A 61938-nucleotide genomic window follows, 5' to 3' on the forward strand; every position below is an offset into this window, starting at 1 on the left:
TATTGCTTATAGTTTCAGGACTTCATCACAAAACCTATAAAACCGAATATCACCGTCTCTAGGGTAAGAATTTACTGGAGTTGAAATGGTATCAACTAGTAAGAACCTGTTTAAAAGATTTTATAAATTTACAAACTCCGTTGAAAATTTATAAATTAAAAAATTCCAATTCAGAAATTTAATAAAGAATTTGTCTTATATCTTCTCAAAATATAAAGGAATTTTAATGTGAAATTTCTTAAACAACTTAATCTTACTCTTAGGTTGTCTGTGATTATCAATGTTCTAGATGTTACTTGTCCACTTATTTAGTCTTGAATGTGAAGAAATGTGTTCAACTAAAGATATATCCAAACTAATGTTTGAGAGACTTAAAACAGTTCATTTTTGTGGATTTAAATTATACTCTAAACTCCTTTTTTTATAATCTAGAAGTAAGTATAAGAGTCCAAAAACAAGTCTGAGATAGAACTTTAATAATTTGGCAACCTATTTATATTGATTGAAGACTTTTCATTCCAGTAAAATACTTCTTATTTTTCATCCTTCTAAAGTTTGAAATTACTAATTTTAATGTTTAAATAACCTATATTTTATAGATTTTAACAGATTTTAAAAGAGAATGTTGGTTATTCTTCTAACTGCATTTTTCGGAATGATTACTTAACTTTTGGTTTAACATATGAAAAGTTAAAGAATGTGCCGTGATGTTAGAAATAAAAAGGACCATAATTTGTAATTTTTTTTTTACAAAAATCAAAATTAAAACATCTTTGTGTTACAGGAACTAAAGAAAACCTTGATCAAAATATGACTTATCTACTATAAACTGTAGTAAAAGACCCTTTGTTGTTGTACAAGATAATTCTTTTTAAGAAGCAGAAGGAAATTGAGAAGGGACCAAGGAGACATTCAGTCAAGTCCAATCGACAACGCAATAAATGGAAATTAATACCAATTGTTGCTTCCGTAATGGCTAAGAATCCGGTGTGGTTTGTACATACATAATCTGACTACAAAGACAAAGCACATCCCATTACTGTTAGAATAGAAAAGTAACCACGAATCCACTTAGATTAAATTCTAGTTTAATTGAACCAATTGCAAGCTTTTGACACTGACCAGTTTCATTCAACTGGTGGAGTTGCTTTGTTCACTCAAATGGACTGTGCTCTTAGCTTTACACTTGTAAGTATGATGCTTCAACGAAGATAAGGAAGCTTTTATCTGTCAAAAGTCGGAGGCAGAAACCAATAGCAAATCCTAGATACCATTACAGATAATAAAACTATAACAAATCCACACATGATTCATCCAACCTGCCATTTTTTTAATCAATAATGGGACACAGTCGAGCAAACATTTCAATCACTACTACTACTAACTCGCTATTATCTATCAGGCGCAGAACTTTCAATTACTTTTTTTTTCATCTTTTAGTAGCAATGACTAGGAGGATTAGCCCAAAAAGAAAAGGTTTTAATTATCTTGGATACTTTTAGGGCTGAAAATTTAATCTGCACTTTAGAGGTGAATCACGATATACAAATTCATTTGATCCTTCGTGAATGAGAATAGTGCTGTCTACTGAAGATTTGACCCAACCAACAAAATAATGTATTACGCAATGAAAGCATGCAATCGGCTAGTGTCTGAATCAGGACAATTCCTGTCTCGGAATTGGTTTGAGCATTGTCTAAGAGTCAACCAACAATAGAAAGAGGCGTAAAAGAAAGCTCAAAGGGTAATTCTGATTAAGAGTGGATAGCTGTGACCTTTCTCATAACTGGGCCAAGAGTCCCTATCTTCACTCAAGAATGCCTCATGACGTTTCCAGACTTCTTGATCATAATTCTCCGTTACACTGAAACGTAAGCCATTTTCCTTGGCCACCTCCAAGAACAGGTCCAACGAGTTGCCTCTTTTGGGACTTAAAAATATAGCCTCAGAAGATCCTGCTTTTGATAATAAATGTTTGACAATACGAGCAAGGTCTCTGTGGAAATCCTTAAAGAAAGTGCTGTCAAAATGACACAATCAATGTCGTAAGATAAAGATAAGACTGGCATATATAGACCAAAAGAAAAGGCGAGTCAAGCTGCATGCATGTGAATCTGCTGATGCATTTCGTACAAGATATAGCTGTCTTTTGCCCCCACTTGAAGAATAAATATAGATATCTAAACGTATATCCAACTTTAAAAATTGAAACTGATAAAAAGCTAGCAAAAGAAAACAAAGAAAAGTAACAGCAATTCCCAACTGACATACATGAATGCAAAAATTTGATCATTACATATATAAATAAAAGCTTCAACCAGATAAATAATAGATTTTGTCTTGTGACTACTAGCTAACGCTGAATCCTTTGTCCGACTCTGATCTTTATCCAAATTATATAGGGAAAGAAAAATGCTATTGACATGATATGACAGTTTGCAATAAGCAGTCACGGGCTGACAGCTATATCACAAGAACCGCAGATAATATTTTCATCTAAAGATGGAAAATGCATTCCAGCCAAGCATGAAGCAGTCCAAATATCAAACATCTTACCAATCGCTTGCAATGATGATATCAAATGTGTCGGCCAAATTAGTAGTATCCTCCTGATTCCAGTGAAGAGTCATAGACTTTACAACTGTATTCCCAAATGCGCCAGAGTTGGCTTCAATATTACGCTGAGTATCTGATGGTCATGGAAGAGCAATGCCATTTAACTACAAAATATATCAGTACATTCTAAAAAGGGATATTGCTGCAAGCAAATTTATTTAGAGAAAGACCATTAGATATTGTGCTGATTACGATGAAAAAAAACTTCACATTAAATCCAAAGTGGGAAACGTTAAACAATCAGTGTTCAACCCAAAAGCAGAGTAAAGGACGCTGAAAATAACAGGGGGTAGAACCGACAGACTTCATTGGTTCTTTGAGAAAAAAATCTATAAGTTGATAGTTGTCATACTTCATTTGTTCTCAAAACCGAAGAAAATAAGATAGTAAATGAATTAAGTTTCTCCCACAAATTAAAATTAATGTATGCGTGATTTAAAATCAACTTTAGGAGAAATTAAATGGAAGTCTCAATATAAGTTAATTTTACCTTGCTGAAGAAACATACTTCATTTTAACTGACTTTCTTACAAGTGTTTTACCTTCTTTTCCAATAACAATATTTATTGAAAAAAAAAAAAATCCAAACAGGGTCAATAAACGGTTTTACTATAGCATTTATTTTGATCCTTAAGTGCAATGGCCCAAAATAGCATGTATTTGAACAACCAGTTTAATCACTTGCTAAATAACACGAGTCACTGCTCTAAATTCAGCTTTTGCACTGTTTCTTGCTACAACACTCTGTTTCAATTATCTTGCTGTGGAATAGTACAGGAAACAAAGTGTTGTAGCAAGGAGTAGTGCAAAAGCTGAATTTAGGGCAGTGACTCAATTTGTGAGGAGTTGTGGGTGGAGAAGGTTCTTCAAGAATTGAAGGTTTTCAATTCTCTACTGGTAGTTATAATGTGAACAACAAATCTGCAATATCTATTATACACAACCCAGTCCTACATGATGGGGTCATACATATGGAAGTTAACAAGCACTTCTTCAAGGAGAAGATAGAAAAGGGACAAATTTGTATTAGTTATGTTCCACAGAAGAACAGTCCATAGATATCTTAACCAAAGTATTTCCCAAGAAACAGTCTAAGAATATAACCAACAAGTTGTGCATGGAGGATACCTTCAAGCCAGCTTCAGGGGGAGTTTTGACAGGGTGTCAAAAGAGGATAAATCTCTATTTGATCCTCTGGAATATTTATGTTAATAATTTTGATTGTGTAGTTAATGTGTTCCCCTATATAGCTAGTAATCACACTATTTTCTTTATGATTACTCTGTTACCATTTTTGTTTAGCTTATATTTAGGTAATTTATTATTGTCATATTTCTTTCCTTTTCAGGATTAGTTTCCTCTAGTGACGTAACTCTTCTCTATAAAAAGGAGAAAACCCTACACAAATTACTCATTAATAATATTTCATATTTTCAACCATTACTATGCATAAACTTCAAATTACAGAATTAAATAGTAAAAAAATAACAGTAATTGAACAGAACAGGCACAAAACTAGCCATTTTTCTTTGTTTACTTCATTGCTTTTCTGTCTTTAGAAGGTTGTGCATTTTGCACTTCCCATCCCTAATGTTCTATCGTGTTCCCAGCTCTTCTCTACCTCTTGCAGCCTTTCATCTATGATCAGCTGCTGCATCGAATAAGTTCCTTGACTTCCTTCATCCTAGGCACATCTCTCCTATTCTTATACTTACTTCCACTTCGATTCTTCCATCTATTGGAACACTTCTCACAACATTTTCGGCAAAAAGAACCATGGGTCATCATTCAAGTGAACCATTTAATACTTATCATTATACTAGTAAGTTATAGTAATTACTAAAATCCAAAAAGTTGTTTTTTACAGCAAAGAAAAACATCTGTTTGTGCCCATCCTAGAAAAGAGTTCCCCATCCCCAATCAAAAGGCAACGAGAAGCAAGTCACAACTCTTAGTATAACACAAACTTATGCCTTCTTATAAAAAAATAAGCTAGCAATTAACTGCAGGAATGAGAAAACTCTCACCAAGTTTCCTATCACTATCCCAACCAGTTTGTCCTGGTTGTGACATACTAGCTTTGCTTTTGCAATATCTAATTTAAGATCTTTTTTCCTTTACATATGAAAGCATAAACAACTGACAGATGACAATTAAGATTTACAATAACTGTGCATATTCTTGGACAATTACATCCACTGTCATGAGTAGTAGGAAGAGCACAACAAAATATCAAAAATTGCAACCAAAGTCACCTAATTAGTCAACTTTCAGTCTCTGCTACAGCATTAAAGCCTCTTACCCTGATAATGGCACACTGCAGTCAATAAAACACTTACAAAATGAGTTTAAACAGGGTTTAGGGAAGAAACATATAAACTAATGATCGCATCAAAGGTATTATCAAATTCAATTTACATATATAAGACATCTGACCCTTAATTTATGAAGACATGTTTAAAAGGAAAGAAGAAATTTGTTTAAATTAGTACCCAGAGGGCACTGTGGTATCCTTCTTCACAACCATTTTCAGCACAAAGATATTGAACTCTGAAATAATACAATTAATTCTTCAAAACTATACCAAAAGGATACAATCAACTACTTGTGGATTTCCATCTGAGATTACAACCTCGGATGCCCCTGTAGCAGCTGCAATAACAAATCCAGCCAAGCCATAGCCAGAACCAAGCTCGATAACTTTTTTAGACCTAAAAGAATTTAAATGCATATCAAATGACAAAAAATAATTATACCAGCAAAAAGTGACAAAAATATTCTAAGCAATACACAATGAAATCTTCAAGAAAATAATGCAGTTTTCAAACCTGAATGTGTCTGCATGTGACAAGCAATAGTGAGCAAGAACATCTTCTGAAGGCCAATTACCTTATAAGCACGTGAAAAGAAAATGTACAGAATTAATATTTAAAAGATAATGAAATCATGTCAATATCTTCTAATAAAAAGGGTGAGTCCGTGCACAAGGCTCCCACCTAGTGATGTTTAGGATGGGTAAACATATGCAGTCTTACCCTGAAAGTAGAGGGCTATTTGTAGGATTTGAACTTGTAAGTAGAGACACTACCAGGTCACAAGGTTGCAACATTACCATTTAACCCGGGCTGTACTTAAAAAACGCAATATTTTTACATAAAAACATTTGGGAAAATATAATGCTTCTTGTTAGGAACCAAGAATTGAAATGAGAAAGAAAATAACGTTTTTTATTAAAAAGGATGAAATGAACATGAATAGAAGAGAAACTCTCCAAGGGATTTCACTTTCACAAAGATTTATTTAACTCATTAACCCCTTAACTAAACTAATCAGTATCCTAACTGTCATAACTAACTCCTTCTTTCCCATAGTACTAGAATTCTTCTAATGAATGAAATGAAAAATCAACTTATCTACATCACTACATCCAAAGTTCAGTTTGATAAGTAACTAACAGGATATCCACCCCTCCCCCCGAACCAGAAAAAAAAACAAAGCAAAAGAGGAAACATTGACCAAAGCCTTAAAAAGATCACATGCTAACCAAATGCAAGTTGCTCACCTAATCTTCCCAACTCAGCTACCAAGACAAATGGACCTATTTAAAATTACAAGATTATGCTCTAAGCCTCCCAACAAATTTTAGTACCAAATTAAACCGGTTCATGTCCTAAAAGAAAAACTTCCCTTCAACATAGAATATATAAAACTTTGACAATGAGCTTGTGACTCGTGTTTCATTTCACTTTATTCTGAAATGTGTTATTAAACCTTACACATTTAATCAAGGTTATAAAAAGCAGGTTCCGACTATGATTTCGACCTCAACATTTAGGATTTTGCAGTCTCCGCATCTGCAAATGCGGACACATTTGTCCATAATTTTCTACTGTATCACAATTATAACAAAATTGCAATTGCAACCAGAATTCGAAACATTGCTTTCAGCACTGGCAATAGAAGGGTGTGAATCATTCTCAAAATCTTAGTTGACATTCATGAAAATATTTTATACAAACAAATATCACCAATCTCTCAAACCTGAGAAGCAGTGCCTGTGAGTTGTTAGGAGGATGATAAAAGAAACTTACAAACAAGCCCAGTATTGTCAATGTTGTATCTGTTACATATTTCAAAATCACCAAGGTGAGCACGGCTGTCCACTCTTTGTCTGCATAAACAAAATACAAACAGATAATCATGCAAACACAATCATTCAAAGGCGAATAAGTTTTTGAACCCGTAAACCCACACGAAATGAGGTTGTCATTTACTTCTATAGATACTAGATGTAAGTTAGCAAACACTTTCCATCACACTCCTTCAAACACATTTTCTTTTATTAGTCAAAATTTATACAAAACGACAAAATCATGAGTTACGCACACCAAATAAGGAGTAAGACCCACAATATTTCTGATTCCCAACCAACTTCAGTCCATAATAGAGGTCTTGCTAACATTTCTCATGTAAGGCATGGTGATAGGAAAACCAAAATCATTTCAGTTCAAACTAGATCCGTTTCGACAGAATTTACTTACCGAAAACTATTTTTTCCTAATTGCTAATATTTACTTTAGTTTACCAAAAGTACAATCGCCATTTACTTTAGTTTCTTTTGCTAAACATTATAGTTTTTAAGTAAAAAAAACACAGAAAAATTTCCCAATTGGAACATAAACGAGAGATTGAAAACCAAAAAGGAAAAAGAAAATAGCAAACTGACGTCAAAAAGAGTTGAGGAGCGTCAGGGATGGGTAAAGTGTAACAAACGCGAGCGTCTCTGGTGGAAGAACCGTCGCGTTTGTTCGAGTCACGTTCGTCGTCGATTACTTGCGAGGGTATCAAGTTGAATCCATGGCTGGTCCTTCTTGAAATGCGCTTAATAATAATTTGAGATTGTTTTTCTTCAAAGAAATAAAAAAGAAAATTAGGAGCAGAAATGGTGGAAATTGGAGAGCTGTGAAAATGAAATTACCTGAGTCTGACGGAGAAGAACGTGAGAGAAGCGCGCGACGAAGGATTTTCCATCTCAAAGAGGAAGCTTTGTCGTTCGTTGTGTTGTCCATTGCAGCTTTTTGTTTTTCTCAGAACGGATTATGAGGGCATTTTTATCTACTTTCTCTTTTGTTAATTAATCCAATTCTTAATTCTTCCACAGTATTATTTTTTATTTTATTTTAAATGTAATATCTTTATTTAAGATATTGTTGAATAAATTATTTGTATTTATAATAATAAGAAATTTCACGGAGAATGGGTTTAATTGATATATTTTTACGGAATATGGTGATAATTTCTTTTGTCTTTTTTTTCTTTAATTTATTAGCTAATTTCTTTTTTCTCTTTAATTTTTTAACTTCTCAGTTAATTAATTTCTTTTTTTTCAAAGTTAACTGAATTAGAAAGAGAAATAATGAATTTATTGACAGAGTGAAGACGAAAATAGAAACATAAGTCATCTCAATAATAACAAAATCAAAGAATTTGATAAAAAAAATATATTTTGAATACTTAATATAAGATTCTTTTTAATAAATGTTCAGTTAAACCTACTAAAATTTTCAAAATACTATAAATGTAAAAGTAGGACAAATCAACATTTATAGGGTACAATGTAAAGGATACAATGTAAATTTACAACATCAATCATAAATAAATCCATTCTTTTATAAAATTTACACGACCTCTACAGTCATAGAAGAAAGAATCATAGCAGCATCTATGGACATCTTTGCCAAATGCTACAAGTTCATGGCTTTAAATTGTAGTCCACAGCAACATGCTTGCAGTTTGCAAGGTACCTGCAACATCTTTGTGGTAACAGTTGCAGCTAGATCAACCTGCCTGAAAGGCACTCTCAACTACAATTTACAACCATGGCTGCATTAACAGTTTAACACCATCATATTTCACAAGCTTAGTAAAGAGGACACCCTACAGATTCAACACCTGGAGCAGTTGGACATGAAGCTAATGGGCACCCATCTGAATCAGTGCCCCACCAGTTTAGACTGATATGTTCCATCCCCAAGCACAAGTAGAGCAAAACCCCCATGAAGGCTAAACCAGCATCAAGTGCCCCAGATAAGACATAGTTGTGTCGGCTCCACCAACCACGATAGTAACGGTAAACAACAAATCCTGAGACAAATCCAACAATGACCCAACTGGTGTAGTTTACTGCTGTAGCTGGAGGCATATCAGATAATGCACCCAAGAGCACAGGCACAGTGATAAGCCTGATCCATTGTTTTTGAGGCAAAGCCTTGTGTGCTAGCCAAACTAAGAAAGGAGCTATTGCTCCAGCCAAGAAAAACCAGTTAATAGCCGAGTAGTGTCCAAGATCTCCAAAAGTTCTACGGGGCCCTATCAAACCCCATATCACAGACGCGTCATAGAACACATGATCACCAGGACAAGTCCAAGGACTTCCTGCTGGAAGCAATGCTCGTTCGCATATATTTGGAACAGTGTTCATGAGCCACCATGATGTTAGTAAATGCACCACACCAGACATTAAGGTGCCAACTACCTACAGAAGCAAGTAAGGGGGGTTATGATTCATAATTCACTAATAATTAAGTTAGTGTATGTTTTTGGGTTGTTATTTTGAACGTATGTGTGAATCAAACATGTCGTCAGACTTGGAAAGGTCATATAACAGAAAAACAAAATAAATAAATGAAAAGAATCACTTCTCTTTCTTTTTCTCTGTTTTTTTATTAGGGGGAGAGTAGGTGGGGAAACCTGTGCCAAGAACATTTCTCTAGGAGGGATCTTCATGTAGTGGCCAAGCTTAAAATCTTGTAAAAAGAAAACTGCCTGCTGCATGCTCACATCACCATACACTTTAAACAACATGTTGGCAACCGGGTATCCTGGATAGACGTATCCAATTATGTATTCTGTAATTATATTCAAAGCTGGTGCCTTCACGACATGGAAAATTAGTTACTGTTAGGCTATGTGATTGGTAACGAAGGGAAAAAATCAAACTATTTAAGTAATATGCAGTATTTGGAGTATGAAAGGTAGCACCAATACTTTATTTACGTTAATTAAGACTAATATGTGGTGCAATCACTAATTTAGTCACACCAATCCAACCATTAATCTGGCAGTTAATGTAAACCACTGGGCTGAACTTGAAGCAAACAAAAAGTAGTACTTGGGTATAATTTAACTGTCAAGAAATTGCACATCCGTGTGGCCTCAATTTAATGTTGTACCACAATTTTTTATCAATTAACTTTACCATTACCGAGAATTTTATAACTTGTGTACCTGATTTGTGGTGGCTCTAATTACTCCAATGGGAAGAGTAAATGACATGGCAACAACACAAGCTAACACTACACCCCACCATGGTAGTTGGAGTTCATTGTTGAAATATTCACATATAAATATAGTTGCAACGATGTTGAACAGAAGAATGCAAAGAAACCACCATTCTGGAACTTGTTTGTAGTTCTTTCTCATGATCTTCGTGTGTATATCTATCTTATTCTCTTGGAAAGCAGACTTACTCAGACGCAATATTTCACTACAGTATTGAGGCAACCAATTCAACTACAGCGGCATATTAGTTCATACAATTAAAACTTCCAATGGAAACTATAAATATATAGCGTGATTACCTCCCATGGAAGAGTGACACATGAACGAGGGTTGCAGAAATGCAAGCAAAACCAATGCCGTATGACATAGCAAACATGGTGCTAAGATAAAGAGGGCCCTCACGCTCATAAGCCTCCATGTCAAGGTGAAAGTTGGAGTCTATTATAGCTGATATGTTGTACTTTTGACCATTGGACATGAATAGTTCATCTGAAAATATGGGAAATCTTCTTGCGTTGTAAAGGTTTGTGGAATAAGCAATGGGCACAATGGCATATATGAAAATGGCAAAACCGGCAGCAACATTAGCCGTAGCAAACCATGGACTGGCCAAAGGGCTACCAAGATAAGAACATATACTTGACCAGTCAAAACCAATAGCACCAACTCCAAGACCATGCAACCCTGAACCTAACTGGTGTGCTATTACGGAAGTGGGAAACATCCAGCAAATCCACGAAATCGATGTTAACGAAGGGAACAAGTAGCCAGGAAAAACATAATAAGCAAAACTGCAAAGAAATGCTATAAGGAAAAACTGATTCCGAGTTAACCCTCCCTTTCGTCTCTCCTCTTTCTCATGTAGCGCCCTGAAATAACATAGCTGTTCTTCATAATTTTGACACCATTATCGAAACCGATATTACATCAATCAATTATTAGGTACAATTGTAGAAAGTTTAAGCTTGAGCAGCAACTACAAGGATTTGTTAGGGGAAAAAATTTCTTTAACACCTAAAAAGTAAAGCACATGACAAACCATTATAATGATATATTAATATTTAAATTAAAAAATAAATTAAATATACTAAAAATATTAGTTTATTAGAATGTAAAATGTATGTTTTGTACTGTGATGTTAAGATACCAGCACCTTAATAGGACTGTCAAAATGTGCCACCAACCCGCTGCTAGAACTTTTTGGTAACCCACCAATATGAACTGATGGGTTCGGCTACTTACACTTTTCAATGTATTTTTTAATTTATTTTAATATATTTAAAAAATGAGTTTACAGCATAGAAGAAACCTAGTTATAATAATTAATATTATTTTTTTACAATAAAAAATAAAAACAAATAATAATAAAATTAAATCAAATTTTAATATTCTAATAAAATAATATTTAATATAAAAAATAAAATAAATATTAATAATACTTTAATAAATGGAATGATATAGGAAAAAACTTATATAAATAAAGTTTCTATATAATTTCAGTTGAAGTATGTACTAAGGAATGAGCATGTACCTGAAGAGCGAGACCTGAAAAAAAATTTTGGGGCCACCACATGGCAGCGGGCTCCACGAGGTATTTTCGGAATATCCCGGCCCAACCGAAGCCCAAAACCTGAGACGTTATAACTACCAATAACGCGGTTAAAATCGTTAAGTCCTTCCGGTAGAACAGTTTAACGGCGCTAACGAAATAGATGGCGTAGACGCTAGCGGCTCCCGAACTGGCGAAGATAGTGATAAGTACGTGCTCCTTCACGTTGAATTTCCCTGGGTTCAGCGTGAACTCCCACTTCGTCCCCTTCATGAACACGCGCCTTGTCACCGCCGCCGCCATCAGGTGTCCCGCCGGCACCACCGCTATCTGCGCCGATATCGCCGTCACCGACAATGGCTCCCTCCGGAATCCGAAGAACTGGTTCAGGAAGGAGAGAAGCACGCACGCTAGGGTTCCCAAAATCCATGTCCGGAAAGTGAAGGAAGGCAGCGACGGATCGTCGCTCACAGGAACCGTCAGCGCTACCTGCTCGATCGGAGAATTCTCGGCGGCCGGCGATTTCTCCGCCTCGGAGATGGCATCGTTGTTGTGATGGCGCCTTTTAACTGAAAAGTGAGTCAACGAATATGAGAATTAGGAAGAAAAGCATGATTGTTTGGATCTCTTAATGAAGAAAAAACAAAAAAGTACGTTTGGACTATCAGAGAAAACGAACTTAGAGGCGCATTAATTTCAGGATCATTACACATGTTGCTTCAATTTGTTTCTTCCCCACTTTTTTCATAAAAGCAAAAAAATAAATTGAATGAGAAGCTCTGTTTTTATCATACAACAGAAAAATAGGAACCAGAGAATCAGAATCAATCGAAAAATCATTTTTTAAAACTGGTTATTTTTTTTTTTTTTCAGACTTTCAATAAACAAAGGTAGTGAGCTACGAAACTCGAACATTCATCTTAAATGGTGTCTTAGATGTCGGATATTCGTATTGAACACTGACCCTCATATGATACTTGTAAGATACGTATTTGCGAAGTGTCCAATTTAAAAAGTATTTGTTGGATTTCTGACAATTCTATTACAGTTTTAACACAATCTTAAAAAAGAAAAATATATTAATTTTCTAAAAACTCAAACTTATAAATTTTTATTATGATTATAGAAATAAGAAACAAATCATTGTGAATCAATCATAAAAATACATCTTTCTTCTTCAAAAAATAATCTGAAATATACTTGTGGACATAAATATTTATTGTCAATTTATATAATTTATAATTCTATAATATATAGATTTGTATATCTGTATCCTACATTTTAGAAATTATACGTATATTCATATCCGTATTGTATTAGTTTTCGTGTGAGTGTTTGTATTATATAGTTAGTAGAGTATTTGTTTACCAAAACATTTTATACCGAATAGAGATTAGGAAAACGTGATACAATCAAACAAATAATATAGCATAAAAATAAATTATAAAATATAGTATAAAAGTATTTTAAGAATAATACTATAGAAAAAACTTACGAGCAGTGTTAGTGTATGTGTTATCCGTTACATAAATTTAGAGCTTTTTACTTTGAAAATATTATTAAATGCATTATGTATTGTCAATGTAATTTTAAATATAATTAAAGAAAAATACTAATAGTAATTATGTATTGTAATTACTTTTAATATTATTTTAGGATGGGATATCCCACGGAAGAATTAAAACGATAAATAAATAAATAAAATATTTATATGAATTTAAAACACTCCGCATGATTAAGATAGGAATTCTCCGCATGTAGATAGTATTAAGAAATAGATCTCACATAAAGTAATAAATTTAAATTTAACTTGATTTTATAAAAACCGATTCAATAAATAATTTAGTTATATTATAGTTGATACATTGAAGTTAATGAGAGATATAACTAAATTAAAATATATATAGAGAGAAATGCAATTTCATTTTATTGAGTCGTTTTGGTAAGGTTAAATTAGATTTAAATCTTATTATCTTAATATGATATTAGAGTCTATTCCATATTAGTTAGATTTATCGTGTTACTTACATTATCACTTTATTCTTATGCTCGAAATGTTTGATATTTTGTGCAAACCTCACTTTACTGAGTTAGTTTTTTTATGTTGGGTTATATTTAAATTCTACCTTAATATAGTATTATAGTCATTAAGAATTTATCTTAGTCGAGATTATTTAGACATATTATGTCATCCGCTAATGGATTCTAAAATTTCACATTTGATGTCCTTGTTGTGAAGAAGTATATTGGAGATCTCAAATAACTATAAATATAACCAAATTATAATATACAAATAGGTGAAAACCTCACTTTAACTAATCAATTGTGTAAAATTGAGTTAAGATTAAATTTGACTACCTTAATAAAAAAATAGCTTCTCAAAGTCAAAATCCAACTCTCCATGTCCTCTAAATTTTAGACTTTTCAATTATACAAACCAGAAAAACCATAAAAATCAGAAAAATAATTTAGTTATATTATAGTTGATACTATAAAGTGTTTAAAAGCCAGAAAAATCATATGGTTTGCAGGAAACCATCAATTCTTAAATCCAAAACAATATCAACTATGCACATAGTTGTCCTAATAATGCCAAACTTCAATATGATCATGTCTTAGCTCACACAATGATCATAATGACATCAACCTCCAATAGTTTCAGATTTACGCATACAAAGGTATCATGATGAAATTTATCTCATCAAATTGAAATGTATAATGTCAAAAATATATTATTTTTTTAAGAAAATGGCATGAATCTATAGCTCCCACTAACCAACAATGGCAAAAGAAATCATGATGTCACTTGAAAACAAAAGTTCTAAGTCACTTGGCCTAGGGATCAACCAGCATGAAATTTGTGTCCACATGTTCTACCATAATGGAATCATCTTTCACAAGATCTTTTACAATCAATCATTTCAACTCTAAGTAGTTAGATTCACTATAAGACTTATTATTCTTTATACAAAATAATGTAGATTTTATTGTAAAAAATTGTGAGTGGCATAATAATGAAGTCCACACTATAAATTGGTAACAACATAAGCAACGAAATTTTCTTGCATTGTTAAAGAGACAATAAGAATATGTTTCTTACTCTTCCATCATATCACACCCTCAACTATTGAGATACTCGTGTTGTGGTAGTACTTTGCATATTGTGTTATATAGCTTATTTGTTTTTATCTATTTTCTATTTCTGTGTATAGCTGCTTTTGCAATTTTTTTTTCTTATATACCTTACATATATCACGTTATGTAACTTTTTTACCATTAAATGAAAAATTTCTAACCTTCTATCTTTCTTCTATTTTATCTTTCCTTAAATTTAAGCTTTCATTCCTCTTAATAAATATTGCATTACACAGGAACACATCTTGACATTCGTGTCATTAGCTCCAAGATGGTAATATAATATTCAATATGTATCATAATAAGTTGAATAGCGTGATATGTCTCCATTATTACTTTTTGTTCTTTCTTGTTTTTTGTTGGATCTTGGTTTTTTGCTTCGCGTGTTGTTTTCTTACTTGTTGTCTTTCTCCAAAACATCACACACAGAGATGGATCATTACATTAATCATGCAAGCCCTTCTTACTTCCATCCTGGAGAGAATCCCGAAACTGTGTTTGACTCCTCAACTCAACGAGAAAAATTATTATTCTTGGAGTAGAAACATGATGTGTGTGAGGTGTTCACTTCTATTCAATAATAAATTGAAGTTCGCAAATGACAATCTTGATGTTTCTGATCGTGAAGACTATTTGTATGAACCTGGAAAGGTCCAACATTATTGTAATCTCTTGGATTAATTGCATATTATCTTTGAACATTGTTGAAAGTTTGGTTTGTATTGATGTGGCCAAACATCTTTGGAAAAAATTCTTCATTCTGAGACCGTCTTTATCTTTTTAGCTCAAATCATTCTTCTTTAATCCAAATCTCCAATTCACCCTAGAAACCTGCAATTAACACCAAATTTGGGAATAAAATGCTCTTATTCAAATAAAAATCATAAAAAAAGTGAAAACATATAAATTCATAAATTATGGGTTATTTTATATGTAAATTAGCAAATAATACTCATAAGTGCCTATATTTTAATATGAAATATTACTAAAATTAGACATTGATCAGTTCATTCTTCTTACTTTTTTGTATTTTGAATAGCATGGTAATATTTTATCATTTGATTGATGTTGATGCCCATATAAAAGCAATTTATATCGATTCTTCACAGATAAAATTATTAAAAGAGTCTCCTAAATATCGATTCCTCACATATTTATAAAAACTCCTTAGCATTAGATTAGATATTGATAGCAATTAATATTTCAAATCTATTCTTACCCTTCAAATATGTTAAGCATTGTCATTTGGGTCAGAAACTTAGAAGTATTTTCCAATCAAATCTAAGGATCTTGATCACGATACACGAGCATTACAAATAAAATAATAGTATCAATCATCAATCAAGAACAAAATATTATAATTAAGAGTTTAAACAGATTACTCTCAATCCCAAATGGTAGAATTAGTTATTCATGTTGGTCATTACAAGCATGGAAAGGAAGAAAAAAATATTCAAGATGTTTCTCCTTGACTGCTACCAATTTTAAGGTTTTCTATCACCTCTTATTCTCCCAATTGAATGTCTAGGGTTGTGCCTCCTGCTTCATATTCAATCTAGTTGGACTTGAGTTAAGTGACTTCTCGCCTAGGCGTGATTGGGCTAGCCTGGGCAAGTTGGATGAAAACAGACTCAACGTCACTGGAGTGATCTCGCCTAGGCGAGATTGGGCTCGCTTGGGCAAGATCCTCTGGGAGCTTTTGGCTTAGGTGAGGTTGGGCAAGTGTTGGAGCGTTCTAGCTTCCCATTTTAGCTTTGTCTAGTCTTTTTTTGTCCTTTCATCTTCATTCTTTCCTATAACAGAATATTATAGTTAAGAGTTTGAACAAATTACGTTTCAATCCCAAATGGTAGAATTAGTCATTCATGTTGGTCATTACAAGCATAGAAAGCAAGAAAAGAATATTCAGGATGTTTCTCCTTGACGACGGCCTCTTTTGGGTTTTTTATAACCTCTTATTCTCCCAATTGAATGTCTAAGGTTGTGCCTCATGCCTCATATTTAACCTAGTTGGGTTTGAGCTAAGTGACTTCTCGCTTAGGCGTGATTGGACTAGCCTAGGCGAGTTGGACAAAAACAGACTCAACGTCACTTGAGTGATCTCGCCTGCACGAGATTGGGCTTGCTTGGGCAAGATTCTCTGGGAGCTTTTGGCTTAGGCGAGCTTGGACAAGTGCTGGAGCGTTCTAGCCTTCCTTTTTAGCTTTGTCTAGTCTCCTTTTGCCCTTTCATCTTCATTCTTCCCAAGAATCCTAAAATTACCACAAATTTGAGAATAAATCGTTCTTATTCAAATTATAATCACAAAATATGTAAAAAGGTTTAAATTCATAAATTAGGGATTGTATTATAGTTATTTTATCAATTAATATTCATAAGTGTTTGTATTTTAGTATGAAATATTATTGAAATATGACACTTATTAAGGATAAATCAATATTTCTAGGATAGTGTATATCACTTCATATACAAATTTTGCATTTTAGATATTCAAGGATACAATGTAAATTTACATCATCAATCATAAATAAATCCGTTCTTTTATAAAATTTACACAACCTCTACCGTCACAGAAGAAAGAACCATAGCAGCATTTATGATATCATTGTCAATGCTACAAGTCCATGGCTTTAAATTGTAGTCCACAGCAACATGCTTGCAGTTTGCAAGGTACCTGCAACATCTTTGTTGTAACAGTTGCAGCTACATCAACCTGCCTGCAAGGCACTCTCAACTACAATTTACAACCATGGCTGCATTAACAGTTTAACACCATCATATCATTTACAAGCTTAGTAAAGAGGACACCCTACAGATTCAACACCTGGAGCAGTTGGACATGAAGCTAATGGGCACCCATCTGAATCAGTGCCCCACCAGTTTAGGCTGATATGTTCCATCCCCAAGCATAAGTAGAGCAAAACCCCCATGAAGGCTAAACCAGCATCAAGTGCCCCAGATAAGACATAGTTGTGTCGGCTCCACCAACCACGATAGTAACGGTAAACAACAAATCCTGAGACAAATCCAACAATGACCCAACTGGTGTAGTTTACTGCTGTAGCTGGAGGCATATCAGATAATGCACCCAAGAGCACAGGCACAGTGATAAGCCTGATCCATTGTTTTTGAGGCAAAGCCTTGTGTGCTAGCCAAACTAAGAAAGGAGCTATTGCTCCAGCCAAGAAAAACCAGTTAATAGCCGAGTAGTGTCCAAGATCTCCAAAAGTTCTACGGGGCCCTATCAAACCCCATATCACAGACGCGTCATAGAACACATGATCACCAGGACAAGTCCAAGGACTTCCTGCTGGAAGCAATGCTCGTTCGCATATATTTGGAACAGTGTTCATGAGCCACCATGCTGTTAGTAAATGCACCACACCAGACATTAAGGTGCCAACTACCTACAGAATCAAGTAAGGGGAGTTATGATTCATATTTCACTAATAATTAAGTTAGTGTATGTTTAGATCAAAGTTTGAAAACTTAAATTTGAAGAAACTTCATTTTGTAAACTGAGTATAACTCGTTCTTCTCTTTCATTTCAAATGAGTTTGAACTATAAAATTGTGACAAAACCCAATTTATAATAATATAGGATCCAACAAAAAGCCAAACAAGTTTTTCAGTTATTATTTTTGAACGTATGTCTGAATCAAACATGTCCTCAGACTTTGAAAGGTCATATAACAGAAAAGCAAAATAAATAAATAAAAAGAATCACTTCTCTTTGAAAGCAGGGCGAGTAGGTGGGCAAACCTGTGCCAAGAACATTTCTGTAGGAGGGATCTTCATGTAATGGCCAAGCTTAAAATCTTGTAAAAAGAAAATTGCCTGCTTCATGCTCACATTACCATACACTTTAAACAACATGTTGGCAACCGGATATCCTGGGTAGATGTATCCAATTATGTATTCTGTTATTATATTCAAAGCTGGTGCCTTCACGACATGGAAAATTAGTTACTGTTAGGCTATGTGATTGATAACGAAGGGGAAAAAAACAAACTATTTAAGTCATATGCAGTATTTGGAATATGAGAGGTAGCACCAATACTTTATTTACATTAATTAAGACTAATATGTGGTGCAATCACTAATTTAGTCCCACCAATCCAACCGTTAAACTGGCAGTTAATGTAAACCACCGGGCTGAACTTGAAGCAAACAAAAATTGTACTTGGGTATAATTTAACTCTCAAAAAATTGCACATCCGTGTGGTCCCAATTTAATGTTGTACCACAAACTTTTATCAATTAACTTTACCATTACCGAGAATTTTATAACTTGCTTACCTGATTTGTGGTGGCTCTAATTACTCCAACGGGAAGAGTAAATGACATGGCAACAACACAAGCTAACACTACACCCCACCATGGTAGTTGGAGTTCATTGTTGAAATATTCACATATAAATATAGTTGCAACGATGTTGAACAGAAGAATGCAAAGAAACCACCATTCTGGAACTTGTTTGTAGTTCTTTCTCATGATCTTCGTGTGTATATCTATCTTATTCTCTTGAAAAGCAGACTTACTAAGTCTCAATATTTCACTGCAGTATTAAGGCAACCAATTCAACTACGGCGGCAGATTAGTTCTTACAATTAAAACTTCCAATGGAAACTATAAATATATAGCGTGATTACCTCCCATGGAAGAGTGACACATGAACGAGGGTTGCAGAAAGGCAAGCAAAACCAATGCCATATGACATAGCAAACATGGTGCTAAGATAAAGAGGGCCCTCACGCTCATAAGCCTCCATGTCAAGGTGAAAGTTGGAGTCTATTATAGCTGATATGTTGTACTTTCGACCATTGGACATGAATAGTTCATCTGAAAATATGGGAAATCTTCTTGCGTTGTAAAGGTTTGTGGAATAAGCAATGGGCACAATGGCATATATGAAAATGGCAAAACCGGCAGCAACATTAGCCGTAGCAAACCATGGACTGGCCAAAGGGCTACCAAGATAAGAACATATACTTGACCAGTCAAAACCAATAGCACCAACTCCAAGACCATGCAACCCTGAACCTAACTGGTGTGCTATTACGGAAGTGGGAAACATCCAGCAAATCCACGAAATCGATGTTAACGAAGGGAACAAGTAGCCAGGAAAAACATAATAAGCAAAACTGCAAAGAAATGCTATAAGGAAAAACTGATTCCGAGTTAACGCTCCCTTTCGTCTCTCCTCTTTCTCATGTAGCGCCCTGAAATAAATTATGAATGCATGAGTTGTAATATTACTATGCAACGCGGAATTAGTAGTGCTGATATCTTCACACAAACAGTAAAAAAATATGTACAAGTAAAAAAAATATTTTTCTTATTATAATCATATAGCTATTTTTTTTATAATAATATATTCACAACTCATTTTTTATATAATTAATTACAACCCTTAATTTTATTATTTTAATATTTTCATATCATTTAATTATAAATTTATTTTTTATTATATATATTTATATTTAAATCTATTACATTATACAACTTTCATAATTATTAAAATATCATTTCTCTTCATAATATTTATTTATTAGGATGTGAAATGGATATTTTGTAATGTGGTATTAAGATATGCACCTTACTTATTAGGGGTGTGACAACCCTCTGCTAGTACGTTTTGGTAACGGAAAATGTTTTTAACACCATAGTGAAAAACATATATTTCACAAACAAACACTTATACTAATATAATTATATTATGAATTAAAAATAAAATAAAAATAAATAAAATATTAATTTATTAAAATGTGAAATTATGTTTTTACTATCAATATATCAACACCCTTTGGCAACTTACACTTTTCAATGTATTTTTTAATTCTTTTAATCTATTTATTTAATTATAATAATTAATATTATTTATTTCAATACAAAATAATAATTAAATTAAATCTCACTTTAATATTTTAATCATATAAGATTTAATATAAAAAATAAAATAATATTAATAATACTTTAATAAATAGAATGATATAGAAAAAAAATGATTATAAATAAAGTTTCTATATAAGGAATGAGCATCGTACCTGAAGAGCGAGACCTGAACAAGGTTTTGGGGCCACCACATGGTAGCGGGTTCCACGAGGTATTTTCGGAATATCCCGGCCCAACCGAAGCCCAAAACCTGAGACGTTATAACTACCAATAACGCCGCTAAAATCGTTAAGTCCTTCTGGTAGAACACTTTAACGGCGCTAACGAAATGGATGGCGTAGACGCTAGCGGCTCCCGAACTGGCGAAGATAGTGATAAGCACGTGCTCCTTCACGTTGAACGACCCTGGGTTCAGCGTGAACTCCCACTTCGTCCCCTTCATGAACACGCGCCTTGTCACCACCGCCGCCATCAGGTGTCCCGCCGGCACCACCGCTATCTGCGCCGATATCGCCGTCACCGATAGTGGCTCCCTCCGGAATCCGAAGAACTGGTTCAGGAAGGAGAGAAGCGCGCAAGCTATGGTTCCCAAAATCCATGTCCTGAAAGTGAAGGAAGGCCGCGACGGATCGTCGCTCACAGGAACCGTCAGCGCTACCTGCTCGATAGGAGAATTCTCGGCGGCCGGCGAGTTCTCCGCCACGGAGATGGCGTCGCTGTTGTGATGACGCCTTTTAACTGAAAAGTGAGTGAACGAATATGAGAATTAGAAAGGAAAGCATCACTGTTTGAATCTCTTAATAAAGAAAGAACAAAAAAGTTGTTTGGATACTCAGAGAAAACGCACTTAAAGGAGAATTGATCTCAGGATCATTAGCCATGTTGTTTCAATTGGTTTTTTATTCATTTAAGCATAACTCCCCACATTTTTCTATTAAAACAAAAAATAAAAAATAATCAAAAAAAGAATTACTAAAATGGAAATTATTATTAAATTTTTATAATATCGTTTATTATGGTAATTTCTTTTATAGGTAGTGAAGTAGATGTCATTGGATGATGATGCTTGTCCTTTATCACAGATAAAGCCTTTGTATTTGTTCCAGTTTTTGGGCAAGATACATTCACTGAGAAGCTCTGTTTTTTTTTCTTCATACACAATATATAATGTTTGTCTCTTCTTGACTAAAGAGAAACTAAGGGATGAACAAATTACAAATTTTTTTAGTTATATTTTTTTTATGTGATAATTGATAATTTAAGTTGTATAATAATATTTAATATGAATGTATTTTAAAAAAATATAAATATAAATATGATCTAAAAGATAAGCAGAACTGGAATTAGTGTACCCGGCATACACCAGAGAGTTATTGCCTTCGTTACCCACAAGGAGGATATTCCATTCACGAAGACGGAGGGATAAAAAAGTATGCTTTAATTCCCTTTTTATTCCATATAATTAAGATAAATATTCAATTTATTAAGTAATTTAAAAAAAAAATAGGTTTTCACAAATAAACAATAAAAAGTAAAATTTATATATTTTACAAAGTTTTTTTTAGTTTCAATTTGGATTAGATTAACTAGTTATATGAATTGGAGAACTACGTAAATATAATTTTAAATTTTTTTTATCCGTTTTTAAATATGAAGTTTAAATTCAAGAAAAAAGTTTAAACACAAATTATATAAACTTTAAATAGTGATATTTTTTTTATTGGATGTGATGTACGATACTCTGAAAAGTAGGACAAATCAACATTTCTAGGCTGTTATTGTAACTCAGAGAGAGGAAAGGAAAGGTTATCATATTAACTGGTGTGTATTACAATGTGTTGATAAAGAAGTAATTTATACACAAGGTAACACATGGGTACCCTTAACACCCTCCCTTAAACTCATGGTTGGATTAGCCATAATCATGAGTTTATCCCGTACATGCAGAAACAATATGCCAGAAACAGGCCTGGTAAGGGGATCAGTAACTTGAAAGCGTGCTGGAAGATGAAGAAGTTGAATTTTTTGATTACGAACTTGATCACGAACAAAGTGGAGGTCCAATTCAAAGTGTTTCGTTTTAGAGTGCATAACAGGATTTGCACTTAGCAGAACAACTCCAAGATTATCAGAATACAACTTTGGTTTTGAACCTTGAATGCACAACTCATAAAGAAGAGATTGAATCCACACAATTTCAGCAAGGAGAGTTGCAACTGCCCGGTATTCTGCTTCCGTACTACTTCTGGAAACCGTTTTCTGTTTGTGAGATTACCAGGAAACAAGATTAGACCCCATGTAAATACAATAGTCAGTGGTGGATTTGCGGTCGTCAACGTCAACACCCCAATCTGCATCCGCAAAAACCAATAAGAGAGGTCGTCGAGTTGTGGCGAAGAAGCAATCCATGTGTAATGGTGCCAACTAAATAACGAAGAATTCTCTTCACAGCTTGCCAATGGTGAAGTTTCGGATCATGCATAAAATGACAAACACGATTAACAGAGTAAGAGAGTTTAGGCCTAGTTATAAGAAGATATTGAAGTGTACAAACAACTGACCTATACAAGGAATGATCATTGAATGATTCAAAAGAATTTTGTTGGAGACGCGAAGAGGATGTCATAGGCGTGGGTTGAGGTTTAGCATGGAGCATATTTGTTTTCTGTAACAGCTCACGTATGTACTAGTCCTGAGAGAGATGCATGTCACCAGTAGATGTTCGAGAAACTTGAATTCCTAAAAAATGATGAAGACTACCTAAATCTTTTAATGCAAAAGAAGAACGCAAAGTGGTAATGAGGTTAGTAATTTCAGTAGGTGAAGATGCAGTGATGATTATATCATCAACATAAACCAGGACAAACATAGTATAAGACAAAGTGAATTTAGTAAATACTGAGGTATCACTTACTGTAGAACAAAAACCAAAATCACATAAAGTTGTGCTAAGTTTAGAAAACCAGGACCTGGATGCTTGCTTGAGGCCATAAATAGCCTTGAGTAATTGACATACAAGAGTGGGATCATGGGAGATAAAACCTGGTTGTTGCTGCATATACACACGTTCATTGAGATCACCATGGAGGAAAGCATTATCAATGTCCACTTGACGAATAGCCCAGTTATTTGTAACAGCATGCGAAAGAACAATATGAATCATGGTGGGTTTGACTACAGGACTGAAGGTCTCACTGTAGTCAAGTCCCTCAGTTTGATTGAAGCCTTTGGCAACAAGGCGTGCCTTGCAACGTTGAAAGGAGCCATCTGCATGCAATTTGGTTTTAAAAATCCATTTACAACCTACCAGAGAGGCATTGGATGGGAGAGCAGTGAGAGTCCACGTCTTTTTTTTAGGAGAGCTTGATACTCATCAGTCATTGCTTGGGACCATACATGAGAAGTCATAGCTTCCTTGACAAAAGAAGGAGGAGAAGGAATAATAGAAACAACAATATAAATTTTGGATTTAATGATGCCTACCTTGGCACGAGTGGTCATGGGATGAGTGTTAGTAGGAGGAGGAATAGAAGGAAGACATTCAATATTACCAATTGCAGAAGCACCAATGTCAGTAATAGAATTGCCAATGGTACCAGTTGCAGAAGCACCAATGTCAGTAGTAGAATTGCTATCAGAAACAACATGCTCATTAACAGAATTAGTATTTGTATGAACAACAGTCAAAGTGGGTGAAATATCATGTGTGTGCTTATGAGAAATAGTAGGCATAACAAAACTATTTGAGTCTTCATTATATGGAAAAGTAGTTTCATCAAAACGAGCATGACGAGAAACAATAGTCTTACCAGTGGACAGGAGACATATATAGCCTTTATTAGTTGGACTGTATCCAAGAAAGAGAGAACAATGTGATCTAAAATCAAACTTATTATTATTATAGGGGCGTAAATTTGGATAACAAGCACAACCAAACACTTTGAAAACATTATAATCAGGTTTGCGTTTAAACAACCTAGCATAAGGGTTATCACCATTCAACACAGGGGTGGGAAGAGCATTGATAATGTGGGTGGAAGTGATGAAGGCTTCTGCCCAGAAACGACGAGGCAATGAAGCAGTGGCAAGAAGCGTTAGGCCCATTTCAACAATATGCATGTGCTTTCGTTCAACAGATCCATTTTGTTCATGGGTGTAGGGACATGTAAGTCTATGGTGAATGCCATAATGTTCAAGGAAAGGTTTAAGACAAAGAATTTCTTTGGCATTATCAGTTTGAATAGAGCAAAGTTTAGAATTTGTTTGGTTTTCAGCAAAACTTTTGAATTTTTTAAACACAGAGGAAACCTGAGATTTAGTATGAAGAACGTATATCCATGTATATTTGGTGTAAGCATCAAGAAAAGAGATGTAATACCTTGCACCATTGGAAGCAGGTATAGGAGTAGGACCCCCTACATCAGCAAACACAAGTTCCAATGAACGAGAGTAAATGGTAATAGAAGAAGTAAAAGGAAGCTGTTTATTTTTACCAAGCATACAAGCAGAGCAAAATTTGATATCAGAAGAACAACGTATATTACAATGCTGTAAAATTTGTTTTAATGTGCCAGAATGACAGTGACCAAAACGTTCATGCCAGATATTGGCTGTGAGTTTATTATCTACAAATGAAGTATGAAAAACAGAGGACATATGAGGAGTGTGCATGATTGGAAAGGTGTAGAGACCATCCTTAAGAATGCCGCGAAGAAGAACTTTGTTCGTAGCCTGATCAACAACACAACAATGGTTAGCATGAAATTGAAAATACACATGATTGTCACGAGCAAACTGAGAAACACTAAGTAAGTTCTTGGTTATCAGCGGAACATGTAATAGATTGCACAATAATAAGGGTTTATCCGTGAGAGAAGAACGAAAAATTGCAGACCCAGTATTAGCAATAAACAAACCTGAGCCATTACCCATTTTAACAGTTTCAATGTCGTTGTAAGGTTGTTTGGTTGAGTAGACAGTGGGATCTTTCGTTACATGATGTGTAGCACCACTGTCGAGGTACCAAAGTGGATCCTCAGTGGTGGAATGAATGCCCAGAAGAGACGCATCGCTGGGTTCAGGGTCTGAGATTGAAAACTGAGAAAAATTAGCACGAGGAGGTGGATTAGGTTTGTGGTCATACCATTGCCAACACTAAAGAGCAGCATGACCATATTTGCCACAAACTTGACACGTTGGTTTGGAAGAGGTCCAAGAACCACGAGCTTGAGATCGGGAGAAGTGAGAACCACGTGCAAAATTTTGGGAGCGAGAAAACCCACGACCACCACGATTGCTATGGAACTTGAGATTGGCTTTGTCATTGGTGGGATACGAAGGCGTCCAAGTTGAGAGAGCGGCAATGGCAGGAAAACTGAGAGGATCGAGTTGATGATGGCGTTCAAGACGTTCTTCTTGTACCAGAAGCAGAGCTTCAATCTTTGCAACTTTGTAAGGATCAGTTCTAGACAGAATGGAAGCAACAAAGGGATCAAAATCAGGAGGAACACCATCAAGAATGGTTTCAATGTGATCTTCAACAGATATTGGGGCACCAACGGCAGCCAGCGCATCCACCGCGCGTTTGATATCCAAAACATATGCGGAGATAGAAAGATCTTTTCTTTTATTCTTTAAAAGGAGTATGAGAAGAAAAATACGTGTTTAGCGTCTGCCAAATCTGTGTTGTAGAGGTAAGACCCACCATTTGGGTTAAAATCAGAGTGGTCATGGACGCCAGAAGCCACGCAACCAACAAATTATCTTGTTGCTTGTAAGAGATGAATGGAAGATTGGGACTGAGGGTTCCATCGGCCGTAGAAAGACAGCGCGGAGGAACGTTAGTTCCGTCAAGAAACGAGGAGTGCAGCAACCCATCAACAGTGGTCAGAACCTGTTGTTTCCACAATAGAAAATTTTCGTCATCCAGTTTGAGCATAATAGGAGTGGTAAGGTGATGTAGGGAGACGGAGGAGGAACTCTTGGTGGGGAGAACCTGGGTGGACGAAGATGATGATGTAGAAGAAGAGGAAGAAGAAGGAGCAGAAGCCATGAAAGAAAAGCGGAAAAAAAAAACTCTCTAGCTCATGATACCATGTTATTGTAACTCACAGAGAGGAAAGGAAAGGTTATCATACTAACTGATGTGTATTACAATGTGTTGATAAAGAAGTAATTTATACACATGGTAACACATGGATACCCTTAACATAGGCTCATGTATCTCAATTCATATAACAATTTTGAATTTTATATCTTCAAGGATACAATGTAAATACATCATCAATCATAAATAAATCCATTCTTTTATAAAACTTACACAACCTCTACAGTCAAAGAAGAAAGAATCATGGCAGCATCTATGGACATCTTTGCCAAGTCCATGGCTTTAAATTGAGTCCACGGCAACATGCTTGCAGTTTGCAAGGTACCTGCAACATCTTTGTGGTAACAGTTGCAGCTAGATCAACCTGCCTGCAAGGCACTCTCAACTACAATTTACAACCAAGGCTGCATTAACAGTTTAACACCATTGTATCATTCACAAGCTTAGTAAAGAGGACACCCTTCAGATTCAACACCTGGAGCAGTTGGACATGAAGCTAATGGGCACCCATCTGAATCACTGCCCCACCAGTTTAGGCTGATATGTTCCATCCCCAAGCACAAGTAGAGCAAAACCCCCATGAAGGCTAAACCAGCATCAAGTGCCCCAGATAAGACATAGTTGTGTCGGCTCCACCAACCACGATAGTAACGGTAAACAACAAATCCTGAGACAAATCCAACAATGACCCAACTGGTGTAGTTTACTGCTGTAGCTGGAGGCATATCAGATAATGCACCCAAGAGCACAGGCACAGTGATAAGCCTGATCCATTGTTTTTGAGGCAAGGCCTTGTGTGCTAGCCAAACTAAGAAAGGAGCTATTGCTCCAGCCAAGAAAAACCAGTTAATAGCCGAGTAGTGTCCAAGATCCCCAAAAGTTCTACGGGGCCCTATCAAACCCCATATCACAGACGCGTCATAGAACACATGATCACCAGGACAAGTCCAAGGACTTCCTGCTGGAAGCAATGCTCGTTCGCATATATTTGGAACAGTGTTCATGAGCCACCATGCTGTTAGTAAATGCACCACACCAGACATTAAGGTGCCAACTACCTACAGAAGCAAGTAAGGGGGTTATGATACATGATTTACTAATAATTAGGTTAGTGTATGTTTAGATTGAAGTTTGAAGACTTAAATTTGAAGAAACTTCATTTTGTAAACTGAGTATAACTCGTTCTTCTCTTTCATTTCAAATTGAGTTTGTTTGAACTATAAAATTGTGACAAAACCTAATTTATAATAATATAGGATCCAACTAAAAACCAAACAAGTTTTTCGGTTGTTATTTTGAACGTATGTCTGAATCAAACATGTCCTCAGACTTTGAAAGGTCATGTAACAGAAAAACAAAATAAATAAATAAAAAGAATCACTTCTTTTTGTTTTTTCTCTGTTTTTGAAAAGAGGAAGAGAAGGTGGGCAAACCTGTGCCAAGAACATTTCTCTAGGAGGGATCTTCATGTAATGGCCAAGCTTAAAATCTTGTAAAAAGAAAATTGCCTGCTTCATGCTCACATTACCATACACTTTAAACAACATGTTGGCAACCGGATATCCTGGGTAGATGTATCCAATTATGTATTCTGTTATTATATTCAAAGCTGGTGCCTTCACGACATGGAAACTTAGTTACTGTTAGGCTATGTGATTGATAACGAAGGGGAAAAAAAAACTATTTAAGTAATATGCAGTATTTGGAATATGAAAGGTACCACCAATACTGTATTTACATTAATTAAGACTAATATGTTGTGCAATCACTATTTTAGTCACACCAATCCAACCGTTAAACTGGCAGTTAATTTAAACCACTGGGCTGAACTTGAAGCAAACAAAAAGTAGTACTTGGGTATAATTTAACTGTCAAGAAATTGCACATCCTTGTGACATCAATTTAATGTTGTACCACAAACTTTTATCAATTAACTTTACCATTACCGAGAATTTTATAACTTGTGTACCTGATTTGTGGTGGCTCTAATTACTCCAATGGGAAGAGTAAATGACATGGCAACAACACAAGCTAACACTACACCCCACCATGGTAGTTGGAGTTCATTGTTGAAATATTCACATATAAATATAGTTGCAACGATGTTGAACAGAAGAATGCAAAGAAACCACCATTCTGGAACTTGTTTGTAGTTCTTTCTCATGATCTTCGTGTGTATATCTATCTTATTCTCTTGGAAAGCAGACTTACTTAGTCTCAATATTTCACTGCAGTATTAAGTCAACCAATTCAACTACAGCGGCAGATTAGTTCATACAATTAAAACTTCCAATGGAATACATAGCGTGATTACCTCCCATGGAAGAGTAACACATGAACGAGGGTTGCAGAAAGGCAAGCAAAACCAATGCCATATGACATAGCAAACATGGTGCTAAGATAAAGAGGGCCCTCACGCTCATAAGCCTCCATGTCAAGGTGAAAGTTGGAGTCTATTATAGCTGATATGTTGTACTTTTGACCATTGGACATGAATAGTTCATCTGAAAATATGGGAAATCTTCTTGCGTTGTAAAGGTTTGTGGAATAAGCAATGGGCACAATGGCATATATGAAAATGGCAAAGCCAACAGCAACATTAGCCGTAGCAAACCATGGACTGGCCAAAGGGCTACCAAGATAAGAACATATACTTGACCAGTCAAAACCAACAGCACCAACTCCAAGACCATGCAACCCTGAACCTAACTGGTGTGCTATCACGGAAGTGGGAAACATCCAGCAAATCCACGAAATCGATGTTAACATAGGGAACAAATAGCCAGGAAAAACATAATAAGCAAAACTGCAAAGAAATGCTATAAGGAAAAACTGATTCCGAGTTAACGCTCCCTTTCGTCTCTCCTCTTGCTCATGTAGCGCCCTGAAATAAATTAGGAATGCATGAGTTGTAATATCACTATGCAACGTGGAATTAATATAGTCATATGGCTGTTCTTCTTCATAATTTTGACACCATTATCGGAATCGTTATTACATCAATTATTAGGTACAATTGTAGAAAGTTTAAGCTTGAGCAGCAACTACAAGAACTTGTTAGATGACTACAATCCTATATAAAAGTGACGTATATGGTATCGTATAGTAAGGGTGTCAAAAAAGTGTCAGCCCGGCCTGTTCTGACTTACTTTTCAATATTTTTTTTTAAATTATTTAATTTTGTATTTTTTTTAATATATTTATTTAGTTGTGATTATTAAAATTATTTTCTTAATAATAATAAAATTGAATCAAATTTTAATATTATAATCACATACTATTTAATACCTAACAAATAGGACCATATCAATATAAATTGAAGAATTTAAAAAATTAACTCATCCTATCTAAATAAATTTACAATCCTATCATATATGAACTAGTTACGGTATAATGTTGACATACCGTGTAATGACAACTAACTAAGTATAATGAGATGGATTAAACACTAAACAACTTTAGGAATTTTTTTAGAAAATTTAAAATCATGAAAAAAATCACGTACATTACTGAAGTGAAAACTACATTTAAACCAATTTTAAATTTTGATAATCTATGTGACGGATAATAAATAAAAGGTAAAAGGAAAAAAGAAAAAGGTGAAGGCGAGGGTGTTTTTTTAATTTTCATCTAATGGTTAATTCTTTTTCTTTTATTCTTCTTGTCTTTCCTTTTTTTCTAAAAAAAGGTTCATAAAATAAATATTTGGTTTTTTTAAAAACTAAATTAACATATCAATTATCCCAATAAAAAGGTGAAGTATTTATAAATTATGTTTTGTTCATTTGGTTTAGGAGATTAGAGAAGAAGAATAAAAAGAAAAGATTTCAACCATCAGATCAAATTGTGAACAATCTAACGGTTTAGTTGAAATATGGAGTAAGTAACGAGAACCGTACCTGAACAGCGAGACCTGAACAAGGTTTTGGGGCCACCACATGGTAGCGGGCTCTACCAGATATTGTCGGAATATCCCGGCCCAACCGAAGCCCAAAACCTGAGACGTTATAACCACCAATAACGCTGCTAAAACCGTTAACTCCTTCCGGTAGAACAATTTAACGGCGCTAACGAAACGGATGGCGTAGACGCTAGCGGCTCCCGAACTGGCGAAGATAGTGATGAGCACGTGCTCCTTCACGTTGAACTTCCCTGGGTTCAGCGTGAACTCCCACTTCGTCCCCTTCATGAACACGCGCCTTGTCACCGCTGCCGCCATCAGGTGTCCCGCCGGAACCACCGCTATCTGCGCCGATATCGCCGTCACTGACAGTGGCTCCCTCTGGAATCCGAAGAACTGGTTCAGGAAGGAGAGAAGCACGCACGCAAGGGTTCCCAAAATCCATGTCCGGAAAGTGAAGGAAGGCAGCGACGGATCGTCGCTCACAGGAACCGTCAGCGCTACCTGCTCGATCGGAGAATTCTCGGCGGCCGGCGAGTTCTCCGCCTCGGAGATGGCGTCGTTGTTGTGGTGACGCCTTTTAACTGAAAAGTGAGTCAACGAATATGAGAATTAGAAAGAAAAGCATGATTGTTTGGATCTCTGAATGAAGAAAGAACAAAAAAGTACGTTTGGAGAATCAGAGAAAACGAACTTAGAGGGGCATTGATTTCAGGATCATTGGACATGTTGCTTCAATTTTGTTTCTTCCCACTTTTTTCATAAAAACAAAGAAATAAATTGAATGAGAAGCTCTGTTTTTTTTCATACAACAGAAAAATAAGAACCAGAGAATCAGAATCATATCGAAAAATCATTTTTTTAAAACTGGTTATTTATTTATACCTAATAGAGATTAGGAAAACGTGACACAATCAAACAAATAATATAGAATAAAAAATAAATTATAAAATATAGTATAAAAGTATTTTAAGAATAATACTATAGAAAAAGCTTACGAACAGTGTTAGTGTATGTGTTATCCGCTACATAAATTAAGAGTTTTTTACTTTGAAAATTTGCATATTATTAAACGCATTATGTATTGTCAATGAAATTTTAAATATAATTAAAGAAAATACTAATAGTAATTATGTCTTGTAATTATTTTTAATATTATTTTAAGATGGGATATCCTACAAGGAGAATTGCCTTCGCTACCCACAAGGATATCCCATTCACCAAGACGGAGGGATTAAAACTATAAATAATAAAAAATTTATATCACTCCACGTGATTAAGATTGATAGGAATTCTCCGCATGTAGAGAGTGTTAAGAAATAGATCTCACATAAAGTTATAAAATTTAAATTTAACTTAATTTTATTACTATTAACAAATAGATCTCACACAAAAGGTGTAAAATTTAAATTTAACTTGATTTTATAAAAACCGATAAGTAAATAATTTGGTTATATTCATAGTTGATATATTGAAAATCTCATATTAACGAGAGATATAACTAAATTATAATACTATTGAACACACACCTAGTCATGTTAAAAATCTTGGAAATGGTGAGTTTAAAAATTATAAAAATAATTTTTCTTAGATCTTAAATAGTGATGCTCCGCATCATGTTATTTATAATAAGTTAACACTTTTTTTTATAATTAAACCAACTCTTAATGGATTTTGTGTCACTAGTAACTATGTTGAAAACATGTTCTAACTAAGAAGGATGTCTCTCAACCAAAACATGTAGTTGAGGTCAGTTAAACTTCGAGATGGTCATTGATTATATCTTTGCAAGCTTTATGGGATCCAAGGAAATAAAGAGTTCCCAAATTAATTACAATCTCGCATATATACATATGAAGGGTTATTGATAATATCTTTGCAAGTTTCATGAGATCTTCATAATTAATATTTTAATTATATTTATTTTATTTTTTAATATAAAATATTATGAATTATTTTTAGAGGTTGTCAAATGAAATTGTTTTAGTGTCACGAGTGTCAAAAGAATATTTTTCCTATCCCATATATTTTATTTTATGAATATTTGAATTACACTTTAAACTATATTCTCACATACTAAACCATGACCTATCAAGAAACGAGTCAACATAATGAAACAAAGAAATCAAAAGCTCTCCAAAACAACAAAACATAGTATTTAAGTCACTTGCCTAGAACAAGATTCTCATGCAAATGGATTTACAAAATACAATACAACTCATGGTTCAATAGAGAGACACACAACCCTCTTGTACACAACACAAAGGGATAGACAATCTCCATACATTTTCCAATTACAAAATTAACAAACATTATTAAGATATTATCCCACCCTTGGTTCCCTTTATCAATTCCTTAGCTCCACTTCAATATGGATTTTGACAAAAATGGTAAGTGAAAACCGTAGATCATGTGAGAGAATTTTCCTGATGAACAGAAAACCTTTTGTTTTTTACTGAAATAATCCTCTTATTTGCACAAAGCTAGTATAGTGCTGTAGAATCTGGTGTCACGTTATTACATTCTACACGCCCTTACAACTCAGAAGATATGTCAAGTGAATGAAGAGGGTGAATAGGTGAATGAAAATCTGATGAACCAAATTGAAAATAGCTAAGAATTTGCAGGGAAGAAGAAGAGGTTAGTAAAAAACCTAGGATGCTGCACTGTTGGATTCCTCATGAAGAAAAGGGTAGTCAGTGTAGCCAAGAACCGGATCACTGATGTAGAATGTCTCCCTGTTATACTGGTTGAGAGGAGCATTGAGAGCAAATCTCTTAGGCAAATCTGGATTAGCCAAGAACCAACGACCATAAGCAACAAGATCAGCCCTGTTCTCAGCAATGGCTTTGATCCCATCTTCCCTGTCATAACCTCCAGCAGCTATAAAAGTACCATTGAAGGCCTTCCTCATAGGCACCAAGCTGTGAGGGCATTCAACTCTTTCTCCAGCACTTCTCATTCTGGGTTCCACCATGTGACAGTACACAATACCATACTTATTCAGAGCATTCACCATGTAAAGCCCCAGTTGCTTGGGATTTGAGTCTCCACAGTCTGAATACTCTGCAAAAGGTGATAACCTAATTCCAACTCTATCACCCCCAATCTCATCAACCACAGCTTCAACAACCTCCAATGGAAATCGGCACCTGTTCTCCAGAGATCCACCGTATTCATCTGTTCGGTCATTCACCTTGTCCTTCATAAATTGCTCAAGCAGGTACCCATGTGCCCCATGGATCTCAACCCCATCAAACCCAGCTTCCATGGCATTCCTCGCAGCAACTCTGAAATCGTTCACAATACCAGGAATTTCATCGCTGCTCAAGCGCCGCGGTGGCGTGTGGTGCACTACATCAATGCCGTTACTCCGAAGTTGTGGTGCGAGTGGCTTGTCCGTGGATGATACCGGTGCTTGCCCATTTGGCTGATAAGCTGAACTTGAAACCCTACCCACGTGCCAAATCTGACAGAAGAAGATACCGCCTTTGGCGTGAACGGCATCGACGATGGGTTTCCATGCTTCCACTTGCTCTTTGGTCCATATGCCAGGCGTGTCCGGGTACCCTTGAGCGGTGTCGGAAACTCCGGTGGCTTCGGCGATGAGAAGGCCTCCGTTGGAGGCTCTCTGAGAATAATAGAGAACGGCGTGGGGTTGTGGAACGTTGTTGTAGGACCTCTGTCTGGTGAGCGGTGCAAGCACAACTCTGTGAGATAGATTGAATGTTCCCATCTTGTAGGGAGTGATAAGAGGATTTGATTGGTGGGAAGTGGCGGCGGGAGCAGCCATGTGTGGAGCGTGTGAGGGTTGAATTTGATTGGATTTGAAATTGATGCGGCGGAGGGCGGTGGCGGAGGGTGGTGGCGGAGGTGTAGTTATATAGAGAATGGAGTGAGTAGAGGAAGGAGAATGATTGCAGAGATTTGAGGGTGACGTGTGCCATTGCGTAACATGACTCTGCTTTGTTTGACCTAAGACTTGGCTTTGATTTTCCCACGCATTCTTACATCACATGGTCCTTTTTTGTTTTTGTTTTTTTAATTGATTAATATTTAATAACCAATTACAATATATTTTAGTGAAGAATATTGATTTTACTAATTATTTAGTTAATGAATATTTTAATGAATTTAATCTCCAAAAACCCGTCTACATTCATTCATCATCTTTTTCTATTGATGTGATGCAGTTGTCAGAACAGTATTTAAATATTTTATCTATAAAAAAAAGTTCACAACAACAGTATAGTAGTCAGAAGTATGATTATAAAAGAGCAATTTAAAGCCATGGAAGGGAACTTCAATAACTAAAAAGAATATTTTTATCAAAAAAAAAAAAATTAAAATTTTTGAGAAAAAAAGATTGTATATTAGAAGAAGATTGTTAATGTATATTTTTCTAACAAAAAATATTTGAACCCAACAAATTAGATTACCAACTCCCTGAACCCTAAATATTTATAGGTCAGCTCCCTGAACCCTAAGTTTTTAGGAGAAATAATCAAACCTAAATATATTAAAATTAATTTTCATAAACCTCTAATCAGATAATAGTAAAACCTTGAGGACCGAACCTGAGTAATATATTTGATACATTTTTTTATCACCCTATTTTCCTTAATTGTTTAAATTGAATTTACTGTTACATGCACTTACTCTAATATTGTTGTTTAGACCAATTAAGCTTTTCTAAAATCTAAGTCATTTTCACTGATTCCCGTATATTATTTAACATAGCTAAAATGGAAATGAATTGATTATGATAACATACCTTTTGCATGTCAAACATTATAGTTACAAATTCATATTTCCATTCGGGACTATTTGTAAGAACACCTTTAACAAGAAAAAAATTTCACCAATCCTTACATTCAATCTCAACAACTTCCTAGAAAATACTTGTAAATTACAATTTTCAAACTGAACTTGGTCCTAATGTGGCTAATTGAAAGGAGGTTATCTATTATATCAAACTTTCCAACCTATTAGGAGTACATCTAAATATTTTCCAGCTTAAAAATATCAAATGACTAATTTTGTGAACTTCGCTATAAAGAGGCCACTGGTTCGTGATGTTAAAGGGTCAAATCGCCATGTTTTTGGTAAGCATCCACCCTTGCAAGGCCAATTTCTGGCAGCATCTATCTCTATCAGCTCTGTAGATTGAAATAAGAATGCCAAAACAAGAGAGGAACAAATATCTCAGGAGCATGCATGTTATGATAACTCAACTGCCATAACATGAAGCAAATATGATCCAAGGAGTAATAATAACACTATAAGAACTATTTTCAACTCATTAAACAGGTTAAGACTCTGTTTGGCTAGTAAATTTGTTTTTTGCATCTATTTTCAATTTTCACTGAAGATTACAAAAAATGCCAGTATTTTTATTGTTTTCTTTGCTTGTATGATAAAAAAAAATAAAAACAACATTCCATTTGCTTCATCATTCCTTGTTCAAACTTTTAAAAACAAATAAATACAGTACATAAATAATACAACGATCTTGTCATAAATAATATAAAAATGAAAACAGAAAATATTTCTGATATCCAGAAATATCCTAACTTAAACAGTACTAACCTGTTACTATCCTACATAAACTTTTGCACGTTAACTGTTCCCACCCACCAAAATAAGAAAGAAAGATACCGCAAAAGATCAACCAGAGAGTTGATAATTTTGTAAAACTGACAATATTCAAGCAGAACTTTTTCCCACTACAAAAGAAGGTTGGGTGAAAGAGAGTTTAAAAGCTTCAGGATAGAGGCAATATAATATGTGTACGCATCTAAGCATGGGGTATTTCAGCACGCAATATTTGACAAGAAACAAGCATGGTAGAAAAGCTAACCATACTGCTGAAATGGATATCATTAGATGAAAAATGGATAACACGAAATAAACATGGACCACTGGAAGTACTCGATGATACAGACATAATTTTCACCCACTGGAAATAAATTGAAGGGTGAAGATCATACCAGCAGTTCTGTTTTCCTTCAAGAATTGTTCCACCACATCTTCATTCTGAGCAACAGTTAAGCTAATCAACAAGGCATTTGTCAGAGTAAAATTGACAAATAATATGACACATGTGTGCCTACTGCATTAAAAAGAGCTGAAGAAGTTACAAAGTAAACAGGTTACCTGCAAGTGCTGTAGACAAGGGATCCTCCGACTTTTAGCAATCTGAAACCATTGGTGAGAAGATTAAGCTGCAGCCAGACACAAAAGGTATGTCCATTAAATAAAGGAGAAATCCAAGAATAATGGCATGCATGCCATGAATTATGCCGGAAATGGTAATAGAAACAATCTATAATATCCTCTTCAGATACTTTTGGGTTAAATATGGCAAAAAAATTAACTATTATAAAATGAAACTGAAATCATACTAGTTTTCTATCACATTATTGAAAATGAGACATGTCCTATTTACACATTCCACTTAAATAAAATCCATACACTCTTTTTGTAATGCTTTGATTGATTGATGCTGATATAGTCCTGGACATACAATGTTTTTAGAGTAACAAAATAAGATCATATTGGCAGTCCTTCTTAATGAAGGCTTTCTTCCTCTTTTATTAGTTACTGTGTAGTAAACATTCCTTGTTATCTCTAATTCTCCACTATTTTCTAAGAGGCCTAGAGGTAGCATTGCAGAGTTAGCTAGTTTAATCATCTTAATCACCCAAACGCTTCTTCAACAACTTAGTTATATACCCACAATTAATCACTTCAGCACACTGAGATTTTCAAATATGTTTTAGGCATTACACATAGAGCATATTTCAAAGAGTGCCTCAGTTCATCACTGGTATGTCATTACCCGTTAGACTTTCTATCCAAAAGGGAAAACATACAAAGCTAAATGCCTGACACTAACACAATAAATAATCCTGCACAAAGTCATCAATAGCCAATCTGTTCTAACTCTTAGATGGGAGTGTGTGTGAGAGAGAAAGAAATGAGGATTATTCCGGTAAACTATTATACAGTAGAGAATACGTATTAATGGCTCAACAGAATAAAGGGTCATTTGCCTGAAGAGAATGCAAGTCATCAGTCCTCTCAGCATCTAATACACGGCGTTGAAAAGTTCTCCAGCCCCAATGTTCAAACTTTTGAATATGTTTAATTGAACCATCATGAGTGCACTCTGCATCCACAAGGACCTGCATCAAATCCCAACAGATAATAAGATATTCAGGGTTGAAGAAAGCAAAGAATTATGCAAGATAAATTCAAAAGGAAGTATAAGTTACCTTGTCATAGCCATTGTTTGCAATCTCATTGTCAGATAAAGTCTTAAATAATTCCCCTTTAGTAAGACCAACAACTCCAGAATGTTGTCCATAATAAATGAGTTCAGGAGGCTGAGAGCTAGACACCAATTGTGGAGTACCATTTTTGCTAGCTCTTTTCCTTTCTTTCCATGGTCTTCTAGATGTCCACTCCTTGAATACATCCACTCTTTCTTCCAATCCAGACTCACCTGTTTGATACTTGATAGAAAGAAAACATTTCAAAAACAAGCAATACTGAATAATAAATATAATATTTATATTTAAATTTAAATTCACAGTATTCCATTCCAGGATGAACCATCTGTATAACAACTTAAACTTCAATTACATGATTCACAGTCAGAACGAAATCTGGTAGGAATAACTGAAAATGATGTTCCATCAGCAACAAAAAGCCGGCATTGATCACCAAGCATATATTTTTGCAGCATCGTCCTACACGCAGCCAATCGATGCCTTGCGGCATCTACTCCAGTCACAGAGCCCGAATCACCAAGAAGGTCCAATATCATACAAAGTTTAGCACCTGAAAATAAAATTGTTAAAAATACAATTATGATCAATATTGAATCGTTTCTCGGGGAAACTGATCAATTACATTCAAAGTTGCTCTTTCAACTAAAAACAAAATCCTCCAAAAGGAAAAAAGCACGTAAAAGCATCAGAGAAAACATAGCCATCCATACATTTCTTCCCGAAATAAAGCAATCTTAATCTCAAAATCATGCATTTTTGCAACAGTAGGAGGAAGATAATACTCTCTCTAGTCTCATATATATATAAACTCAAGCTAATTAAGAAAGATAGCTAGCATCCTTTAATTGTATCAATCTCATTTAAAAACTAAATTTTGTACCCGCATCAAACTTCCTTGGAACTTGATATCAAGAACACAAGCGAGTCATTGATAATAAAACCTCTATAGAATGAAGGGCACTTTGAGAATGGTAAAAACAGTTAACATTTGTCTATATTTGAGACCAAGAAGCAAGAATTGATTTCCTTATTTGCTTATATTTGAAACTCATAAACATAAGCGGGTAAAGAAAGAAACATCTACCAGGAGCAGCACACAGGTCGAGGACATGATCCCCAGGGGACACATTTAAAGCCATAACCGCAGCTCCAGAAGCAGCATCAATTCCATATATCTGACATTCACACACTTTGGTTCTCAAAAATTACAACTTGACACTAAAATTTACTTGACAATAGTTGGAAGAGCCAAATCAAGAGTCCTTGATCAGTTACCTTTCCTTCTCGGTATGCCCTAGAGCCAGCAATTTGAACGTGCGGCGGAAGAGAGAAAAAGGCCGGTAACCACTCTAGTTTTTCGAGGTTGCATTTAACCTCTGCTTCAACCTCTTCAATGCATGCTTCACAACCAGGTTTCACCCTTCGAAGGCACAGTACAAATAGGGGAAAAAAATGTGAAATTGAAAGGTAAGAATGAAGGAAGAAGATGGAGAAAGGGTGGAATTGGAATTACCGAATGTATCTTGGGGTTGAATCAATTGCAGTGTAAAGGGTAGGATCGAGCCCATTGGCCTCCAGGAAGTGAACGAAAGCCTCTGGCAGTGGCGCCATTGCAGCGTCTTCTCCTTCCATCCAAACCTCAATTTGGCTTCAACTTCATATTTTGCTCAAAAATATTCTTTTTATTTTGTGTATTTTTTATAATTTTTAGATGAATAATAACATACTGACAATTGGAATTAAAAATAATTTTATACTAAAATAAAATAATTTTAAAATTATATTGATCAAACTAAAATTATAAATTAATGTATTTTAATTTATTAAAGTAATTTTTTTTCTTTTATATTTTAAATTTCTTACTTTGATCACTTAATTTTTTTTTAAAAAAATCAATTTTAAAGTTCTACACAAACATAGTTAATATTTTCTTTTCTATTTTAAAATATCTCATGTTCGCGTCAAGATGGTTTAACTTATTTAAACTAATTCTATTATAACGTGATTAATTTAAATATTTTAATGATTTTTAATTGTCATTATAATTATTTTAATTTATATAAAATATTTTACATGATAAACTCGCTCTCGGATCTCTAATCTTCAAATTATATCCAGATAGTTTCAAAAATCAAGGACTGTAACATTATAAAAATAATAACTAATTTAAATGTTTTGATAATTTTAGTTTATGTTATAATAATTTTAATTTATAAATATATATGTTCAAATTGCAAAATCTTCTTCATAAAATCAAATCCAATTTTAATGCATATCTCTTTAATTTCTCAATGGGACGAAGGAAAATGATTATTTTTATTAAAATAATTGGTTTTGAATAAGTTTTTGTTAATTTATTTTTTTAATTTAAAGAGGTAAGTTAACTATTGTGTCATGTGTCTTGTTTTTCCTTAAAACCATGTGAATAACAAGTCAAATGACTTTGATTAACTCCAATGCCATAATTACCATGAATGATCTGATTTAAATATTTGAAAGTGTGCATAATTCAAAGTAACATATAAATATATGGTCGTGGCAATTGCTTCCTCTCAAAACACTGGTTACTATGATCATTGAAGAAAAAATGGGTGCATTTTTTAGTATTAATTGATTATTTAATTTTTTAACTGCGTGTGTTTATATTTATTATTATTTTGTGTTTGTGTCAAGTATATTTTTTTTGTGTGTGTTTTTAAGAATGTTTTGTGTTGTACTATGCAACTTTTTTAATATTCATTCAAATTATTTATTTTTAAATTTAATATTTTGCAATAAATAATGTTGCTTAAACATAAATATTAAAATATAACAATAATTTATAAATAATAATTTATAAAAAAAATTGAAAGTCCAAATTAAAAACAAAATAACAAAAACAAAGTCAAAATTAGGTTACAATTCTAAGTGTAGAATTCAACTCATGCATCTTAGTGTGTTGTGTTTAGATTGAAGAGTAAATTTATGATGTTTTGAGATAAAGTATAAAGAAAGTAATAATGTTTGAATTGTAGTATCTTAAAGTGTATTTGTATGAATAGTTTATTAAATTCGTTATTTTTTTATTTTTTTTAAATATATACAATATAAGTTTACAAATTTATTTTGTTTAAAAGTCTAAATTTAAGTTACTTAAGTTTATTTTTTTAATATTTACAAAAGTTAATGTAATACATAAGTGTACGTCCACTAATTAAAATGTAAGAACAAAAAGTATAAAATAAAATTTGATAGAAGTTGAAATGAAGTATTATAATTTAATGAAAACAATAAAAACAATGAGATTTGAATGTAAATTTGAATATGCAAACACTCTGCATACCTTCTTCATGCATCTACAAAATTTTTAGGTAAAATGGAAACAACATTAGTGTTGACGTGTGTCATTATTCAAATCTAAATGAGGGATATCAATGTTCATATGTGAAATATTAAAATCAGTATAAATTAATATATTTTAAAATTGAATGGTAAAATGGAATCCGACACACCCTGCTACTAATCTGACGCGTCACGCAATTCAATCGCTGTTCTGTTTTTTTTTAATACTCAATTCAATAGCTTTCAGTTAAACCTCCCCATCCACAAGAGTTGGGAACTTTACAGTGCCAAACACAACAAAACCACCACAATTCCTCTTCCTCTATTTTTCCCTCTTCTTCCTTACCCTATAAATATCACCAACCATAATAAACACCACCCACTTCTCCTCATGGGTTCTATTGGAATCAAAAGGTTTTCACTACTCTCTTCACCATTTCCTTTAATTAACACTTTCCTTATACACACTTTCAGATATCACTCAACTATTACAAATCTTAGTTTACAATAATAACTTCCACTTTTTCTCTTTTTCTTTCTTATTAAGCAGCAATATGCTTTCTTCATTATTCATGATTTTTTAATTATTATCTCTTATCATCATGGGTGGTGTTTGGGTGTGTGGTTCTCTTTATTCTCCTGTGGATTACAATATCTCTCTTTTTGTTTTCGTCTTCTGTTGCTGGTAGCTCGGGATCCGAGGTTGTCACCATTGATGTTCATGCAACCAAGGGTTTGATCCAGACCAGCCATGTTTATCTCGATGTCAGGTAACAAATTTTTTCTGTTTTTTTTTGTTTTGTTGGTTGAAAATCAATCACTGAAGTGAATTTTTGGGTTTGTCCATAATCTTTTGGGAAGAGACTGAATGTTATGGTGATTAATAGGACTGTGGAAGAGTTTGAGAAAGGGCATGTGGATGCTGAGAAGATCATTAACATTCCGTACATGTTTAATACACCAGAAGGTGAAAGATTTGTTATGAAGTTCTTTGTTTTGTGGCAATTGCAAATAAATTGTGTAATCAGAATGTAAAACGTTGTGATTTTTGGAGAACAGGTAGGGTGAAGAACCTGGAGTTTCTGAAGGAGGTTCTATCAGCTTGCAAGAAAGAAGATCACATCATAGTGGTAACTTTCTCTTTCAATGGCATAATAAAAAAATTAGTTTATTATCCCTTTCATGCTTAAACTTGTTTTGGATCTACCTTTACTTCCAAATTTATATTTTGATTGGTCAAAGATTTTGAACTTAGTTTCATTTATCACTTTTAATCTCTGAGCATATATATATTTTTTTAATTTATTAGTAACTAGTTTAATAAACAAGAAATCAAAAATACAATTCATGAAAAAAAAAAATTTAATGACTTTTTTTTATATAAAAATTCTCATCTTAGACATTATTATAAAATTTTACATCTAGTTAACTTACTCAACATGTAATAATCATTTACCACTACATGAAAAAAATATTATTAAAAAAAGAAAAAAAAATACAAGAAATACGGAGAGACTATACCAAAACTCATATATTAACAAAAATAATATATAAATAATTTATACCTATTAATAAAAAACTCTAAGAAAAGATTAGATGAAAGCTTGTTATACCAATGAAAATACTCTCTTAATAAAGCTTAAGTTAACAAGCTTATCCACACATGTATTCCCTTCCCAAAAAATGTGAGAAACCTTAAATCTGATTTTTCCACAGTAGTTAAGACAAGTGTTCCACTAATTACAGCTCAAACCAATACCGAACCACATTCAAATTATACACTAGTAAGATCCATCTTTTAAGTTTGTTCAATAATATATATAACTTTATAAAACTTAACAAAGCAGATTATCAAGAAAAACATATAAACTAACAATAAACTCTCACATAGAAAATATAAAAAACAACTTTTTAAAATAGTGTGTTATTTCACTTTAAATGAATTTTATCATATTATATTATTTTTAAATAATTATCGCAAATTTTATTTAAAGACTTATAGAAATCTTTAGCTAGAATAGTATATAAGAAGAAAAATAATAAATCTTTAAAAAATAATTTTGAAATAAAAACAATTTCTTCTATCCATTCTTGATTGCTAGTTACTAAAGCTATTTTCTGGTATGAAATGAATTTGGATTGTAGGGTTGTCAAAGTGGAGTGAGATCTGTGTATGCAACTAGTGATCTTCTGAAGGAAGTAAGTATCAATTTTAGAAATACATGCTATTTTTTCATTCTTTTTTTTCTTCAGTTTGCTTTGTGTTTGTGCTAATCAAATTGATCACAAAACCAACTTGTATTAATGTTATATGATTTGACAGGGCTTCAAGGATGTGAGCAACATGGGAGGAGGATATCTTGACTGGGTTAAAAATCAATTTCCAGTGAAAACACCTTTGGATTTGGTTAAAGATGAAGTTCCATTGAAAGCAACTTTGGACTTGGTTAAAGATGAAGTTCCATTGGAAACAACTTTGGACTTGGTTAAAGATGAAGAAGTTCCATTGGAAACAACTTTGGACTTGGTTAAAAACAAATTGCCATTAAAAGCACCATAAAAAATGACCCTCATCAGCTACATGAACCTTGATCATTCTGAATGGTTCACAACACAGGAATATGTGTTATTAGTATAATCTTTTCTCTGCTATTTACTACTTTCAGCTTGTTCATTATCAAAGAAAACAATGTATTGTACCTACTAAGTAATGCAGAAGGGTTTATCAGGGTAAAACCATTCAGAATGTTGTTGAATTATACATTTTTCATTTTATGTAGTTATTTTTTATTATATAACAATAAAACAAAACAAAAAAAAACATCAAATGAGGATGTTTGATGTGTTGTCTCAGTGATAAGTGAACACCAAACATTTAAAAGTAAAAAAGAAACAGTTATTTTATACTGGCAAGATTTCAACAAGTATTGTAATTTTTTTGTTATGCCCACTTATTGTCACTGCTTTTTTCTTTATCATTTTCAGTGTTGGGTAGAATATAGAATTAAAAATATTATTTTTTATCTGCCTATGAGCAATTTCAAATTTTAATCTTCATTGCTTTTGTTTTAAATGAAGGTTTAATTACACTTTTCCCTTTAATATGAATTTGTGTGTAATTTTAATTTTTCAAATTTATCCTTAAAATCTTCTCGAACAACTATTTTTAAAATTAAGCGTTTTTTTTTATCTTGTTAATTGTTTTACCTAGAATACTCAATTTTTATTTTTTACTTACAACTTTTACAAATTAAATTGATTTTTTTCTGTACTCAAAATTCATCAACCAAAAAATCAAACTTTATCTAAAATGAAATTAACTTACAAATATGGATGCCAAATTTTTTTTACTATGGGTGTTTTTCGAATTCGTGATTTTGATGATGAATATTAACATTGACTAGAGATAAGTATAGATGAGTAATATATAATTTTTTTAAATTAGATAAGTATATATTTTTGTTTAAATTATTAGAATATCCTCAGTAAAAATATCTTACTTCACTTAGTATATTGAATTCCAGCCATTTACATAAAAAAAAATCAATAATTATGAATAATAATAATAATAAATGTGAAAATAATATTAGTTTAAGATATACTTTTAATTGATGAACAAATTGATTGTTGCAATGAGTCATTAACTCGGATTGTTAGAATCTGCATCCTGTTTATTTACAATAACAATTATATTATTATTTATAAATAGAATAGTTTAGACATTCTTATGTAAATTTAGTTGGCAATGTATCTTATAAATAATAATTTTAGTGTTGTTTTAATGTAATTCCAATTACACTTTTCTAGTTTCTTCTCCTTCAATTAATTTTCTTAATTGGCCTATTTTATTTTCTAGTGTTAGTCATGTATTATATATATGATTTTTCCAATTATACTAATAAGTATATTTTTATCATTTTATATTTATCAACTACTTTATTAAATACTTATAATTTAAAAAAAAATTCAAGAACTAATTTTTTCAATTCGTAACTAATATGTCAACAAATTTTCAAATAAGATTTTATAATACATGTGATTTTTTTTTATAAAAAATAAAGAAATTAAATCTCCACATTTCACGTAATTTATTATTATGTATTTTATCTTTATTTTTGTTAAACAATTTGTAACCCTTAAGTTAAATGTGATTATATTTTATATTTATAAATATGTTACCATTGATATATTTTTATTCCTCATAATTTTTGTTTTTTTCATTGACCTATAAAAACTTAATAAAAACATTTAATCATTAAGTTTAAATCTACCCTAATATCTATACCTATATATAAAGAAATTCTCCATAAGCAGATAATTTTTTTTATATTTTATTTTATTATTTTATTTTAAATATTTTAGTTATTTTTTATTTTTTAAATATTTATTAAATAATTAACTATTTTTATAAATAATTTAAATTTTTTATTTTAATTTTAAAATTATATATATTTTTTTAAAAACAGTTACTAATTTTAAATTTTACATAATTTAAAATGTAAAATCTATCTACCTGGAATAGTTTTATTTCCATATCTTCATCTTAAAAATTATAATTTTTATCTTTTCTTATTATTTGATTTATTTATTTTTCTTGTCATTTAGTTTTTTATTTTTTCTTTAAAAATATAATATAAATTTTAAAAAATATATATTTTAATATTAAACATAAATATATATCAACAGGTGAATAATAATTTATTGTTCTTTTCCCTTGGTCGAATCTTGTTTGTAAAGAATCGAGGGTTATATCATTACTGTCACAGACCCAGAACAACACCCTCTTCTGCAAGTAAATCAGAGTTCCTTTCTTTTTCTTTTACATTGTTCTTTCTCATCTTTTCTCCACAAATTCCATTTTTAGCTTCTCAATCTTCAACGATGGTGCTCGAGGTAAACCCCCTTTCTCCTTCGTCTTAATTCCAACCTAACCATTACAATCCCTTTAATCCAATCAATTAGGGTTTCTTCATTCGATCATGTTTTTATTACTAATTGCAATTCTTTTTCTGTGTTCGTAATAATAGGCCACTATGATCTGTATTGACAATTCGGAATGGATGCGCAATGGAGACTACGCCCCTTCTCGATTTCAGGCCCAAGCAGACGCCGTCAATCTTATTTGCGGTGCTAAAACCCAGGTGTGGACTCAAACCTTGTTTGTCTTTGCTTGACACTCCTATTATCTGTGACTTCTTATCTCGGTAGAAAAATAAAATGCGTCAAATATTGTTGTGTTTCAGACAAGATTTTAAGAATTTTTTTCAGGATTAGGAAACTGCGGTAGGGTTCAATTGGTGCTGATTTTTTCCCCTTTTGCTAATTTAGTCTAATCCAGAAAATACGGTTGGAGTTCTCACGATGGCAGGGAAGGGCGTTCGTGTCTTGGTCACCCCTACCAGTGATTTGGGCAAGATCTTAGCTTGCATGCATGGTCAGTGTTTGTTTTTTGAAGTATTTGGAACAAGTGCCATTTGAATTTGTCATGTTATAGAATGCTGTCTTATAGAGGTGCCTGTTATTGCAATTTGCAACTGATGTGTCATGGAGCTTATTTCTGAAAATATTGAACACAATGCAACAAATTTGCTGTGACATGTTATTGTGATTTAATTCTTCTGGTTATGTAAGAGTTGATGTTTTCCCTGTTTTTCGTTTCCTGCTTTAGGACTAGAAATAGGTGGTGAGATGAACCTAGCTGCTGGCATTCAGGTGGCACAATTGGCTCTTAAGCATAGGCAGAACAAGAAGCAGCAGCAAAGGATTATTGTCTTTGCTGGAAGGTGTGATTAATTGTTTCTTCTGCGTTATGTTAAATTGTTCTGTCTGTTGTTGTCACTACATTCTTTCTAATTATCTCATTTAATGCTTTTTAGTCCTGTTAAACATGAGAAGAAAATGTTGGAGATGATTGGTAGAAAATTGAAAAAGAATAGTGTGGCACTTGACATTGTCAATTTTGGCGAAGAAGATGAAGGAAAGAATGAGAAGTTGGAAGCACTCCTTTCCGCCGTCAACAACAATGATACCAGCCACATCGTCCATGTTCCATCTGGTCCGAATGCTCTTTCTGATGTACTAATAAGGTTGGTTGGGTTTATTTCTTTATTTTCTTTGCACTCAGCCTTCCCATTTGAACTAAATTCCCAGTTGAGTAATAGAGAAGTCATTGATTTAAGTACCCGTTCTACTTTTCAATTCTGCCCATTTTCTTCTAGCTCGGATAGGATAGTTTGTATTGTGGACTCTTGTGCATATTCTTTGTTTTAACATTGGACTCTTGTGGCAGTACTCCTATTTTTACTGGTGACGGGGAAGGTGGAAGTGGTTTTGCAGCAGCTGCTGCAGCAGGTGGTGTATCTGGATTTGAGTTTGGCGTTGATCCAAACTTGGACCCTGAACTAGCTCTTGCTCTAAGAGTTTCAATGGAAGAAGAGAGAGCCAGACAGGAAGCAGCTGCCAAAAAGGCTGCAGAGGATACTTCCAAACAGGAGAAAGGTGATGAACAGAAGGCTAGTCCACAGGATACAACAATGACCGAGGGTGCAAGTGCAGCAACTTCTGAAGCCAATAATAAGAAAACTGATTTGACGGTTGGTGTAATTTGTTATTTTAGCCATTTTGTTGCTTGTTTTGTCATCTGCTTACTTGAATTATAGAAACAATTATCTAAATTAATTTAAGTAGTCTGTAGGACTATCTGCTATAATTATTTTGTTCAATAGTGTTTATTTTTCATTACCAGTATGTATGTGGTTTGAATCTTTCAAAGGTTGATAGTATAGCTAAAGTATCCTTAATTTTCTACAAGATCATTTTCTTTTTTATTAGGTGGTGTAAATGAAACATAAAAAAAATTATGGAGTCTGGGAGTTAGTTGGTACTGGGAGTCTAAAGCACACCTTTGCCGTCATTTCTTCTTCTCCAATTTGCTGTTTAGCCACCTAAGTTTGACTGTGGCTGGTTCTACATGATCACGCAAGTGAATTTAATCAGAGAACATATACTCCATAGCATCATCATTGCTCAGTTGATAACCGTACCATCTTGTTTTGGCATCTTATAATGTATTATAATTATGACCACTTTTACCATCGTTATCTTGTTTTCCCTTTACCATGCTTTCCGCTGGCTCACTAGAAACATAATCTTTCTAAGCATTTTTTGTTAGTCTAAACTAATGCCAGATAAAATGACTCTCTTATGGATTCTATCATTACATTCTAAATGTTATGATGACTACTGTCAGTTTCGGTAACTTGTGTCTAGCAACATGTTCCTGTCCTCCACCACAAATAATTGATTTCTGCTTGCTTTGTTTTGTATCAGTTCTCTTGTTTTGTTTTCATTCTTCCCATAAATGAGTGTCTGACAATAATATGTGATCTGCGTGAGCTGATTTTTCAATTGAAAACAGGACGATGAGAATGCTTTACTACAGCAGGCTCTTGCAATGTCAATGGACGATCCTGCAATCAGCCATGATGTGAGAGATACAGATATGTCTGAAGCAGCTGCTGATGATCCTGAATTGGCTCTAGGTGAGTTTTTATGCTTAATCATTCTGTGTTTAAACATGGGTGGGTGTTTTCTCATTATGTTGTTTGATGATTGATTTGGTTCTGGAATTGAGAAAAAACGTTTGAGGGTCTGGCTATTTTTTCTCCGTCTGTTTTTGAGGTATCAATGATTTGGCTTTGTTTAATAATGTATAATCATGTTCTCTTTTTCTAATGACAACTTGTTATGGTTATGAAGTTCATTTGCATCTAATAAAATTTACAGGAAAGCTTTAGTAGTTGTCCTGATCACATCTAGTTCTTGTCTTTTATTGTAGCTCTCCAATTGTCAGTAGAAGATAGCTCAAAGGACTCGACAAGCCAGTCTGACGTCAGTAAATTGTTGGCAGATCAGTCCTTTGTATCTTCTATCCTTGCATCGGTATGTCTATAGATCCTGACAATTTTCCATCTTGTTCTTTTAATGCTTGTTTGGTTTGGCGTCATTCAAAACTGGACTTGCAATCATTGAAGCTAAAATATAAAGCCTCCACGTCTTTTTAACTGATACGATGCTAAAATGTAAGAAACTGACATACTATAAATGTATTAATGGAATGATTTGCTTCTGTAGCTTCCCGGGGTTGACCCAAATGACCCATCGGTCAAAGATTTACTGGCTTCTATGCAAAATCAGTCTGAGGTAGGTTTTCTTTTATGAAAAATAATCTGTATTCTGCTTTGTCCTTACTAATTTTGGTGGGAAAAAATATACATGTCCGAGTGGAAAATTGGGTCATTATAACTTTGATCAATATTTGTTTGTTCAAAATTGTATCTGTTTTTCCCTGGAATCATTTAGATGAAGAGAAGGGTGAACATGGTTAAAAAATGGCGATTAAAATACAACAGTTTTCCCTAAATGGAAAATTTATACGTGCAGGTGGAAATATAATTTTTAATTGACCAAACATAATTTTATACGAGTGATATATGAACACCTTTATGCTCAGTACAACACATAACTAACATTTTAAAATTCAAACAGTTTCGGTACCTTCCTGCACTAATTACAATTTATTGATTGTGCTGTCAATCAGCCTCAGCAGAAGAATGAAGACAAGCCACCAAATGAAGAGGAGAAAAAGTAAATATTGATCGAGTCTCTCTTGGCTGTTTTATTTCTGTTCCTCTGGTAGGCATGTTGGAGTGATTTTACTTGGGGCGTTATTACCTTGCTGATTGAAACGGATGTATCTCTCGATTTAATACGGATTATTGAGTAGAGCAGATCAGAAGAAAATATTGTCAATGAGGGTATGAATCGAGTACATTGTTTTTTTAAGGAATATTTCATCATTTAAAAACATTACAAAATCGAGTACACGGTTTCCTTTCCTTTTTCTTATTGTATTTATTTATTTTAGTTTAAAAATTGACGCTTAAAGTTGAGACGTGTCTTTTCCAAGTGCAACACATAACCCATCCATATAAACAAATTTATAATAAACTTTACATCTCTCTGTCAATTGTCCAATTAAAGACAGATGAACGGATTGCGCAAGTGCATTGTTTATTAAGTGACGTGAATACCAGGAAGAAAGTGTTATATAAATCTTATCGATTTCCATTTGTGTATGGAGATCAGTTTTGCATTAATTTTATTTAGTTAACATTAAATAATCACTCAGCAGCTGGTGTTTAGTCATTATCTGTATTTTTCGAGTTAAATTGGTTCACTGAGTTTTTACTACATGTAAATGTTTGAGTTGGGCCCAATGGTTTGAGGTTTTATAATGCAATTAGGTAGAGGCAATTGCTTCCTGCATCATATCACTGCACCCAAATACAAAGGAAGAGACGAAAATCTCCTTAAAAAAAAGGTACATAAAAAAATACATTTCGTATCTCCTTTTCCAGAATATGTTTCTGGATTTTTTTTAGAACGAATTTTTTGTATTACGAATTTTGTTATCCAGAATGGGTCCAGAATAAAGAATATTTTCAGAATAAAGAATATTTTTGAAAATTTAAAATTGTATTGGGTGCAGATTGAAAGGGTGAATTAGCCTTAGGCTATTGAGTCAAAGCGTGCATGTAAACTGAAAAAGGTAAAACAAACATGAGAAAGAAACATGGCAGAACATTTTTAGCAAAGACTAATTTTCACATACATTCTGGCAGTAAAAGGAGTCAAAAAGGAAAATGGAGAAGAAAGAAATGAAAATAGAATGCTTTTATGATTTTAAGAGTAATTCTAAAAGAGCTATTTTCATCTGAATATTTACTTTTAATTTAATGGATTTGGTAAGTAAACTATATTTAATTATTAGCTTAAGAAAATATAAATGATGAAAATGAAAAAAAACTCCTGAAATCACTTTAAGTTACTTCCATTTTAAGTTGTTAATATTTTGATCCGTTTGCTTAAGACATCTAAATTTATTAAATTCTAACTGTCTTGTTTAAAAGAAATATTCACCTACTATCAAATACAAAAATTACTAATTCAACTTTAGATTCATTAACTAAAATTAGCTATTATAAACTTCACCTGAAAAATAGTCTCAAGTGTGATTGAGCTAAAGATAATAAAATATAAAGAAAAAAATACATAAATTTGAAACAAGAAAATAAGAAAACTTTTAATTTATGTTGAAATTATTTAATTTTAGCAATTGTTGTAAATTTCAATAATTTTGAATTTCTCTTAAAATTCTCTTTGCAAATAATGCATTTTCATCATAATATTTTATTTTTTTATAAACACAAATTAACTTATAAATATGGACAATGATATACAGACAATTTCAATTTTTTATACAACCAGAACTCCCAATATTATTATTTTAATACTTTTTTATATTATTTAATTATAAATTTATACTTCATTATATATTTATTTTTAAATCTATCAAATCAAATCAAGTATACAACTCACTTATCATTTTCCTATAAATATTTGTCATAGGTAAACGTAAGTTTACTTCCTTTATAGTAGTGCAGCAATTAGTTTGTCATTGACAGTAAAACATACATTTCACACTTTAATCACAGTTGTTAAATGTATGTTTTTTTACTGTTATCAAAGAAACTTTTATCAAGAAACAAACAATGAAACAATGTCTGTAACCTTGGAGGAAACACCCAAAATTCTATCTCAAAACTTATCTGAAAGAGAGCCAATGTGAAGCTGGTGACAATGTTAGACTGAAAATAAAACAAAACTCTTAGTTGTGAAATTCAAAGTTTCAAATAAGTTTGACAGAAGAGTTAAAGAGATGGAAATTATTTAACACATAGGTTCCAGGGCCGGCATAATCTCCACACTATATTACTTTATTTGTGGGGTCTCTTCAAAGCTTTGGTTTTATCCTTTTCCTTTAGTATCAGTTCAGTGCCATAATCTTCACACACACCAAAGTTTTGGAGTCTGCAAAATGGGAACCCCTTTAGCTGCAGAGGCTCTCTCTGCTTTTCTGCTGCTTTCCTTCTATGCAACACTGGTTTCTACCAAATACATCAACTACAATACCGGCGCTGCTATTGTGCCAGCAAAGTTGAATGTTCACCTGGTTCCACACTCCCATGATGATGTTGGTTGGCTCAAAACCGTTGACCAGTACTATGTTGGATCAAACAACAGTATCCAGGTTAGAACAACATCATTCGTTTGTGTTCATTTTGAGCATATAATTGTGGACTTGTTTGACTTCAAGGTGTTCGATGAAACAGGGAGCATGTGTTGAGAATGTGCTTGACTCGGTGGTTGTGTCTCTTCAGAAAGACCCAAATAGAAAGTTTGTGTTTGCTGAAATGGTAAAACGAAGTATATAGAGTAATCCATACATTGGAGATTATGTTATGGTTTGGTTTAATGTGGTAAATGGTAAAATGTTAGGCCTTTTTCCATCGATGGTGGGTAGAACAAAGTCCAGAAACACAAGAAGAAGTCAGAAAGCTTGTGGATGCGGGGCAGCTAGAAATCATGTGGGTACCACTTTTTAATTTGTATTTGCATTCATCTTTCTGAAAGATTAAAAGCTTTTTTGCTTCTTTTCTGTGGGGTCGAGCACGTGTGTGTTTTGGTGTAAAACACTTTAGCACGAACATTGATAGCACATGTAGATAGACAGATACGTAATCTTTAAAACATAGACATATATATACATATATATATATATATATATATATATATAATTTTTAAAATATAGTTTAAAATATAGGACATGACATAGATTTATAATGTAGAAAATAGATTAGAAGTATGTTTTAATTTTTTTGGTAGAAAAATGTTTTTTTAATAATGGAATTTAAAATATTTGTTACTTATTTTTAATCATAATACAAATTTATATAATAAGTTTTTAAAAAATAAATATATTTTTTATTTTTAAAATTATATTAAAATTGTAAAAAAAATTTAAAAATTCAATAAATATTTTTTTGAATTAGACCGATACTTATTTTACGAATATCATGTGGGTGTCTCTCTGTTACGTGTTTTACGAATATCATATAAATATCGATGTGTGCTAAGTTTCTTCAACATTTGAAAAGTGTCCAAACTAAAACTATAGGTAAGAGATAAATTAGGGAATCTTGTTGTATTGTTGCAGAAGTGTTTTTTGACGTGTTTTTGTCGGCAGAAATGGTGGTTGGTGCATGCACGATGAAGCTGCAACGCACTACATAGACATGATTGATCAAACCACTTTGGGCCATCGATTTATTAAGGATGAGTTTAACAAGACTCCAACCGTTGGATGGCAGATTGATCCATTTGGACACTCTGCTGTGCAGGCTTACCTTCTTGGAGCTGAGGTACCTACATTATCCATCACCAAATTTATTATTCAGGACCAAATTCATTTTTTTTATAAAGAGTGAATTGATCCAAATTAAAGTTGTTAAAAAGTAAAAATTATTTTTCTAATTGTCAATAGTTAAATCACAAAATATCAAAATTAAAAAATATTTTCAATACTTAATAAATTTTTAATATAAATTTAATAAAAAATAAAGTTAAAGACACTTACACCTAACTCAAATGAATAATAATTATGTCATAATAATTTTATTTTTCAATATTTTAATTGATTTATTATTTTAGAAAAATATCTACAATGTTGAATTTTATTTTTATCTTTTGACGATTTTATTGAATAAAATTAGTTAATTTAAAATATTTTTAAATGAACTTATACTACTAAATATTTATTTGATGGTTTTATTTATTTATTTGTGAATTATGGATGATAAATATTTTTTACATGGATAAATTTTATTGCGAATAAATATATTTGAATGTATAAATTATATTTTAAATTTATAATAAATAGTTTAATTTTCCAAGAATTTATTTAAATTATTTAAAAAAGATTCAAATTAAGATAAAAGATAAAAAAATTATTGAAAGAGATATATAATGAAAAAAGTAATTTGATATAGTTGATTTTTTTAAATGCGTTTACAGAAAAGAAGGGATAAATGGTTGTTCTAATTAATGATAATTTCTTTATATTTTAATAAATTTATCTATAAATAGTAAGAATATAAAATAAAATTAGAACAAATTAGTTTTTTTTCCATTAGTTAAAATTAATTTATAGATAAATTAAAATAAGTTTATGAAAAAAATTAAATAAAGTAAAAAGTATTATAAAAAGAAAATGTATAAGTTAGTTGTTGTAATATATTTTAACTTCTTATGATCTTGTTTATGTTCTTCTCCCATGATTTAATAATGTGTAGGGATACTTTGAGTTTTATCTAGAATGAATTGTGCTTTCACATTAATTGCATAATTTTGACTGCTAATAAATAAATAAATAATCAGTTTTAATTTGGCACTGCATGCAGCTTGGGTTTGATTCTGTACATTTTGCAAGAATTGATTATCAAGATAGAGCTAAGCGCAAAGCTGATAAGTCTCTTGAAGTTGTTTGGCGTGCCTCCAAAACATTTGGTTCTTCAGCTCAGATTTTTGCCAATGCTTTCCCTGTTCATTATAGTGCTCCAAATGGTTTCAACTTTGAAGTCAACAATGTTGATATTGATGTTGTTCCTGTGCAGGTTCCAACACTCAACACCTCAAATGCTGATGCTATTTTGCATAGTTTCTTATGCACATGCCTTATATATTTAACTTCCCTTTTACTTTGCAGGATGATCCTCTTATTTTTGACTACAACGTTGAAAAACGTGTCCAAGACTTTATTGATGCTGCTATTACCCAAGTAATAAAAAAATATTTTCATTAGAGTGGCAATTTCCTTACATGCATAATGATTAATTAGTGTATCATTATAGTGGGAATGATGCAGTCACAAAACTAGCTTTGCTTGTGGTTCTCATTTCATATACCAACTAGCTTTGCTTGTGATTAATTTAGGCAAATGTGACGAGGACAAACCATATAATGTGGACAATGGGTGATGATTTCCAGTACCAATATGCAGAGTCTTGGTTCAAGCAAATGGATAAATTAATTCACTATGTTAATAAGGTGATGAGTTATTATGCATCCCAGCTGTTGGTTTTTATGCATGTATTGATTGATCATATCAGCTGAGTGCAAATGCATGGTTCCCTGTGTTTTAAATCTTCAGGATGGTAGAGTAAATGCTTTGTATTCCACTCCATCTATTTACACCAATGCAAAAAATGCTGCTCAGCAAACTTGGCCACTGAAAACTGATGATTACTTCCCGTAAGCATATACATGTTATTGTTTTGTTTGCAAAGTAGCTTATTATCTCATCCACTTATGCACATTTTCTTATAATATAGGTATGCTGATAGGGCTAATGCTTATTGGACTGGCTATTTCACGAGTCGCCCAGCCTTAAAGCGATATGTTAGGATGATAAGTGGATACTATTTGGTATGATACTTTGTACTAAACAAAGTAAAATTGGATGGACTTTTTCTTGTTTGCTCCCAAGTGTTAAAGTTAAATACAATACATTGCTAAAATTTTGATGTAGGCAACGCGTCAACTTGAATCTTTTGTTGGAAAGCAATCAGATAAATACAATACTTTTGGTCTTGGAGATGCTCTAGGAATTGCACAACACCATGATGCTGTCAGTGGCACTGCCAAACAGCATACAACTAATGACTATGCCAAACGACTAGCTATTGGAGTCTCTGAGGTCAGGAATTAGAACTTGTGCAAATTTAAAATTTGACCATGCATTTTGTGTCCTGGATTCGTTTATCTAGTTAAAGTTTCCAAAACCACAATGATTTCTTACAGGCTGAATCAGTTGTTAGTTCTTCTTTGGCTTGTCTTACCAGTAAGAAATCAAGTGGTCAATGTTCAGCACCTGCATCGGCTTTTGCCCAGGTAAAGTTTAAATTTCAAAGAAAAGAATGTTTCTCTATGTTTGATATTTGTTACTCTTGTCCAAATTGTCTTGCCAAAAAAATGTTGAAGACAGTTGTGTCAATGGTCCAGGCTTTCAGCTAAAGATATATCTACAAGACTTGTTTACCATCATATGTTTATTTATCTACATAGATTATGTAGTCAGTCATATTCTTGATTCTTTAATATTTTTTTTCACTACTGTTGGATCTTTTGGCAGTGTCATTTGTTAAATATCAGTTACTGCCCTCCTACAGAAGATGGCATTCCAGACGCTAAGAGTTTGGTAACATTTTCTTAAGCTTTGATAAGGAATTGTGGTTAAATTTTATCTATCATATGGTAAAAATAATTATTTCCAGGTAGTTGTGGCGTATAACCCACTTGGATGGAAACGTACTGATATTGTCAAAATACCAGTGAGTACATATCATTTACTTGCAACATCATAATACAAACCAATTCCAATATCACTTTAAAGGTGGCAATTTGCTTTAGGTTAATGATGCTAATCTTGTTGTCAAAGACACACTGGGCAATAATATTGAAGTACAATATGTGGGTGTGGATGATGTTACAACAAAATTAAGAAAGCTCTATGTGAAGGCTTATTTGGGGGTGTCACCAAAACAAGCCCCAAAGTACTGGCTTCTGTTTCAGGCGTCAGTACCTCCACTTGGATGGAGCACGTACTTCATTTCTAAAGCAACGGGAAAAGGTAAACTTACACTTTTCTCCCATTTTCTAAGTTCACGCACTTATGATCTCACATCAATTAAAGATAAAAACATTTTATTGTACATAAGCGGGTGCAAATCTCATTTTATTAAGTTGAGTTAGACTTAAAGTCTAATCCATTTTTAAGTTTCATTGTTGGTGATAGCATAAAAAAACCTTTACAATACTAGCTAGTGTATTCAAATTAAATTTATTATTTTTTAGCATTAAGCATGTTTTTTTTGTTGTTTCAACTTGAAAGGGTCCAGAACAAAAAACCTATCTCACCTGGGCACTCAGAAAGGTGACACCATTGACATTGGGCCCGGAAATTTAAAGATGTCCTTTTCCTCAGCCTCTGGACAACTTAAAAGGATGTATAATTCTAGAACTGGAGTACGTATTTTGCAAATTTCATGCTGCACAGTAGTTTCCACTCATTGAACTTCAAATTGTCATATTCCATGACCATTTCTTTATTTATTTGTTCACCATTTATTCAACAGAAGTTTCTACTCATGACCATTTATTGTTATGCTATATTTTGTGTATTCTTGACAATATATTCTATTGAATTCATATGCATAAAAGTAATGCATGGAAATAGTATGTTCAAGGCATACTGTCTCACTTATATTTTAGTTTTATTGATTCCATATCCAGACATATTTCTAAGGGTGTGATGGAGAGTATTTCACTATTTTCAAAATTTTCCCAGGTTGATATACCTATTCAACAAAGCTATCTCTATTATGGATCTAGTGAGGGTGATAATGATCCTCAGGTATGTGATTTATTTGCACACACAACTCCAATAACATTAATTTAGTACAATGTATGCTTCAATGGTATGATTTCTTCCACAGGCTTCTGGTGCATATATATTCCGGCCTAATGGATCCCCTCCAACTATCGTTTCAAGATCAGTAAGTTCCTTCCTTGAATCTAGCAACATCTGATATTAGTTTTATATAAAATAGAATTCTTTATATAAACTCTAAATGGGCCACAAGATATTCACAACAAATTCTAACAAAGTACCATGGTTTGCTATTTTCTGATTGTCTTACTATATGCCTTTCAATTTCCTTTTAAGATTTTTATATTTCTAATACTACATCTATAATCTCTATATTTGCATTTTGATTTATTTGATGTGCAGGTTCCCATCAAGGTAATCCGCGGACCACTAGTTCATGAAGTTCATCAGAAATTTAGCTCTTGGATTTATCAGGTCAGTAGTCCAGCAAATTTATTAAGACTAGCACACAAAAAGTATTTCACTTTCACAGTTAAAGATTATGCTTTTTAACTTATATTGTCTAGTCCTATATATTCTATGTTGTAATAAATTTATGAATTTCAAGACACACCAGTGGATGCTGAGTATTAATGTTTCTTATAGCTTTCTTTTATTGAGGCAAGTTAAGTGATACACAATCCAAATCTTTAACGGAGTGAATGCATTCAATACTAGAAGGCAGAAACCATATCACATTATCTGGATCTTACTAGATGATATTTAGCACTGATTTTAGACTATAATTTTAGTGATTCAATAATCAAAGCCTACACATTGTTGGAAGGAAAAGACAAAGCGTTGTAGTGTAAAAAGTTGCAGCTCGTTTCTTTAATTTAAGTTCATTAAGTTATAGATTATAACAGATATCCAATTCATAGTAAATGATACTTTAATTGAATATTTGAATGCCTTTGCTTTGTCATGAATAGCCTTTTCTTACTATTTGTTTATTTACTTTTTAGGTTACTAGGCTTTACAAAGACAAAGACCATGCTGAAGTCGAATTCACCGTAAGTTGGATTGTCTGGTCTCATGAAGTTTATGTTAATTGGCCTAACATGGATTCCGCAGGCTTACTAGTAAAATAGCAAATAATAAGGTTGTGACTTGAGTTTATTTATGAAGATTGGGCCAATTCCTACCGATGATGGAGTAGGAAAAGAGGTGATCACACGAATGACAGCAAATATGGCCACAAACAAGGAGTTTTATACTGACTCCAATGGCAGAGATTTTCTCAAACGAGTAATTTTATATGTTTCTTTTTTCTCTTTATAATGAAATCCTCTAGGGAGAAAAAATTACAACATTGAGTGGTATCATTGTATGACCCTTCAAAATGTCATGCAGGTTCGAGATCATAGGGATGATTGGCCCCTTCAAGTAACTCAACCAATAGCAGGAAACTATTGCCCAGTAAAGTTCTTTAACTCTCTTAATTTCATTAGGATTTCAGGTTTTAATTGTAGATAATGTGAGGGCATGCAAGAGTGGAAAATTGAATAGAAGAACTTCAGAGAGAGAGAGAGTAGCATATTTTAGTTTTGTTGCTTAAAAGTTGATGGATTTCTACAATCTTGATAAAATGTATATAAAACTGTTCTATCTGTTTTTCTCTGTCCAGCTTAATCTTGGAATTTATACCAAGGATAAGAAATCTGAGTTCTCAGTCTTAGTTGATCGTGCCACTGGTGGGGCTAGCATCAAAGATGGTGAGGTGGAATTGATGCTTCATAGGTATTCAAGCTGTCTTCTATAGTCTAAATCAATAGGTATTGTACTGCAAACAAACTATTAACACTATTTTTACCACTTAAGGCGTATTCTTCGCGATGATAGTCGAGGAGTTGGGGAACCACTTGATGAACAAGTTTGCGTGAACAATAACGAAACATGTGAAGGACTAACAGTATGGCAATCTCATAAATTAATTTATATTTCTTGGCATCCTCTTTATTATTGATTGAGTGACAAATTCAGTTTGCTTCTGTGAAAGATGTTGATTGAAACATTCTCTTTCACTAACTTGATAGAAAAGCTAGAAAGTAGAAATTGACTATGTTTTCCTTTCTTCTATCTATATATACCATATCTTTTTTTCCTGTCATATCAGGTCAGAGGAAATTATTATATCAGCATAGACAAACTTGGAGCTGGTGCACGGTGGCGCCGTACAACTGGTCAAGAAATCTATTCGCCATTCTTATTGGCCTTTACACATGAGGTATGACTCAGTTGAATGCACTTATGAAGTTATAATCATCACCATATTAATGATATCTTGTGAGATGTTTATTGATCAGAATTTGGAAAGTTGGAAGTCCTCACATTTGACCAAAGGAACGATCATGGATCCAAATTACAGCTTGCCTCCCAATGTCGCTCTGATAACTCTTGAGGTAGATCAAATGCTGAGGATATCCATAACACTTCTGACTATCTCTCTCTCTAACCAAATTTCTTTTGCAGGAGTTGGAAGGTGGAATTGTGCTTCTCCGTTTGGCACATTTGTATGAGGTTAGTCTATACAAATATTTATCACATATAACTTCAGATGAGCCGAGCCAAATTGCTTAAATACATGTTTAGTGTAATTCAGTTGGATTATGTAATACTGTAATATCTCTCAGTTCTAATATCATATTTTCTCATGTTTTCAATGTGATTAGCCAAGTGAAGATGCTGAGTATTCAACTCTAACCAAAGTTGAACTGAAGAAGTTGTTTGCCAAGAAAACGGTATATAGATCTTCTTCTCACCCTTAAGAAAAAGGGTTTACCCATTTTGCTTTGTCTTTGTGATGATGCACATACTTTCTTAGATTAGCATATAATTTGAATTGAATTCACTTTTGTGGTATAAAACTTTGTATTTCTGGTTGTAATGGGTGATGGTGTTTTTATTATGCAGATAAAGGAGTTGAAGGAGGTAAGTTTATCAGCTAACCAAGAGAAGTCAGAAATGAAGAGAATGACATGGAAGGTTGAAGGAGACAAAGGACAAGAACCTCAAGGACTTAGGGGTGCCCCTGTCAGCAGTCCTAATTTGGTTGTTGAGCTTGGCCCCATGGAAATACGAACTTTCCTTTTGAAACTTTAAAATACCTCAACTCATCATTGATGATTTGATTTGAAGAAATAAACATTGAAAAAAATTCTGTCAGTGAAATAAACATGTTTGATGTTTCTATCTTTTGTCTTCAATTTCTAAGTACAAAAAGCTAACTAAATCGCATTTTATCTCTTTTTTCGTAAAGTATGTCTAAAATATCAAATATTTGGATAATAAATATTGAAATGAATACTATTAAGGAAATAATAATTATAAAATTATATGCAATTATTGTATGCAATATTTGACGATATTGTACCCAATTATATGCAATTAATTTAATAATTATAGAATCTCATGATTAGTATCCTACCTAATTAAATTGTAATTTGGGAGAGAGAAACATCTTTTCTTCTTACCATTTTTTATCATTTTCTTACATGGTATCAGAGCACTGATCTTGGTGCCCTGACAGCCTCTCCATTTTCATCCCCTAAATAAAAAAATCATGTCTGGCAAAGAAGGCACTAGTAACGAGTTCGATAGAAACCTCGTACAACATGCCGAACAAATTCAACAATTGGCAAGGGCTATTTACTCGCTCAACAATAACGGTAAAAGTGACACGTTTGTTAGCTCTGCAGGTCTGCTTGCCCATAACTCCTCTTCTAATTCTGTTTTTACGAAACCATGGATTTTGGATAGCGGAGCAACCCATCACATTGCATCTGATTCACAATTTTTCACACACACTTCATCATCATTTATTTCAAATGTTAATTTGCCCACAGGCTCAACTGCGCCCATCTCATCTACTGGCACAATTAAATTCAATGACAAAATCACTCTCAAAGATGTTTTTTGTGTTCCTTCTTTTAATTTAAATCTCATGTCCATTAGTAAGATAACCAGTTCACTAAATTGTTGTGTCGTTTTTACTCCACATGGTTGCGTTTTACAGGACTTGGCTACGGGGAGGATGATTGGCTCGGGTAAACAACACGCAGGCTTATACTACATGTCCCTTTTTCCAAACCAAGCCCACACATCTCAAATATCGACCGATCCTGATTTATGGCATAAGCGCCTTGGACATCCTTCTCCAGCGTGTCTACAACTTGTATCTTCCCTACTACCTATCCCACAGTAAAAATCTCATTCCCATTCATCATTGTAGTATTTGTCCCAAAGCTAAACAGACAAGGCTACCCTTTCCTTTAAGCACAATAAAATCTCATTCTCCATTTAATCTATTGCATTGTGACATTTGGGATCCTCATAAAACCCCAACTCATTTTGGAAAACGTTTTTTTTCTCACTATAGTCGATGTACTTGGC

The 61938-nt window shown here is 33.3% G+C and overlaps 8 protein-coding genes across 16 annotated transcripts; 3 read left to right on the forward strand and 5 right to left on the reverse strand.

Moving 5' to 3' along the window:
• Positions 1–1496: 1496 nt before the first annotated feature.
• LOC137808474 (calmodulin-lysine N-methyltransferase) lies at positions 1497–7736 on the reverse strand. The gene is made up of 7 exons (XM_068609602.1): positions 7595–7736; positions 7343–7523; positions 6708–6787; positions 5445–5505; positions 5212–5327; positions 2557–2689; positions 1497–2020 (listed from the first exon to the last, which is right to left on the reverse strand). Exons 1-7 carry the CDS (start codon positions 7683–7685, stop codon positions 1738–1740), a joined length of 945 nt encoding a protein of 314 aa, XP_068465703.1. The 5' UTR covers positions 7686–7736; the 3' UTR covers positions 1497–1737.
• Positions 7737–8197: 461 nt separating this feature from the next.
• LOC137808475 (oligopeptide transporter 7-like) lies at positions 8198–31398 on the reverse strand. Of its 6 annotated transcripts, none has more exons than XM_068609605.1 (6): positions 31238–31391; positions 30542–31127; positions 10257–10826; positions 9904–10162; positions 9367–9549; positions 8198–9151 (listed from the first exon to the last, which is right to left on the reverse strand). In XM_068609605.1, the coding sequence occupies exons 1-6, from the start codon at positions 31269–31271 to the stop codon at positions 8537–8539; spliced, it is 2247 nt and encodes a 748-aa protein (XP_068465706.1). In that variant the 5' UTR covers positions 31272–31391; the 3' UTR covers positions 8198–8536. The 6 variants fall into 6 exon arrangements, with proteins under 6 accessions (XP_068465706.1, XP_068465704.1, XP_068465707.1 ...); XM_068609603.1 differs by lacking the exons at positions 30542–31127; positions 31238–31391 and adding exons at positions 11489–12075; positions 12186–12398 and having other exon boundaries at positions 10257–10840; XM_068609606.1 differs by lacking the exons at positions 30542–31127; positions 31238–31391 and adding exons at positions 11489–12075; positions 12216–12267 and having other exon boundaries at positions 10257–10840.
• On the reverse strand, positions 17061–21580 carry LOC137808477 (oligopeptide transporter 7-like). Its single transcript, XM_068609610.1, has 6 exons — positions 21384–21580; positions 20689–21274; positions 19294–19863; positions 18941–19199; positions 18404–18586; positions 17061–18048 (listed from the first exon to the last, which is right to left on the reverse strand). Exons 1-6 carry the CDS (start codon positions 21415–21417, stop codon positions 17434–17436), a joined length of 2247 nt encoding a protein of 748 aa, XP_068465711.1. The 5' UTR covers positions 21418–21580; the 3' UTR covers positions 17061–17433.
• Positions 31399–32676: 1278 nt separating the features above from the next.
• Positions 32677–34537, reverse strand: LOC137808478 (putative 12-oxophytodienoate reductase 11). Its single transcript, XM_068609611.1, has one exon. The coding sequence runs from the start codon at positions 34334–34336 to the stop codon at positions 33197–33199; it is 1140 nt and encodes a 379-aa protein (XP_068465712.1). The 5' UTR covers positions 34337–34537; the 3' UTR covers positions 32677–33196.
• A 781-nt stretch (positions 34538–35318) lies between these two features.
• LOC137808479 (rRNA (cytosine-C(5))-methyltransferase NOP2C) lies at positions 35319–39527 on the reverse strand. 4 transcript variants are annotated; one of them, XM_068609613.1, is made up of 9 exons: positions 39352–39527; positions 39114–39258; positions 38923–39013; positions 38191–38388; positions 37821–38050; positions 37599–37730; positions 36700–36741; positions 36534–36579; positions 35319–35702 (listed from the first exon to the last, which is right to left on the reverse strand). In XM_068609613.1, exons 1-9 carry the CDS (start codon positions 39468–39470, stop codon positions 35569–35571), a joined length of 1137 nt encoding a protein of 378 aa, XP_068465714.1. In that variant the 5' UTR covers positions 39471–39527; the 3' UTR covers positions 35319–35568. The 4 variants fall into 4 exon arrangements, with proteins under 4 accessions (XP_068465714.1, XP_068465716.1, XP_068465715.1 ...); XM_068609615.1 differs by having other exon boundaries at positions 36534–36595; XM_068609614.1 differs by having other exon boundaries at positions 36700–36767.
• Positions 39528–41360: 1833 nt separating this feature from the next.
• LOC137808480 (thiosulfate sulfurtransferase 18) lies at positions 41361–43895 on the forward strand. Its single transcript, XM_068609616.1, has 6 exons — positions 41361–41573; positions 41849–41929; positions 42047–42126; positions 42219–42289; positions 43305–43358; positions 43483–43895. The coding sequence occupies exons 1-6, from the start codon at positions 41551–41553 to the stop codon at positions 43717–43719; spliced, it is 546 nt and encodes a 181-aa protein (XP_068465717.1). The 5' UTR covers positions 41361–41550; the 3' UTR covers positions 43720–43895.
• Positions 43896–45864: 1969 nt separating this feature from the next.
• On the forward strand, positions 45865–50056 carry LOC137808486 (26S proteasome non-ATPase regulatory subunit 4 homolog). Its single transcript, XM_068609623.1, has 10 exons — positions 45865–46052; positions 46187–46300; positions 46488–46593; positions 46828–46942; positions 47036–47245; positions 47449–47752; positions 48577–48700; positions 48997–49100; positions 49293–49361; positions 49759–50056. The coding sequence occupies exons 1-10, from the start codon at positions 46041–46043 to the stop codon at positions 49807–49809; spliced, it is 1209 nt and encodes a 402-aa protein (XP_068465724.1). The 5' UTR covers positions 45865–46040; the 3' UTR covers positions 49810–50056.
• A 1800-nt stretch (positions 50057–51856) lies between these two features.
• LOC137808485 (alpha-mannosidase) lies at positions 51857–60738 on the forward strand. The gene is made up of 28 exons (XM_068609622.1): positions 51857–52311; positions 52394–52477; positions 52560–52648; positions 53308–53482; positions 54521–54733; positions 54826–54897; positions 55053–55166; positions 55270–55370; positions 55451–55544; positions 55648–55815; positions 55920–56009; positions 56251–56316; positions 56393–56449; positions 56529–56748; positions 57010–57143; positions 57466–57531; positions 57614–57673; positions 57910–57981; positions 58512–58559; positions 58675–58794; positions 58900–58965; positions 59174–59286; positions 59368–59458; positions 59663–59773; positions 59853–59948; positions 60019–60066; positions 60219–60287; positions 60460–60738. The coding sequence occupies exons 1-28, from the start codon at positions 52099–52101 to the stop codon at positions 60646–60648; spliced, it is 3039 nt and encodes a 1012-aa protein (XP_068465723.1). The 5' UTR covers positions 51857–52098; the 3' UTR covers positions 60649–60738.
• Positions 60739–61938: the final 1200 nt, after the last annotated feature.

This window comes from Phaseolus vulgaris, chromosome 3, assembly GCF_000499845.2.
Source record: "Phaseolus vulgaris cultivar G19833 chromosome 3, P. vulgaris v2.0, whole genome shotgun sequence".
In the NCBI taxonomy this organism is placed as follows: Eukaryota; Viridiplantae; Streptophyta; class Magnoliopsida; order Fabales; family Fabaceae; genus Phaseolus; species Phaseolus vulgaris.

Bases quoted from the DNA above. Each gene is read 5' to 3' on its own strand.
- LOC137808480 (XM_068609616.1), top strand. From the start codon at position 41,551: ATGGGTTCTATTGGAATCAAAAG. The intron at 41,930-42,046 runs GTAACAAATTTT...GGTGATTAATAG, and splicing joins CATGTTTATCTCGATGTCAG to GACTGTGGAAGAGTTTGAGA. The intron at 42,127-42,218 runs GTGAAAGATTTG...TTTGGAGAACAG, and splicing joins CATGTTTAATACACCAGAAG to GTAGGGTGAAGAACCTGGAG.
- LOC137808477 (XM_068609610.1), bottom strand. From the start codon at position 21,417: ATGGCTAATGATCCTGAGATCAATTCTCCTTTAA. The intron at 18,587-18,940 runs GTAAGCAAGTTA...CATGTCGTGAAG, and splicing joins TTAGAGCCACCACAAATCAG to GCACCAGCTTTGAATATAAT. The intron at 18,049-18,403 runs GTTTGCCCACCT...TTGATTCTGTAG, and splicing joins CAGAAATGTTCTTGGCACAG to GTAGTTGGCACCTTAATGTC.
- LOC137808479 (XM_068609612.1), bottom strand. From the start codon at position 39,470: ATGGAAGGAGAAGACGCTGCAATGGCGCCACTGCCAGAGGCTTTCGTT. The intron at 38,389-38,922 runs GTAGATGTTTCT...TTTTATTTTCAG, and splicing joins CGACCTGTGTGCTGCTCCTG to GTGCTAAACTTTGTATGATA. The intron at 36,768-37,598 runs GCAAATGACCCT...GTCTGGCTGCAG, and splicing joins ATGACTTGCATTCTCTTCAG to CTTAATCTTCTCACCAATGG.
- LOC137808475 (XM_068609603.1), bottom strand. From the start codon at position 12,219: ATGTGTAATGATCCTGAAATTAATGCGCCTCTAA. The intron at 10,841-11,488 runs GTACATGCTCAT...TATGAAGAACAG, and splicing joins TTTCAGGTCTCGCTCTTCAG to CTATGTTATTTCAGGGCGCT. The intron at 9,550-9,903 runs GTACACAAGTTA...CATGTCGTGAAG, and splicing joins TTAGAGCCACCACAAATCAG to GCACCAGCTTTGAATATAAT.
- LOC137808485 (XM_068609622.1), top strand. From the start codon at position 52,099: ATGGGAACCCCTTTAGCTGCAGAGGCTCTCTCTGCTTTTCTGCTGCTT. The intron at 57,144-57,465 runs GTACGTATTTTG...AAATTTTCCCAG, and splicing joins TGTATAATTCTAGAACTGGA to GTTGATATACCTATTCAACA. The intron at 59,459-59,662 runs GTATGGCAATCT...CTGTCATATCAG, and splicing joins AAACATGTGAAGGACTAACA to GTCAGAGGAAATTATTATAT.
- LOC137808478 (XM_068609611.1), bottom strand. From the start codon at position 34,336: ATGGCTGCTCCCGCCGCCACTTCCCACCAATCAAATCCTCTTATCACT.
- LOC137808486 (XM_068609623.1), top strand. The intron at 46,594-46,827 runs GTCAGTGTTTGT...TTCCTGCTTTAG, and splicing joins GATCTTAGCTTGCATGCATG to GACTAGAAATAGGTGGTGAG. The intron at 47,753-48,576 runs GTTGGTGTAATT...AATTGAAAACAG, and splicing joins ATAAGAAAACTGATTTGACG to GACGATGAGAATGCTTTACT.
- LOC137808474 (XM_068609602.1), bottom strand. From the start codon at position 7,685: ATGGACAACACAACGAACGACAAAGCTTCCTCTTTGAGATGGAAAATC. The intron at 5,506-6,707 runs GTAAGTTTCTTT...CGTGCTTATAAG, and splicing joins TGACAATACTGGGCTTGTTT to GTAATTGGCCTTCAGAAGAT. The intron at 5,328-5,444 runs GTTTGAAAACTG...AAATTCTTTTAG, and splicing joins TCACATGCAGACACATTCAG to GTCTAAAAAAGTTATCGAGC.